Below are 72,089 nucleotides of genomic sequence, written 5' to 3'. Positions count from 1 at the left end.
AGATACAGGTAGTAATGTTGGTCCTTGACTATATGAAACAAAACACCCATTATTTTTATATATATTTTTTTCTTACAAAAAATGTTGTATTAGACCCCATGTCATACTGTTTGCAACTACAGATCTCTGCTACTACCAATGTGTATCAATACAAATTATATTAGCGCTCACAGTATAAATATCTAACGGTAAATAAGCATCAGAGTAATATATGCAAAACACCAATTTGACAGGTGGAACGCTCCCTGCTTTCTGTGAAAAGCCAAAAGTAAATAGTAGGAAAATTGGGTACAGCGCTCAGCATATATCAGTCTCTCTATCAGGTCATATGCAGTAGTTGGCACTTCATAGGCATATGAGGAGGGGGGTTTGGATCAATCAACACTCCCCCCAAAATGAAAGGACTCACCGGATCTGCTGGCCAAACGGGCCCGTCAGCGCGATAGGGGTATTGGCCACCCCTCAGCCACCTCAGGCAACCACAGCAGGGCACTTGTACTCCAGTAATCGTCACCCAGAGCAGGATCATCCACCAGGCAGCCTAAGCAGGTGCTCGGGGCGTAATGGGTGTCAGTGGGCCCTATGACACCCATTACGCCCCGAGCACCTGCTTAGGTTGCCTGGTGGATGATCCTGCTCTGGGTGACGATTACTGGAGTACAAGTGCCCTGCTGTGGTTGCCTGAGGTGGCTGAGGGGTGGCCAATACCCCTATCGCGCTGATGGGCCCGTTTGGCCAGCAGATCCGGTGAGTCCTTTCATATTGGGGGGAGTGTTGATTGATCCAAACCCCCCCTCCTCATATGCCTATGAAGTGCCAACTACTGCATATGACCTGATAGAGAGACTGATATACGCTGAGCGCTGTACCCAATTTTCCTACTATTTACTACCAATGTGTGTCTAGCTATTATGCAAGTCTAGGTAGCTGCAAAGTGCTCTCAACAGAGAGTGTGTGTTTTGCATTCATATTCTCTTATTAGCTAGATAACTCCAACCCGCCCCCCCCCCCGCGAAGCGGCGAAAAATGGGCGTGGCTATCCCGCATAAGTGGGCGTGGCCATGACATGTGGGTGGAGCTGGAGGGCGGATTGGGGCGAGGCTGTTTGCGGGGAAAATGGATGTGGGGGTGATTGAGGCGCCGAAAGATGGATTTGGCCATGACTTGGGCTATCATTCATAAAGCATTTCCGCATGCGGAAATGCTTAAAACAGCTGACTTTACCGACCACTCGGCAAAGTCAGCATTCATAAAACCTCTTTCCGCATGGAAAAATGACACTACCGAGCAGTGATAAATCACCGCCTTGTGCGATGATTATCGGTACAAATGTAGCAAAATGTTCATTCATAAAGATCACCGCAAGCGGTGTGAGGTCGGGAAGTTCCGCTCCCTCTGATGTGGCGATATCAATGTAAATGAATGGAGACACACAGACCTCCCAGGCAGCTGCAGCAGAGCGGAACACGGAGAAATGTATCAACTCGGCAGCTTCCGTGTCTCCGCAAGCCTACCGCCTGTCTACCGCCAGCTTAGCTCGGGGAATCTCTGCACTGCTTCCGCACACGGATACATCTTTATGAATGCCCACCCAGAAGTCTAAAAATTCGCCAGCGGTGTTTTCCCGCACTGATTCTCTTTACCGACAGCCTGTTCATGTATGATAGCCATTGTATGGGCGGAGCTTAACCGTAGCACAGCAAATATAGACAACTATGACCATTAAATAATAAATGCAGCAACAGTTACCCCAGACACCAGAAAATAAAAACGCAATTTGTGCAACATTTCAGCAGAAAACAAACAGAATTTGGGCCACATTTCAGCAGAAATCAAACGCAATTTGGGCACATTTTCAGCAGAAATCAAACGCAATTATGGCACATTTTCAGCAGAAATCAAACGCAATTAGGGCCACATTTCAGCAGAAATCAAGCGCAATTATGGCACATTTTCAGCAGAAATCAAACGCAATTATGGCACATTTTCAGCAGAAATCAAACGCAATTAGGGCCACATTTCAGCAGAAATCAAACGCAATTTGGGCACATTTTCAGCAGAAATCAAACGCAATTATGGCACATTTTCAGCAGAAATCAAACGCAATTTGGGCCACATTTCAGCAGAAATCAAACGCAATTATGGCACATTTTCAGCAGAAATCAAACGCAATTTGGGCACATTTTCAGCAGAAATCAAACGCAATTTGAGCCACATTTCAGCAAAAATCAAACGCAATTAGGGCCACATTTCAGCAGAAATCAAACGCAATTTGGGCACATTTTCAGCAGAAATCAAACGCAATTATGGCACATTTTCAGCAGAAATCAAACGCAATTAGGGCCACATTTCAGCAGAAATCAAATGCAATTATGGCACATTTTCTGCAGAAATCAAACGCAATTTGAGCCACATTTCAGCAAAAATCAAACGCAATTAGGGCCACATTTCAGCAGAAATCAAACGCAATTTGGGCACATTTTCAGCAGAAATCAAACGCAATTATGGCACATTTTCAGCAGAAATCAAATGCAATTAGGGCACAGTTCAGCAGAAATCAAATGCAATTATGGCACATTTTCTGCAGAAATCAAACGCAATTTGGGCACATTTTCAGCAGAAATCAAACGCAATTTGGGCACATTTTCAGCAGAAATCAAACGCAATTAGGGCACATTTTCAGCAGAAATCAAATGCAATTAGGGCACAGTTCAGCAGAAATCAAACGCAATTAGGGCACAGTGCAGCAGAAATCAAACGCAATTAGGGCACATTTATAGCAGATATCAAACGCAATTAGGGCACATTTTCAGCAGAAATCAAACACAATTAGGGCACAGTTCAGCAGAAATCAAACACAATTAGGGCTGGGCACAGTTCAGCAGAAATCAAACACAATTAGGGAACAGTTCAGCAGAAATCAAACACAATTAGGGAACAGTTCAGCAGATATCAAACGCAATTAGGGCACATTTTCAGAGCTGCAAAAAGAAAATAATGTACTCAGCTGTGACCTGGCACTGGCAGAAGTCTTCTCTCCCCGTCTCCTCTCCTGGCCGGCGGCGACTCCTCAGGCGTGCAGTTCCCACGGAGCTCCCTCCCTCCTCCAATCTCCCGCGCTGATTGAATCAGGGCTACGGGAAGATGGCCACCCGAAGCCCTGTACTGGAGGCATAGTCTCCAGAGCAGGGCTTCGGCGGCGGCCATCTTCCCGTAGCCCTGCCCTACACTGCTCTGCCAGCCCCGCGGGGCTGCGGGAAAACAGTGACGTCACTGAGCCGCCGAGGCCCCTACGATCTTGAGGCCCCAAGCGTCTGCTTGGTTCGCTTTATGCCTCGCGGCACCCCTGCCTGGCTACATATACTGGGAACACCTATACACCTTGCTACATATACTGGGGACACTTATAGACCTGTCTACATATACTGGAGACACTTATAGACCTGGCTACATATACTGGGGACACCTATAGACCTGGCTACATATATTGGGGACAGCTATACACCTTGCTACATGGGGACACCTATACACCTGGCTACATATACTGGGAACACCTACACATCTGGCTAGATATACTGGGGACACTTATAGACCTGGCTACATATACTGGGGACACTTATAGACCTGGCTACATATACTGGGGACAGCCATACACCTGGCTACATATACTGGGAACACCTATACACCTGACTACATATACTGGTGACACCTATAGACCTGGCTACATATACTGGGACAGCTATACACCTGGCTACATATACTGGGAACACCTATACACCTGGCTACATATACTGGGGATACCTATAGACCTGGCTACCTATTCTGGGGACACCTATAGTCCTGGCTACCTATTCTGGGGACACCTATAGACCTGGCTATCTAAACTGGGGACACTTATAGACCTGGTTATCTACTCTGGGGACACCTATAGACCTGGCTACTTATACTGGGGACACCTATAGACCTGGTTACTTCCACTGGGGATACCTTTAGACCTGGTTACCTATACTGGGGGCACCTATTTTGGGAGAACTGCTGCCAGATTAACTATTTTTGGACAACCGCTGCTGCCAGATTAAGTGTATTTTGGGAAACAGCTGCCAGATTAGGTGTATTTTGGGGGAACCGCTGCTGCCAGATTGTGTACTTTGGGGGAACCGCTGCTTACAGATTATGTGTGTTTTTGAGGAATCACTGATGCCAGATTGTGTATGTTGGAGGAACCACTGCCAGATTACACGTATTTTGGGGAACCGCTGCCAAATTATGTTTATGTTGGGGGAACCGCTTCTGTCAGATTACATCTATTTTGGTGGAACGAATGTCATATTATCTTTATTTTGGAGGAACCTCTGCCAAAGTATGGGAATTTTTGGTGAAATGCTGTCAGGTTACATGTATTTTGGGGGATACACTGTGGCAGAGCTCAAACTTCCCCGGCAGACCTTTTACACCACTGCTAAGGTCATGTATATTTTGCCCCATCCATGACCACGCCCACATTCTGTTGCGTGACTAAACCCATTGTTCAGCGCGCCACTCGTAGCAGGGGTTTTTATCAGTATAAAATATCTGTTGTCAGTAAGGCCCCATTCACACTTGCGTTTTGGCATGCAAACGGACCGGATCCGGATCGTATCAGGACCTGATCCGGATTGGAACCGCACGGTTCCGATCCGGTCCGTTTGCATCATGACTGCTTCAGGCTGCCATCCGGATCGGTGGGGGGAAAAAAAATAAATTACAAAATACCTTAAAATTTGTTGGGGTCTGCAGAAGGTGCACCTGGCGCACCTGTAGAATCAGGTCCTCCGCTGTAGGCCTCACCTCCACCTCCAACATACTGCCAAAACAGCTCCAGCACGTCTGTCACTGCTGCTCCACTCCAGATATGCTGGGCCCATGTGTCCCCATCCGAAATGGCCGCTATAAATACGCATAGGAAGTGGGGTAGAACGTCCGGTGTTTGTCTCCAGTGTGTTCTGTGCTTCCGTTTCCAATTGCTTTCATATTTCCGGATGGTGAAGTCAGGCTCCGATCCGGGTGCGTGGACCGGATGATCCGGACCGAAAAATAGCGCATGTTGGAAAAGCGTCCGGAGTCCGGCTCCTGTCCGGCTCCGTACTGTACGGAACGGACGCATGTGAACGTCCGCATAGCCTTTGCATTGCTATGCAGAACGTACGTTCCGTTTGTACAGTATACGGTCCGGATCCGGCCCGGCGAATCCGGACAGGGAACGCTAATGTGAAGCGGGCCTAAATTATTATATTTTAGTCTATAAAAATAACATGAATGGTGGGCAATAAATGCTGCATGAACTTTTAAAGAGCAATTCTCATTTGAGAAAAAATGTTAAACAACCTAGGCAAAAAGTACCGTCACCTTGCACAAGAAAAGGTTGCCTAATTCTGGTTGAGGGTCATAACTGCCCTATATACAGGTAATTGAACAAATGATCTATCCAAACATATCTCAAAAAAATAATATCAATTTATTAGGGACATATCCCTTTAAAAATGTAAAAAGCAATACAGTTAAAATCTTCTAACATTGCAGATAAACAATCCCCCTCCCAACAATTTGTTACAAAATAATGCCTAAAGTGGGTACTCTATAACCGGAATTCCTTAATACAAAGTGCTAGTTGTCATAAGACCGCACGGGCCGTTCTTTGATCGGGTCAATCACTCAGTCAGAAACTCAGTCTCGCTGTCGCTTTGCGCATAGATACCCATATGTGGATTCGCAGTCTATGAACCGACTAGCCGAGAGGAGCGTCCTGACTCCAAAGGATTGACCACACACGTACAACTCAAATACTTGCCACCACACATGAGTCAGCACATGACTGTAAATATATTAACACACTGCAAACACTGTAAGTTAACCATTAGCTGTATGCAGGGATCGGTGCCAGATCTGTTTATCTGTGCCCGATTCAAGCATACAGGTTATAAATACAAGATACTCTAGAACACAAGGTAACGGTTTCGGAGGAGTAAGTACGATTGTGTATGTGCAGCAACAGGTCATAACCGTAAAACGACCATTTTAATCACAAAAATGCATTACACACATTTACATACACTAATTAACATAACACACAAAGCTTAAAATAAAAGGGAAAAATTGTGAAAGGTTTACTTAGCCGAAATGCAGTCTGTGTGGGGATATTTCCGTCTGGAAAAAGAAATGCAAAGTCCTTGGTTTCAGAATCATAGGCCTTTAGGTATATTTTGTAATCCAAGCAGATGTTACAGTTGCAAAATGGCCGCTAACCACATGGTCCTCTGGTTAGCAGCAGCAGGCTCTCGTGAAGATGGGATTTGGAGGACTGAAGTCCGCCTGCTGGCAATGTGCTTTTGATGAAGCTGGTTTGGGGGCGTGGCAACACCTGCCCCCTCTGAATTACCCACCAATGACAGTCCACCTCCTCCTAGGAGGATTTTGAGCTTAAATTGTAAAACCCTGTAACTCATAAACTATACATGTCATATGTAGGTGGATAGCAGATTCATAGTTGTCAGAAAATACAGATTAATATGACATCTTGCATGAGTGTGTTAGGCTGTCCTGTCCCCGAGAAGGGTGGTACACCAATAACCGTACGGGTTATGGTTATGAATTTTATATCAGCACATTGGGCAGATTTTAACTAACAAGACTATATTAATTCCATAGCTGTGCTATGCACGGTTTTCATTTAACAGACCGAAATTAAAAACCATACGCATTTAAACCTGTTCCCCAGCAGTGCCGCTTAGGCTGGACTCCTGCTGGGAAAGCTGCCTTAGCTTTTCCTGTGATGAAAGGAACTTTTGGTGCTCAATTAGCATCTGAGTGTGACCAGCCAGAACAACCTTAGACATATTACTCCTGGATTCTGGCTAGGTTTCACACCCCTTGCCTAATTAACAAGTCACTGTCCAGCAAGGAATTCTTATTGAACAAGTTAATCAAACACACATGCCTTCACTAAAAAGAAAAAATGTCATTTTGCGCTACTTTGCGGAACGATACAGAATTGCCAATCGTCTCGACGTCCGTATCATTCATGGCGCTAGTGCTGACACATCGTGCAAATAATGCAATCACATTGCAATATATTGTGACCATAAGCAGTTGCCTTAAAAATGAAAAAAGTGCAAAACAACTACACAGAATATATAAAAAAAATGTTTTGTTACAAAAATACAAAAATGTCACACTCAAAAACTTGTGGTAATCCCAACTGTTGTAAACACTAATGGTGACCTATATGAAAGTGAACTCGTGCTAATGGATGCTGCAAAGAAACAATATATAGTATAGACCAGGGGTGCCCAATAGGTCGATTGCGATCTACCGGTAGATCGTGACCGCTTATTTGGTGGCCGCATCATGTAAAATTTTGCGGCTGGCAGCTGTCAGAATCTGCTGCCAGCCGCTGGCCAATCAGGAGAGGGGGAGAGGAGAGGGGTGGTACAGCGGGAGAGGAGGACGCTGCAGCGACGTCATAGCTGGGGGCGGTGCTGGGCACAATGCGTCAATGCATGCTGCCCGCCGCCCCCTTCGCTCGCCGGAATCCGGAGGCACTCGCAGCGCGGCTGATGGAGTGGAGACCAGGAGGAGCTTCAGACACCGCCGCTGGAACTGGAGGGAGGTGAGTGGCCCCTACGCCTAACTACGCTATACCTGGCTAACTATACTGAAGGCACCATACCCAGTGCTGGTCGTAATGGAGAAAGCTACGCTTACGGATCATTACGCGTAATTTTACGCTATTACGCATTACGAAATTACGCTTACGGCATAGACATTCAATTTCGGTACATGTCTATAATTACGCATAGCACTTACGCAATTACGCGTAAGTATACCGTAATTCAGGTTATTACGTTATAGGCTTACGCGTAAAATCTTACTAGCAATTAATGCGTAAGGTCATGCTGCCAAGCGGAAAAGTTGACGCATGGATCAATGTTAGGTAGCCGCCGACTTTAAGGGTTAATAGCAAAGCCCCCTTAAGTGCTAAGAGCCTCAAATTTGGAGAATATATTAAGGAGATCAGAAGGAATAAGAGGAAAAAATTTTTTTTCAAAAAGACCTTATAGTTTTTGAGAAAATCGATGTTAAAGTTTCAAAGGAAAAATATATACATTTAAAAACCCGCCGACTTTAACGGTTAATAGCAAAGCCTGCTTAAAATTTAGGAACACCAAATTCACAGGGTATATTAAGGGGATCAGTGGGAATAAGAGGAAAAAAATTTTTTTTTCAAAAAGACCTTATAGTTTTTGAGAAAATCGATTTTTAAGTTTCAAGGGCGAAAATGTCTTTTAAATGCGGAAAATGTCAGTTTTTTTTGCACAGGTAACAATAGTGTTTTATTTTCATAGATTCCCCCAAGTGGGAAGAGTTTTACTTACTTCGTTCTGAGTGTGGGAAATATAAAAAAAAAACGACGTGGGGTCCCCCCTCCCAGACCTCTTTAACCCCTTGTCCCCCATGCAGACTGGGATAGCCAGAATGCGGAGCACCGGCCGCGTGGGGCTCCGCACCCTGACTATACCAGCCCGCATGGTCCATGGATTGGGGGGTCTCGGAAGGGGAGGGGCAGCCAAGCTTTCCCCTCCCCCTCCGAGCCCTTGTCCAATCCAAGGACAAGGGGCTCTTCTCCACCTCCGATGGGCGGTGGAGGTGGAGGCCGCGATTTCCTGGGGAGGGGTTCATGGTGGCATCTGGGAGTCCCCTTTAAAAAGGGGTCCCCCAGATGCCCACCCCCCTCCCAGGAGAAATGAGTATAGAGGTACTTGTAGTACCCCTTACCCATTTCCTTTAAGAGTTAAAAGTAAATAAACACACAAACACATAGAAAAAGTATTTTAATTGAACAAAAAACAACCACGAAAAAAGTCCTTTAATATTCTTAATTAACCATTAATACTTACCTGTCCCTTTAAAAGCCAGTTCCCACGCAATATCCTCGGAAATATACTAATCAGTTACAATGTAACAAAGTTATTACAATGTAACAACTTTGTTACTTTGTAACACCACCGCACCCGACATCACTCGCCGCTCACCCGCTGGCCGCCGCATACACGCTAGTCCCCGCCGGCTCCCGCCGTCCACTCCGCCCACACCTGTCACTCATGTACATGCTGGCACCCATGGGTGCCAGCATGTATATAGGTGACATGTGGGAGAGGCGGGGAGGGAGCCGGCGGGGACTTAGCGTCCCTTCACCCGACAGAGCTCTGAGCTATATTAGCTCAGAGCTCTCGAAAGCATCTTTGTATTTGGGCTCCAAGGAGCCCCATTGGTCCTTAGCAGACCAATGGGGTTCCTTCAAATCAGAAGGAACCCCATTGGTCTGCTAAGGACCAATGGGGCTCCTTGGAGCCCAAATACAAAGATGCTTAGAGAGCTCTGAGCTATAGCTCAGAGCTCTGTCGGGTCCTGCAGCACAGACGCGGCGGCGGCGGTGAGTGACGTCGGGTGCGGCGTAGTTACAATGTAACAAAGTTGTTACATTGTAATAACTTTGTTACATTGTAACTGATTAGTATATTTCCGAGGATATTGCGTGGGAACTGGCTTTTAAAGGGACAGGTAAGTATTAATGGTTAATTAAGAATATTAAAGGACTTTTTTCGTGGTTATGTTTTTTGTTCAATTAAAATACTTTTTCTATGTGTTTGTGTGTTTATTTACTTTTAACTCTTAAAGGAAATGGGTAAGGGGTACTACAAGTACCTCTATACTCATTTCTCCTGGGAGGGGGGTGGGCATCTGGGGGACCCCTTTTTAAAGGGGACTCCCAGATGCCACCATGAACCCCTCCCCAGGAAATCGCGACCTCCACCGCCCATCGGAGGTGGAGAAGAGCCCCTTGTCCTTGGATTGGACAAGGGCTCGGAGGGGGAGGGGAAAGCTTGGCTGCCCCTCCCCTTCCGAGACCCCCAATCCATGGACCATGCGGGCTGGTATAGTCAGGGTGCGGAGCCCCCTGCTCCGCATTCTGGCTATCCCAGTCTGCATGGGGGACAAGGGGTTAAAGAGGTCTGGGAGGGGGGACCCCACGTCGTTTTTTTTTTATATTTCCCACACTCAGAACGAAGTAAGTAAAACTCTTCCCAGTTAGGGGAATCTATGAAAATAAAACACTATTGTTACCTGTGCAAAAAAAACTGACATTTTCCGCATTTAAAAGACATTTTCGCCCTTGAAACTTAAAAATCGATTTTCTCAAAAACTATAAGGTCTTTTTGAAAAAAAATTTTTTCCTCTTATTCCCACTGATCCCCTTAATATACCCTGTGAATTTGGTGTTCCTAAATTTTAAGCAGGCTTTGCTATTAACCGTTAAAGTCGGCGGGTTTTTAAATGTATATATTTTTCCTTTGAAACTTTAACATCGATTTTCTCAAAAACTATAAGGTCTTTTTGAAAAAAAATTTTTTCCTCTTATTCCTTCTGATCTCCTTAATATATTCTCCAAATTTGAGGCTCTTAGCACTTAAGGGGGCTTTGCTATTAACCCTTAAAGTCGGCGGCTTTTTTATATTATACGGGAGCGTAATATTACGCGATTACGGCAGACTGTGTAATTTCAATGGGAGTTTACTGTCTTAAGCGTAATTTGTTACGCGTAAAACGTAACCCTACGGTCTACGCGTAATTAATTACGCGTAATACCGTAACCTTACACGTAACGCTTACGGTGCATTTGTAGTGAATTACGATGCGTAATTACGCTAATGCGTAATTTCGGCCCAGCACTGACCATACCTAACTACTCCATACCTGGCTAACTATACTGAAGGTCCCTGCACCTAACTACACTATAGCTGGCTAACTATACTGAAGGTCCCTGCACCTAACTACACTATACCTGGCTAACTATACTGAAGGTCCCTGCACCTAACTACACTATACCTGGCTAACTATAATGAAGGCACCCACACCTAACTACACTATACCTGGCTAACTATACTGAAGGCACCCACACCTAACTACACTATACCTGGCTAACTATACTGAAGGCCCCTACACCTAACTACCTATACTGAAGACACGTATACCTGCTACCTAAATGTTGGTAGATCTCCTGGACTCTGCAAATTTTAAAGTAGCTCGCGAGCCGAAAAAGTGTGGGCACCCCTGGTATAGACAGTGCAAAAAGTAAAGTGCTGCGTGAGAAGAGAGGAATATTACCGGTGTTCAAGTCAGGAGGAGAGTGAGACACCGGTAATATTCCTTGGACACTAGTAATATTCCTCTCTTCTCACGCAGCACTTTACTTTTTGCACTGTCTATACTATATATTGTTTCTTTCCAGTATCCATTAGCACGAGTTCACTTTCATATAGGTCACCATTAGTGTTTACAATAGTTGGGATTACCACAAGTTTTTGAGTGTGAAATTTTAGTACTTTTGTATTTTTATAACACATTTTTTTTATATAGTCTGTGTAGTTTTTTGCACTTTTTTCCATTTTTAAGGCAACTGCTTATGGTCACAATATATTGCAATGTGATTGCATTATTTGCACGATGTGTCAGCACTAGCACTTTATATTAAGGAATTCCGGTTATAGAGTACCCATTTTGGGCATTATTTTGTAACAAATTGTTGGGAGGGGGATTGTTTATCTGCAATGTTGGGAGATTTTAACTGTATTGCTTTTTACATTTTTAAAGGGATATGTCCCTAATAAATTGATATTGTTTTTTAGATATGTTTGGATAGATCATTTGTTCAATTACCTTGTGCATATTGAAAGGTGGGCAACACGGGCCCCCATAATCTTCTGTTGCCCGGGGGCCCTATGAGTTGTCAGTCCGCCCCTGCCCCAGAGTCCTACAATTACACAACTTGTGCTGGCAAAGGCCAGGCAAGTATGAAATAATTGTATACATGTTGGAATAAATGAAAATAGTTATGGATGCACGCTTTTCCTGTAAGGAATGATATGCTTAGGTTCACCCTCTGCCCTAAAGTCTTTCTCTTGAGACAACTGCAATTAGCTTCTGTCTTAAGAAGGAAAATCGATACTCTTTACAAAAATACAATAATGATATACAGGACACTAAATGCATGTTCAGAGAGTTTTTTTTTTTTTTTGCCACATACCTGTACCTACCCATTTCCTGCAAGATATATTTCTGATGGATGGTATATGGCACCAACACAGTCTGTATCTAGATACATAGGCGTATAAGCACTGATTTACTAAAGAATGTAGGAGAGGGCATGCTTTCTGCTTTGTCTTTATTATGCATTCAGAAACAAGCTATTTTTTATCTAAAGGAGGTTAGTCCGATTTTGTTGTAGGTATTTCTTCTGGTTTTCTCAGTCTGTATATTCCTGCCCAGCTGTCTGTTGCTTCATTCCTGGGCACTGGCAGCTATGAGTAAACAAGGTCATACTTTAAGGCGTGTTTTTTTTCTGGGGCCTTTCTAAGAACTGCATGAGACTGAGAACACTGGCTGTCAGCCTACCATTATGAGTTTTCCTAGTATTCCATCCCAGCCAAGGCACTGCTAATCGTTCATTTGCCTGAGTAACACAAATAAATGTTATGTAAAAAATATGCTAATGTTGGTCACTCACAGGAAAACAAGTTATATATGTGAGCAGGAGGGTGAAACTTTAAAATCGATTAAAATCAATTTTCTCAAAAACTATAAGGTCTAGGGGGGCTTTGCTATTAACTGCTAAAGTCAGTGGGTTTTTAATCACAAATACCGACTAGTGATCACGAGTAGCTCGTGATCACAAGTCGGGTAACGAGTGAAATCACAAGTGCATTTGCGATCGGCATTCGTGATCAAGAGTCGATCACTAATATCGATTACGACCTCATGATCTCAAAAAACGTCTTGTGATCACAAGCTTGTGATGAGCACCACTGGTCCTGTACTAATAATATTCACTTCTATAGATAATTTGAATAATAGTAATCCTTAACACACTGTTTTCCATCCCCTTCTTGCACCTCTGACAATGTGGTTGTCCCTGGACCCTGACTGGTTTTGGTGCACCATATCAATTGTCATGTATTGAGTGCTTGGGGGGCCCCAATGTAAAACTTGCACCGGGCCCCATAGCTCCGTAGCTACTCCACTGATACCCTCCCAATGATGTCACAGTGTAGGCTGTTTAGTGATGCAGAATGCTCCTCCCAGAGCATTCTGGGAGACTAAGTATTTATACAAATATTCCGCAGATCGGCACCTGAGAGCACTGAAGATGTCAAATTTCAGAAACAAATTAATCAAATAGAATTTAAAATGCTATTCATAAATCAGTTGTGAATCACTACTACAGCATACACTGTAGTTTTTCACTTAACGACCGCCTAACGCCGATAGGCAGCGGCAGGTCGTAAGTGGAATTACATGTAAAACGGCCGCTCGTACGAGTGGCCTTTCCATGTCAGTTCACGGAGGGTGTCTCCGTGAACAGCCTGCGAGCCTCGGATCGTGGCTCGCAGGCTTACTCGCAGGCTAATTGTAAACACGCGGGGAAGAAATCCCCGGTGTTTACATCATACGGCGCTGCAGCGCAGCAGCGCCGTAAAGGAGAGCGGCGATCCCCGGCCTCTGATTGGCCGGAGATCGCTGGCATCTGATAGGCTGAAGCCTATCAGAGGCGGCGCAGGACGGATCGCCGTCCTGCGCCACCCAGGGGAAGGAGGGGAGGGAGGGAAAGGAAGCGAGGCCTGAAATAGCTGCAGAGGGGGGCTTTGAGGAGCCCCCATCGCAACACGCAGGTAGCCGGCGGCGATCAGACCCCCCAGCAGGACATCCCCCTAGTGGGGAAAAAGGAGGGAAGTCTACTGCAAATACGATCTGTGCTGTGGGCTAGAGAGCCCACCCAGCACAGATCCTTCCAAAAAAGCCCGGTCCTTAAGTGGTACTGTATATGCAGAGTGTGTTGCTTTTTCTGATTTTTGTAAGGCTTTTGCCCATAGTTTAAATACATTCTGGTAAATTTGCGGAGATTCGGGTCTGCTTACATTTGCTGTAGTTGTTACATTAACTGTCCTCTCTATACATTTCTTCATTAATATCCAGATCCTATCCCATCCAGATCCTTTGCTGCTCCCACAGCTCTTGTTGCCCAGTTTGGTCATCTCCTCTCACTCCTTGCATCCAGGACTTCCCACGAGTGTCATCTCCTTTGGAACTCTCTGACACAACCTGTCAACCATGCTCCAAACCTGGAAATGTTCAAATGTACATCGAGACACACCTCTGCAGACAAACTTATTATTTGTTACAGCTAGAATTTGAGGTTCTGTGCCTCATCCCCTAACCACTTTCTCTACTTCCCGCCTGTCTCCACCTCACTACCCTCTAGATTGTAAGCTCACAAGTGCAGGGTCCTCCCACTAATGTTTACTGTTGCTGTGTATTTTATCAAATGAACATGTACTACTATTGGTGATGTTTTCAACTATACATCAATTGTATGTACAGTATTTGTCCCTGTGGTACTAGATGTCCTGATTGTGGACAGTATGTGGAACTTCTTATATATCTAAGCTGACAGAGATTAGACCAGCTGATTTCTGTTGGTAAAGTATTCCTGTGAGGTAATTTAGATGTGAGGATGGAACCTTTTGAATTAACTATGCAGGAGTTTAATTGCATCAAGAGGAAAGCTCATCACAGGAGGAGGATGTCAGTCATAGCTACTTGTTTGTGAATTGCATCTTTTGATCATTTCCCTGCTTTACTGTAACGTTTGCGGAATCGTTTTCACGGTCAGCGCACAAGATGCGCACTGACACAGCGAAAACCTTCCACAAGCGTATAATTGGGTGAACCCAGGCTAGGTGCAATGCACCAGCAGAGGGCAATTCCCACCAGCAGATGGTGCTGTGGATTGCAGACGAGCACAGCCTCTGCACGGCCACAAATGCCAGATGGGAATTGTACAGATCTAAGACAGTGCGGGGCTGAACAGCCCTTAAAGAGAAGAGCACAGAGATAGGCTAAATGTGTGTTCCCCAATCTAGTCGCCACCCAGCGACGGTGAACACACATTCGCAGAAACAAAGTATGAACGCGATCGCGTGAGAGGCGATCGCCAGAAGTGACACAAGACTGACCAGAACAGAACACAAGAGTAGCAAAGGCAATGAGAAATTAACGAAAATAACAAACGCTAACTAAACGCGAACACCGCACTCATTCGCAACAGCGAATGCGTTTACAGCGCGATCTCCGCACGTTAAGCGCAACAGAGACAAGCACGCCTAACTAACCACCGACAGACAAACACGAAACAGAGGACGTGAGCGCTTGCTTAACGGTTACCTCACCGAGCCTACAGCAAGCGTTCGTATCAGACAAGACAGACAAACGGACGGAAAACAGGATAGGAAAGATCCACTGCTCTTTCCGCCAGAGCGAGTGCGATCCGGGTACAGGAACAAGAAAGCAGATCAGAAGGATCCACAGCCGCTACCGCTAGGGGCTAGTGCGATCCAAGCACGACAGACAGATGAGATAGCAGGGAGCAACCGCTGCTCCAGCTATACTCCAAGAACAAAGATCAGAAGGATCCACAGCCGCTACCGCTAGAGGCTAGTGCGATCCAATCAAGACAGACAGATTAACAGAATGGGCTACCAGTAGCGACCGCTGCTCTGGTTAGCACCCCAGACAGTCAGAACGATTTCCTGACAACCACCGTTGGTGACAGGACATTCGCAACAGAGAGGCAATACAGACAACACAGATAACAATCTAACTGCACTAAGGAAACTGCCTAGTGCAGTCCCAAGAATTACTCTAAGATAACTTTGACAAGAAATAGCATGGCTGACACACTAGGAGTGTTTCAACAAACCCTGAAGGGATGACCAGCAAAGGACTCTGGGAAACATAGCTCTTTATACTGCCAGCCTACAAAGGAGTTAGCTGGGTGATTTGCATAACCAATGTATGCAAATTCCTCAGCAGCAGAGCAGATCAGAAACTTGCAAAGGAAAGACAGGTCTCTCTTCCAGAGACCTGCAGCCCACAGACTAGAGGAATGGTCAAACAGCTGTCTGCCTGTGCAGCCAGCTGAGCGGATCATTACATTTACCCACCTAATTACCAAATGGTTTAGACCAGGTCTAAAAACCGCTCTAAAACATTTGTTAATAGTAAATTCCCCTTTGATGCAACTGACCAAACCATCAGTAGACTAAAAACCATCAGTAGACTAGTCTAAACTGCTTAGTGAATTGAGAATTGTTGAGTTTTCCTGTCTCATGCTTTTGCATGTGTTCTCAGAATTGTAATGTACACCCTTGTTTAATGTGCTGCGTAACATGTTGGCTCTTATTAAATGAATACATTATTAATTATAATATTAGCAATGATAATTGTTGCAGGATCCTGAAAAACACACAAACTTGGGAACAGAACATGCAAAGTTCACGAAGCAAGTGCCCTGCCCAGGAACTGAACCTGGGCTCTAGTGCAGCAAGGGAAGTGCAAACCACCTAGTGCTGTGAATGGTCAGATCGAAAAATGTGGTGGTTTTAATCAACTTTAGAACAAATCCCTATTGAACTCTTGTTTGCTATATAGTAGTGCAAAGTGTTTTTTTGATCAGGCAAATTTTGGTCATAAGGCTCGCTTTAAATCGTGGACCCTCCGAGTCAGGAATTAAAGCAAACAATTCAGAGCAGGGCTGTTTCTAGGCATAGGCACACCAGGCAGACGCCTTGGGTGACACCAAAAGGAGGAGGTACCAAAGAGCAATTCTTAGTGCAGTGTTTTATAGGACACAACTGCTGATTCCATTAAGAAAGTGATGAATAGAAATCTTAACACCTAAATGGGCACTGCTGATTAGCATAACACAAGAGGTCTTATTAGTATAATAATTAAATATAAGGTATTATGAAAGTGCTAATTGAACAGTAATTGTTTTATATCGTCTAAATTGATTGATGCAACTCTTTTGCATTTCTAGGATAATATTTGGACTTAAATAAACAATATAATGTTTTTCTTATAGGGTAGATACAAACTGTTATACACAGGGGTTGCATGCATGTGGTTGTTTTTTATATACATGTGTGGGTGTGGAGAAGGGGGTGCAAAACCAGCTTTGCCAGGAGTACTAAAATGCCCAGAAACGGTCCTGATTAAAAATTGGATGTGAACACTGCAAAATACTTTGTAAATGAAAAACAGTAGAGTGTTGTACAACAACAACAACAAATAACATTTGTAGAGCGCTTTTCTCCCATAGGACTCAAATCGCATAAGCATGGCTCAGACCATCGTGGTACAGAGGAAGAATTTTATAAGTCTGGAAATGCCAGGCTAAACAGGTGGCTTTTCAGTCTGGATTTGAATAGCTCCAGGGATGGTGCTGTCTTTACTGGGTGTGTCAGGGAGTTCCAAAGAGTAGGGGCAGCATGACAGAAGGCTCTATCTCCAGATTTTTTTAGGTGCACTCTGGGAGTGACCAAGTTTATAGAACTTGCTGATCTGAGGTTGTGAGAGGTGTGGTGCAGCTTCAGCAAGTCCTTCAAGTATCCAGGGCCCAGATTGTGCAAGGATTTGAATGTCAGCAGTCAAATCTTGAAGAATATTCTCCATTCTACTGGTAGCCAGTGCAGTGAGCGAAGGATCAGTGTAATGTGACAGTGGCGAGGCTGGTTTGTTAGCAATCTGGCAGCAGCATTCTGCACTAATTGCAGGCAACGCAGGTCCTTTTTGGGGAGGCCAGCATGAATGAAGGTGTGAACTAGGGTTGGAAGATCCTCTGGGGGAACCAGATGTTTAATCTTTGCAATTTTCTTCAGATGAAAGTAGGAAGATTTAACTACAGATGAAATTTGGTTTCTGAAACTCAAATCCCCATCGATTAGTACGCAAAGGCTGCGCACAAGGTTGGAGCTGTTTATGTCTGAATTCCCAATCCTGATTGGTGTTGCTTTAGGATAGAGCTATTTTGATGGCGAGCACTGGCTTTGGACAAAGAGGACCTCAGTTTTGTCAGCATTCAGTTTCAACCAGTTATCATTCATCCATGCCTGTAGCTCAGCTAAGCAAGAGTTGGAGTAGGGCCTGTTCCACCAGGTTTGAAGGACAGGTATAGCTGTGTGTGTCATCGGCGTAGCAGTGGTACCTCAGGCCTTGTCGTTAGATAAGTGTACCGAGTGGCAACATGTAGATTGCAAACAGCAGAGGGGAGAGGATTGATCCTTGTGGCACTCCGAATTGTAGAGGTGCAGGTTTGGACATTATAGGTCCTAAGGATACTCTCTGTGTTCTGTCAGTCAGGAATGATCTGAACCACTGGAAGACTGATCCACTGATGCCACAGTACTCCTGCAGTCTGTTAAGCAGGATTTCATGGTCAACTGTCAAAAGCCGCTGAGAGATCCAACAGGATTAGGATGGAACATTCCCCTCTGTCCCTTGCCATGAACAGATCGTTGCAGACTTGCATGAGGGCTGTTTCACAGCTGTGGTGTTTCTTAAAGCCAGATTGTAGAGGGTCCAGGATGTTGTTTACTGACAGCCTGGTTTCAAGTTGCAGATAGACAGCCTTTTCAATAACTTTACCTAAGAAGGGGAGGTTGGAGACAGGTCTGTAGCTGCTCATTGCATCTGGATCCATGGAAGGTTTTTTAAGAAGGGGCTTGATGATTCCTTCTTTTAGAGAGGTAGGAAACCTCCCTGTTTGCAGAGAGCAATTTACTATTTTTTGTGAAATGCTGAACCAAGCAGGTCAGGGCATTTCAGCATATGTTTAGTTGGTCCAGGGTCCAGGTCGCAGGTTGTCTGGCGGAGGCGGCGGAGGATGTCTGAGATCTCTTCCTCACTAATACTTTTGAAGTCATGTAAGCCATCAGAAAAAGCAAGAATGTTTTCAGTCGGGATGATACCATTTATTGGCTAACTTAGAGGTAAATAAAAAGTAAGCTTTTGACTAAAAGTAGCCATACATCTAGTGATTTGACAAAGAGACAAATGTATCTCTAATCGAATTGACTGAGGCGCTACACCTGCTACTGCTGGAATTCTGTTTTGTCCCCACTTTATTGCCTGATGAAGCGGGCTCGGCCTGCGAAACGCGTTGCACTTTTGGGGTACCATATAATAAATGTGATTACTATTATAAAGACAGTCTTTCGTGTCTGCTTTATGGAGGTAAGTCCACCACTTCCTCCAAGCAAATTTTAAAGTTTTTATCCACTTTTATCCTGCTGGCGCCTCTGTTCTCCTACTGCTATACCGTGTCCACCCCTGGTGGAGGGGTGATCTACCCCTTTTTCTCATCTACAGAGAGCGACTTCTTAATCCTGAGTGAGGACAGGTCTAATCTCCTCACCTGCTTATACAGTGGTTGCCTGTGTGGTAACCCACGTTTGTGAGTATATTCTTCTCACTGATTTGCCTTACTTCACTTATGTTTTGACATACTACACTATATTGGGCTCTCGGTTTCTCTATATTTTATCTCCCTACAAGCCTCTAATCGAATGTGGTTAGCGATAAATTTGTTTATTTGTTGATTCTGCCCATACACTACAGGCCGATTCCCATCCGATTTCAGCACGATGCTGCCCCCAATGTATAATGTGCCAGGTGTGTGCATTAATACATTACCTGTCCTGAAGCAGCCTCCGCATGGTGTACGTAATCCTCCAGGTGGCTCTCCGTACACACCACTGGCGCATTGCGTCTGATGGAGAGCCGCCCGGAGGTTACGGACACCGCCGGAGGCTGCTATAGGACAGGTAACGTCCTGTAGCAGCCTCCGGCCATTTGTCAGTCGGGCATGCATTTGGAGGCGCCGATTTTCATCCAATTCGATTATAATAATCGAATTGGATGGTCGATCGGCTGCCAAGTCACCTGATGTATGACCACCTTAATCCTTCTTTAGACTTGATTCCTGTATATTAAAACACACAGCTTATATATACTGGACATTCGGGGGAGAAACATTCTTTTGCAAACATAAATAAATGTCATTAGATTAGAGACAGGAACCAAGTCCGGAGAAGGCTTATTATTAGTCAAAAGCTTACTTTCTGTTTACCTCTAAGGTAGCCAATAAATGGTATCATCCTGATTCAAAACTTCCTGCTTTTAAATGAAAAAAAAAATACTTTTTTTTCTGTATTTAACTACTTTAGGACAGCAATGATTGAAATCTACGTCCTGTTTTGGTGGCTACCTGGCTGCCAGGGCGTAGATTTTAATCAACCGACACGGCGCGTTCTCGCCGCTTTCGTCGCTCCTTACTATCTTGCCGCTATTTCCCCGCCGCAGCTCACTCGCTCTGCCATCTCTATAACGGCAGAGCCCTGTAAGCAGGTCAGGAGCCGATTTCATTGGCTCCTGACCCTATCTATCACCTTAAGCCGCTCCCATTGGCTTACATTGATAGGCAGGGTCAGGAGCCAATGAAAGCGGCTCCTGGCCGGCTCACAGGAACTCTGCCGTCATAGAGACGACAGAGTGGGTGGCCCAGGTGCCTGACGTGCGGTGGTGACGGCGATTCGACGTTATTTGGCGGTGTTCCGCCATTTATGGTACCAGCGGTCTGTGGTCCTTAAGGGGGCAGAGAACGCTGGTACTTAAGTAGTTAAATAAATCCTGAGATTGGACTATGTATTCAATAAATGTTTTTATCTTGAGATGGACAGGAACAACACATGTCCAATAACTGAATTCAAATTTGCTGTAAAACATCAGTGCCCTATAACAACTATTATCTCTACAAAGGAATAGTCAGTGTGTCACAGACTTCACGTTTTGTGCGACACATTTAGACAGTGCATGATGTTTCATTTATATGCCCTTGATTAGACGACGAGTGGCGTGAGTAGGAAAGGAAAGTCTTTCCATAACATGTCCATCTTTTCTCCTCCTTGTAGAAGGATTGAGGCCCTGGAACATGGTGTTTGTGTTTTTCAGCTTCTCAGAACACACTGTTCTCGTATGACATGGTTCAGCTCATGCGTAAGCAAGTCAATCAACGCCCACCTGTCACTCCCACAGGCCTGCCCTCTTGCTGCACTTACCATACATTCTGCTGTAAACAGCAGCAGGCCAGAGCAAGCAGCTTATTCTTCTGCGTCAGCCCAACACTCGTGTGGAAAATGGGCCATGTTTTTAACAAAGCTGTTAGTTTACAAATTATTCCAGAGCAGTAGGTGGAATTTTTAAAGCGCTTTTACATAAGTGATCATTAGCAGCAAGTATTATTCAACAGTAGGATTTGTGCTGTTTAATCCAGCCGGAGACACTGAACAGCTAGGCATGCTTACACACTATAAACGCTGAAGAGCAAATGTGAAACAGGCATTTTGTTAAATATGTGCATATATATCTTAGGGCACTTTAGTGACTGTACTGTATACTGCTGCACTGGACAGTAAGGACACGGCAGCACGATGGTGTTGTAGTGGTTAGCGGTCTCACCTTGCAACTCTGGGTTCCCGGTTCGTATTCTAGCCAAGTCAACATCTGCAATGAGTTTGTATGTTCTCCCTGTGTCTGCATGGGTTTCCTCTGAGCACTCCGGTTTCCTCACACACCCCAAAAACATACATATTAGGTGTTTGGCTTCCTCCTAAATTGGCCCTAGACTACGATACATACACTACACGATACATACATATGTCTATACATACGACTATGGTAGGGATTAGATTGTGAGCCCCCCTGAGTGACAGTTAAATGATAAGACAATATACTCTGCACATCGCTGTGGAAGATGACGGTGCTATAGAAATACTAAATAATAGTTGCATCTGTGCTTTAATATCCTCCACCATTGTTCACTAGCCCCTGTTATCTCTTCTGGGACCCGTCATATTCGTGTCCTTTCTGCAGTGTTTGCATATACTGTACAGTATGATGCTGCACAACTCATGCACAAAGGTTGTGGCCACTTCCCCCCCACCAGCTACTCCCATCCATAGGGTGGATGCAGAATTGTGTGCTGCTTTACTGCTGCCTCAAACTGTCCAGGCAAGAGATGAGAAAGCCCAGAGATAGATTAAAGAGAAACCAGAACCAAGAATTGAACATCATTCCAATCAGTAGAGTAGCTGATACCCCCCTTCCCCATGAGAAATCTTTTCCTTTTCATAAACAGATCATCAGGGGGCTCTGTATGGCTGATATTGTGGTGAAACCCCTCCAACAGTGTGATGTCAGGACCATGGTTCTGCAAGTTTCCTGTCTGTGAACCTCATTGCATTGTGAGAAATAACAGCTATTTACAGCTGAGTCCAACTGCCAAAAAAGCAAGCAGTATCTCCTTCCACTGACATCACCTACCAGCAGTAAAAAAGTCACCATGTGATAAATGTCAGAATGTTAATCAGGGCAAACACTGACTAAATCATTTATACATAATTATTGTAAAAACTAAGCACTTTTGTTAATTACGTTATTTTCACTGGAGTTCCTCGTTAAGGTAAAATGGGGCCCTACACAAGGAACAAAATTTGGACCCACCCTTGATGGTTATCTGGCATTTTTGGTAATATTTGCTAGGTGCTAAAATCAATCAGGCCCCTAGGCTCTCTGCAGGCCCTAGGCACTTGCCTAACTTGCCTTGTGGTTGGCTCTGATAAAGCCCCAACCTGAGCTACTGAGTGAAGGGAGATAGGAGCGGAACTAGGGGTAGCATTCAGAGTCATTCTGGCTGTGGCTCTGCTGCATAGAGATTCACTGCTGACAGTGTCAGGCCCTTCAGTCTGCCACTAGTCTGAAAAACTGCCAGTCTTTCTCTTACTGACAAGTTTGGCCCTGTGGAGAGGAAAAACCGCAAGTGTATCTATTCACACCTTAGAGCAGTTGAAAAGGGAACAGAAAGCGTCCGGTTAAAAAAGGCCACCTGGAAGCACGCTATTTGTATTCTTTTTCAACAGGGTGCTGGGGGTTAAGGTTAGGTGTCTGTGAGTTAAGGTTAGGTGCCCATGACGTTAGGTTTAGGTGCCCATGGGTGTTAGGGTAAGGTGGGGGGTTAAGGTTAGTTGCCCACCAGGAGGGGGTTAAAGCAGAACTAAAGATATTATTAAAGCTAACCGTTTCACTTACCTGGGGCTTCTGCAAGATCCTTGCAGCCATCCTGTCCCGTGCAAGTCCTGCAAGATTCCCTAGTTCTCCTGCCGCCAGCTACTCTCGGTTTCATGACAGGCCGCTGCGCTTGCACGGCTGCGGCCACGCGTATCCTTCGCATTCCAGTCCGCAATAGTGCTATTGCAGATGGGAACGCGGAAAAAGGATACACTTGGCAGGGCTGCGCAGGCGCAGTGGCCCCTCGACTTACAAATCAAGGAACGAAACTAGCTGGCGGTGGGAAACGGAGGATCATTGAGGAGCGCTGTGGGACAGGACGGCTACAAGGGGCTTGCAGAAGCCCCAGGTAAGTGAAAATGTTTGTTTTAATAATATCTTCAGTTCCGCTTTAAGTTTAGCCACTTACCGGGGGGTTAAGGTTAGGCTCCACTAATGGAGGGTTCTGTGTGAGATTAGTCAGAGGTTAGGTAATAGTAAAGTATCTGTAAATATTACCAATATTTTACTATATCAATTTTTACAGATTTTAATATAGGAAATTAAGTAGAAAAACATTGGTAATTTTAGGTATATTCTACTACCGATATCCTGCGCCCTTTAAATGGGTGCCTTTATCAAATGTATGATGTTGTCAAATGTTTAGATTGTAAGCTCGCAAGGGCAGGGATCTCTCCCCTTTTGTGTCTTGGTAACCATTATACATTTTATTCATCATGTAAATTTTATCACTGTCATTACCAATTCTATAATTTGTATTTTGTATCATTCTTTGTATTTTGTCACTAATTATGTATCTTGTATTTTGGTGTACATCATTGTCTGAATTATTATGTACCCCATGTTTGTTTCTTACTTTGTACAGTGCCACAGAATATGTTGGCGCTTTATAAATCAATAATAATAATAATGTATGCATTTTATCTAGTCTATCTGCAAGCAAATACGTTTCAGAGAAAATTGTGGATTTTTTTTTCTTTTCATCATCAAAAGGGACAGAAATGAGTGTTTTGATCTTAGAAACTGAATGCAGCTTAAATAAAAAGAATAATTGCCACTCACACTGGTGCTAATAGAGGAATTTCTGTCTCTATGAAAGTCCAGCTGTCCATCAGTGTGCTTACATATAAGTGTGCGCCGATGCCCTCTTCTGGCTCATTATAATATTACATGAATAATATGTTTCCTGGTTGCCATTTATCTTACTGAAGTTAAAGAAGTATGCACTTAAAGAGAACTCGAGGTGTGTTTAAAGAATGTTATCTGCATACAGAGGCTGGATCTGCCTATACAGCCCAGCCTCTGTTGCTATCCCAAACCCCACTAAGGTCCCCCTGCACTCTGCAATCCCTCATAAATCACAGCCATGCTGTGAGGCTGTGTTTACATCTGTAGTGTCAGTCTCAGCTGCTCCCCCACCTCCTGCATAGCTCCGGTCCCTGACCCTGTCCCTTCCCTCCAATCAGCAGGGAGGGAAGGGATGCAGGCGGGGACTGGAGTTCTGCAGGAGGCGGGGAGAGCAGCAGACTGACACTATAGAGATAAACACAGCCAGCTCTGACAAGCTGTTTGTCAGCAGCGTGGCTGTGATTTATGAGGGATTGCAGAGTGCAGGGGGACCTTAGGGGGTTTTGGGATAGCAACAGAGGCTGGGCTGTATAGGCAGATCCATCCTCTGTATGCAGATAATATTCTTCAAACCCACCTCGGGTTCTCTTTAATTATGCTGCTCCTGATGTGTTACCAGTGATTCTGGACACAGCTGGTTCATGATGGTCCTGGGGAACTTTTTTGTACTTGCAGGGCTCCTTGTGTCATCTCTAGAGTTGGGCCGAACCTCCGATTTTAGGTTCGCGAACTTCCGCGGAAGGTTCGGTTCGCGTTAAAGTTCGCGAACCGCAATAGACTTCAATGGGGATGCGAACTTTGAAAAAAAAAATTTATGCTGGCCACAAAAGTGATGGAAAAGATGTTTCAAGGGGTCTAACACCTGGAGGGGGGCATGGCGGAGTGGGATACACGCCAAAAGTCCCCGGGAAAAATCTGGATTTGACGCAAAGCAGCGTTTTAAGGGCAGAAATCATATTGAATGCTAAATGACAGGCCTAAAGTGCTTTAAAACATCTTGCATGTGTATACATCAATCAGGTAGTGTAATTAAGGTACTGCTTCACACTGACACACCAAACTGTTCACTGAACAGAACAGGTATGCAGTGGCGGGTTCACTGAACAGAACAGGTATGCAGTGGCGGGTTCACTGAACAGAACAGGTATAGAGTGGTGGGTTCACTGAACAGAACAAGTATACAGTGGCGGGTTCACTGAACAGAACAGGTATGCAGTGGCGGGTTCACTGAACAGAACAGGTATACAGTGGCGGGTTCACTGAACAGAACAGGTATACAGTGGCGGGTTCACTGAACAGAACAGGTATACAGTGGCGGGTTCACTGAACAGAACAGGTATGCAGTGGCGGGTTCACTGAACAGAACAGGTATACAGTGGCGGGTTCACTGAACAGTACAGGTATACAGTGGCGGGTTCACTGAACAGAACAGGTATGCAGTGGCGGGTTCACTGAACAGTACAGGTATGCAGTGGCAGGTTCACTGAACAGGTATGCAGTGGTGGGTTCACAGAACAGGTATGCAGTGGTGGGTTCACAGAACAGGTATGCAGTGGTGGGTTCACTGAACAGGTATGCAGTGGTGGGTTCACAGAACAGGTATGCAGTGGTGGGTTCACAGTACAGGTATGCAGTGGTGGGTTCACAGAACAGGTATGCAGTGGTGGGTTCACAGAACAGGTATGCAGTGGTGGGTTCACAGAACAGGTATGCAGTGGTGGGTTCACAGAACAGGTATGCAGTCAGGAACAAGCTAAGCCTAACTAATCTTTCCCTATGAGAGACAGTGCAGCAGCTTGCCCTACTCTCACTAATGCAGGCAGGCAGTGGCACACGAGTGACCGTAATGGCCGCCGCTGCCTGCCTTATATAAGGGGGGTGGCGCTCCAGGGGCTAGTGTAGCCTAATTGGCTACACTGGGCCTGCTGACTGTGATGTAGAGGGTCAAAGTTGACCCTCATGGTGCATTATGGGGCGAACCGAACTTCCGCAAAAGTTCGCCTGCGGGACGCGAACGCTAACCACGGAAGTTCGCATGGAACCGTTCGCAGGCGAACCGTTCGGCCCAACTCTAGTCATCTCTTGGTTGCTGCCAGTAAAGTCTCTTGCTCTTTGTCTATGTACCCCGTTGCTCCTTTTTGCAGCAATACTGGCGTTCTATAGCTTTGCACACACTTCAGATTTCCATTGCCTGAAACAATTGTTATGTCATCTTGAGTGAAAAGGTAATGAAGGTGCAGGTGTTCCCTGAAGTTGTTCAACTCTTCCCCAGAATTCTAGAGTATTAGTTCACCCTCACCCTACTGCAATTGTGCTTTTCTGTTTCCCATAGCAGTTTACCTGCTCTTCCGCGATCCTCTCCTTTTTATAGAGACAGAACAAAGCAGGAGATCCACAGTGAGGGAAATAACACTGGGGATGCATGTGCCTCTAAGTATCATGAGTTTAAGGGCTGGTTCATACCAAGAATGCTTTCGAAAGCACCTGCATTTCAAAAAGTGCTTGCCTAATGTGTTTATATGGGCTAAATCACTTCAGAGCAATTAGATTTTTTCCCCCAAACGCAAACATGGGTCCTGCAGCATGTTGGAGGCGATTACAAGTCAATGTGTAAAGTATAGGAAAACTGTAAAATTGCTTTAAAAATCCTCGAGTCTCTACATCTTTTCATATCTCATTGAGGTGGGGTTGAGAAAAGGGAAGTTTGAGCGCACATGGGGGCAGATATGTGTGATACTCTCATACTGTTAAAGTACGAGTTGCCTTCACCTTGTGGTTCTCTGATATGCATATATGGATGACCAGGGGATTGATTGTTATAATTACTCTATTCTAATTCATGTCCAACTTATTCACCCTGTATATAGCTATAGCAGGATGTACTTTTCGCAAGGACAAATCAATTGAGAAAAGGCCTTAAAATGGAATCCTCACTGCAGCGGAAAAAGAGGAAGACCAAAGACAACCTGGAGAAGAAGTGTAGAGGAAAAAATAAAGAAGACATAATGGACTGAGATAGAAATATTCTCCCAGGACAGAAACCGGTGGTATACGGTACATTTGCTGAGGCCCTTTGCTCCAGAGGGAGACACATTATTATTATTATTATTGATATATAAAGCGCCAACATATTCCGTGGCGCTGTACAAAGTAAGAAGCAAACATGGGGTACATAATAATACAGACAATGGTGTACACCAAAATACAAGATACATAATTAGTGACAAAATACAAAGAATGATACAAAATACAAATTATAGAATTGGTAATGACAGTGATAAAATTAACATGATGAATAAAATGTATAATGGTTACCAAGACACAAAAGGGGGAGACTCATGATTAAGTAAGTATATAGCACCGTCATATCATAACTGTTCATTCCTTTTCAAATTAATACTGAATATATCTTGGTATGTTTTCAACACTGTGTTCAGTGTCTTATTTTATGTGTTCTAACTGTATATACTGTGAAAATGTAAAATCAAAAAAATCCTAAGAAAAAAAAATAAATATCACTGAACTGAGTGATTTACAAAATCGCGCAAATTATATACTGGGGGGACCACTAGGCCACCAGTAGAAAATACTGGAGGGGGAATGGTGTCATGTAGGGGGCCACCTTGTTTTTGCCCCAGGGCCCCATTTCACCTAGAACCAACCCTGGAGAAAGTTGGCCAATTGGAGCAGCTTAGTGAGGCAGGGAGTGGCAAGCACAATTTATGACTCAAGTCTCACTCCATACAGAAAAGAAAAAAAAAAAGCAGTGTGGGAGCAAAAAATACCTACATTGAATTAAGACATGAAGCAATAATAAGAAGGCAGCCTGAATAATGTTTTCACAGGTTTGTTTAACTGTACAGGGTTTTTGGATACAGGTTGACTTTAGTCACAAAACCACCAGTGGCGTAGCTAAGGAGCTATGGGCCCCGTTGCAAGATTTACATTGGGGCCCCCCAACAAGTCTATACATTACAATTGATACGGCGCACCAAAACCCGCCAAGGACAACCACAGTGACAGAGGTGCAAGAATGGGATGGAGAACAGTTTGTTGATTACTACTATTCAAAGCATCTATAGAAGTGATTATTACCAGCATAGGACCAATAAAGAGCTAATACTGGGGTTGAGGGAGGGCCCCTCTGGCCCAAGGGCCCCGATGCGGTCGCTACCTCTGCAACCCCTATTGCTACGCCACTGCAAACCACATAGCACCACCCAAAACACGTGCAACTCAGCTAGAAATAATATATCACCACAAAACAGAAAAGCTCCACCACATACAATAATAATAACAATTATAATGTTTATTGAGTCCTCATAAAAGCTATATCATTTATTATACAAAGTGGGAAAGCGTCCTTCAGGTATTAATAACTGAAAAAATGATGGAACCCGTTTGCTCACCTGTATGAGTTCCATCATGTCTTTTATTCCTAAAAGGATGCTTTCCCACTTTATACAATGAATGATTAAGCATTTATGAAGGCTCAATAAACATTGCTATATTATTATACACTACATTATATTATTATACACTGTGCAGCTTGTTAGCAGTTTTATTTTTTCATTTTGTGGTGGTACAAGCCTTGCACCAACTTTGTGTTGTAAACAGACATTTAAAGATCAACTGAAGTAAAAAGAGTATGGTAGCATTATTTCCTTTTAAACAATACCAGTTGCCTAACAATAATGTCAGAAACACCTGATCGCATGCTTGTTCAGGGTCTGTGGTTACAAGCATTAGAGGGGGAGGATCAGCAGGATACCCAGGAAACTGGTATTGCTTGAAAGGGAATAAACATAACACAGCAAACATGTAACTTTAAAATAATCATTTTATTAAAAGCTTAGATACTTAAGTAGAACAAAGTCTCTGGATGGTTTAGGGGATTCTAAAGTCCTCCTCCACCACACCTATAGGGGCCTCCACCACATGGCGATCAGCAAAGCGCTGCAGCACATGTACTTCTATGGAATTACTCACACTATGGTGATTGCGGTGCATTTGTGATTTCTGCCAATTACAAATGTGCTACAAGCAGCATTTTTCAGGCGCTTGCGTTGCGATTCACTGGAATGAAAATCGCAAAACGCAATTGTGGCAAAATCCCGAAAAATAGCAATTCAAAATCGCTAGCCGATTGCGGTCGTGATTTGAGTTTCCGAGGGTAAACAGTGCTTTAACATACAGACATGCATGTTGTTTCTGTGTGGAAAGGGCTGCTAGGATGAGCATTGTCTACAATTAAATAAAATAATAGCTAATTCTTCGTTTATGAAGGCTACCTCTGCCACAAAGTATGTTTTTTATGTATTTCTTCGTAGTTACCAATTGCTCTGCTTTTGCCCTGCAGGCAGGAAGGTGAAGACGGATCTCAGAGCTCACCTTACAGAGCACAAACATTGCCTGAAACAAGGAACAGATGTTATTTGTGTAATATAAGAAGGCCTTCAGTATGCATCACTATGTATTATTTCACAAATCTCTAGATGACATTTTCCTAGAAACAATGCTGTTTTGCCATGAGCTGTAGCGCTGTGCACTGTCAGGAGCTGCTTAGCCTGAGCTGAATGTACTGGATATGAGGGAATTGCAGGGCCGATTCTAGACTATTCGCTGCCTGGGGCAAACTTGTGAGGATGCGACCTCCTGATTTGGAATGATCGCACAACACCGCCCCCTTTATAGGAAGCCAGGCATAGGTGACCCCAGTATAAGTAGCCAGGTATAGATTTCCCCCGTGTAGGTAGCTAGGTATAGTTGCCTCAGTATAGGTAGCAAGGTATAGTTGCCTCAGTATAAGTAGCCAGGTATAGTTGTCCCCTGTATAGATTAGCCAGGTATAGGTGCCCCCCAGTATAGGTAGCCAGGTATAGTTGCCGCCAGCATATGTTAGCCAGGTATAGTTGTCCCCAGTATAGGTTAGCCAGGTAGAGTTTCTCTCAGTATAGGTAGCCAGTTATAGTTGCCCCAGTATAGGAATACAGTTATAATTGACCGCAGTATAGGTAGCCAGGTATAGTTGCTCCCGTACAGATTAGCCTGGTAGGTTCCCCTAGTATAGGTAGCCAACCTGTCAGACAGTGAAGAGACATGAGATTGGTTCCCCTAGTAATGGCGCATATGCAGGAAGTAAGAACTTCATGTACACATGTCGCTAAGGGAACCACTCACGTGTCTCTTCACTGTCTGCTGCTGGGTCACAGCTGATCTGAGGATTAGCAAGGGGGACTGTGGTGGAGGAGGGGGCTGTGGACTCGAAAAAAGGTGTTGTTCAAGTGGCGTCATGGGCGAACCGCCCTTGGGGACTTGACTGGTGTGTTTGAATGACTGGTAATCCAAATATAAATGTTAGTATAGATAAAATATTAAAATTCATAGATAGCCAGGTAAGTATTGTCACAGTTCTCATGTAATGTGTTTATTACATTATCAGAATACAGTCAGAACTCTGCTCATAATATTTTCACTCCATACACACGTCTGCAAAAAAATGTTTATAGTGAAGTTTTAATGAACAGAAATCACTGCATCGATCACCAGGATGAGAGTAATGAGCATCCAATATCTTTAGAACAATTTACATATGGAATCAGCCCAGGCCTGGGTGATAGTTGTCAGCCTGGACGTAGATATGGATTAAGGTGAAATGAGGCTTTCGGCAAGACAGAATTGGCTTTTTGGTAATGTAAGGTGAGGTAGAGACTCAGAGAACATATCATTTAGGTCTCTGGACTGAGGCATGAAATTTGGGCCCCGGAGAGACGCAAAAGTTTGGGTGCCGCCGTAGGCACACATACAAATATTGTTTATAGAAGGAAATTTGGGCGCCAAAAGCAGCAGGCACCGGGGCCGCCCTCTATGCAAACTGCAGCTACAAACAGTGGGCATTATTTATTAGGCACATTCACCACCAAAATTTCCTTCTATAAATTATATATATAGGCGTCTATTGCAACGTCTGATATTTTCCGTTTTTTTGCGGCGAGTGAGAGAGACAGTTAAGGTTAGGCGTGTGGGTATGTGGTTAATGTTAGGCATCGAAAGGGGGTGGTTAGGGTTAGACATCGGTAGCGGGAGGGTTCTGTGTGAGAATAGGGCTAGGTTTAGCTGTAGTAAAATATCGGTATAATTTATGTTTTTACTATACTTTACTGATACTTTACCATCGGAATTTGCACTTTTTAACACAATATTGGTAAATTTACCAATATTCTACTGGTCGATATTTTAGGTGCCCAGATTTCCAGGTGCCCTTTTTGCATGTACGCCCCTGGATCTCTAAAAGGTGAATCGGGTCATTTGAGCGCTGCAATTGGCAGGCTTTCACACCAAAGACAACACTAACACTATCAAGTAACATGACTCCAGGGAGGGGTGTACTCACTTTTGCTGACAGCAGCAGTTATTTTGATGGGACAGCAAATTTATACTGTTATACAAGCTGCACAATGATACAATGTTAAGTACTTAAAGCGTCATATCTTCAGTGTTGTTGAAAATATATAATAAAATATTTTAAAAATGTGAGAGGTGTGTCATGGGCGTCCGCAGAAAATTTTCCGGGGGGGGGGGGGCAAAAACAGGGGGAGGAAAAAGGATTTGGGGTGGTGTTGTGTGGGGCTACGTCGTGCGGTGCACCGAAAAATGGGTGTGGACAAGTTTACATGAACTAAGCAATGATGAGACATTAGATTAGGACAGTGGTGGCGAACCTTTTGGAGGTCGAGTGTCCAAACTGCAAAGTCACTTTACTATCACAAAGTGCCAACAGCAATTTAAACTAAATACAAACGTTTTAACTCATACATGAACATTATGGAAAATCCAAGTTGAACATAAACTGTGAAGATAAACAATTTCATCCATCCTACTCCTGAAAAATGTATTCCTTTTTTTTAGAACCTCCCAGTTTCATTCTCTGTTTTAAAAAGCGGAAAAAGTAGGTTTAATGCTATTGTCTCATATGATGATGATTCAGCTTTTTCCATAGTCTCGCAGTTAGCAATCATGTGACCCCCCAACAAGACAAATTCAGCAATCATGAGGCCCCCCCCATCAAGACAAATTCAGCAATCATAAGGCCCCCAACATGACCAACTCAGCAATCATGAGGCCCCCAACAAGACAAATTCAGCAATCATGAGGCCCCCAACAAGGCAAATTCAGCAATCATGAGGCCCCCAACAAGACAAATTCAGCAATCATGAGGCACCCAACAAGACAAATTCAGCAATCTTGAGGCCCCCAACAAATCATGAGGCCCCCAACAAGACAAAGTCAGTAACCATGAGGCCCCCAACAAGACAAATTCAGCAGTCATGATGCACATAAATAGACAGCATTTCACATAAATAGGCAGAATGCCCCCTTAAAGTGAACCTTAAGTCAACTGTAAAAAATGAGATTACTCACCTGGGGCTTCCCTCAGCCCCCAGCAGCCGATCGGTGCCCTCGCAGCTCCGCTCCGATGTCCCAGGACCCGCCGGCGAGCACTTCCGGTTTGGCAGTCACCGGCCGACAGGCATGGGAACGCGAGTGATTCTTCGCGTTCCCAGCCTGTATATCGCCCCCTATGCTGCTATTGCGGCCAGGGAGGTCTGGTCCAGACCAGAGTGCAGCACCAGAACTTCCGGCGCAGGAGCGAGACAAGGTAAGTTCCGCCCGCTGCCCAGCCGCTGCACACTTTGTTCTGGAGGGGAGAGCAAGGGAGGGAGAGCCCCCTAAGGTGAGGGAAGGGGGGGGGGGGGGGGAGACGTCCGCCCTTCCCCACTGTGCCCATAGCTCTCCCTCTTCTCTGCGCTGCTCCCCTCCTGCTGGCTGCACAGGCACGCGGCCAGGAGGGCAGCGGGCGGCCAGGGTCGGGCAGATGCCCGATTTTGCCATATGTGCGGACGCCCATGCTGGGCACGTATACCCTGCCCTGGCTATATATACTGGGCACATATACCCCTGCCTACATATACTGGGCACATATACCCCTGGCTATATATACTGGGACATATACACCTGCCTACATATACTGGGACATATACACCTGCCTACATATACTGGGACATATACACCTGCCTACATATACTGGGACATATACACCTGCCTACATATACTGGGACATATACCCCTGGCTACATATACTGGGACATATACCCCTAGCTACATATACTGGGACATATACCCCTGGCTATATATACTGGGGACATATACCCCCTGGCTACATATACTGGGGACATATACCCCCTGGCTACATATACTGGGGACATATACCCCTGGCTATATATACTGGGACATATACACCTGCCTACATATACTGGGACATATACACCTGCCTACATATACTGAGACATATACACCTGCCTACGTATACTGGGACATATACACCTGCCTACATATACTGGGACATATACACCTGCCTACATATACTGGGCACATATCCCCCTGACTACATATACTGGGCACAGATACCCCTGACTATATATACTGGGCATATATACCCCTGACTAAATATACTGGGCACATATACCCCTGCCTACATATACTGGGCACATATACCTCTGGCTACATATACTGGGCACATATACCCTTGACTACATATACTGGGCACATATACCATTGACTACATTTACTGGGCACATATACCCCTGGCTACATATACTGGGCACATGTACCCCTGACTACATATACTGAGGTCATCTATACCTCTGGCTACATATACTAGTGACATATACCCCTGGCTACATATACGGGGGACATATACCCCTGACTACATATACTGGGCACATATACCCGGACTACATATACTGGGCACATATACCCCTGCCTACATATACTGGGCACATATACCTCTGGCTACAAATACTGGGCACATATACCCCTGCCTACATATACTGGGCACATGTTCTGGCTACCTGTTCTGGGGACATCTCTACCCCTGGCTACCAGTTCTGGGGACATCTATACCGCTGGCCACCTATTCTGGGGACACCTATAGACCTGGGGCTACCTATTTTTGGGGAACCACTGCTGTCAGATTGAGTGTATTTTGGGGAACTGCTGCCAGGTGAGAGGTGTCTACCATATTAAGGGGGCATTCTGCCTATTTATGTGAAATGCTGTCTATTTATGTGCCTCATGACTGCTGAATTTGTCTTGTTGGGGGCCTCATGGTTACTGACTTTGTCTTGTTGGGGGCCTCAAGATTGCTGAATTTGTCTTGTTGGGGGCCTCATGATTGCTGAATTTGTCTTGTTGGGGGCCTCATAATTGCTGAATTTGTCTTGTTGGGGGCCTCATGATTGCTGAGTTGGTCATGTTGGGGGCCTCATGATTGCTGAATTTGTCTTGATGGGGGGTGGGCCTCATGATTGCTGAATTTGTCTTGTTGGGGGGTCACATGATTGCTAACTGCGAGACTATGGAAAAAGCTGAATCATCATCATATGAGACAATAGCATTAAACCTACTTTTTCCGCTTTTTAAAACAGAAAATGAAACTGGGAGGTTCTAAAAAAATGAATACATTTTTTAGGAGTAGGATGGATGAAATTGTTTATCTTCACAGTTTATTTTCAACTTGGATTTTCCGTAATGTTCATGTATGAGTTAAAACGTTTGTATTTAGTTTAAATTGCTGTTGGCACTTTGTGATAGTAAAGTGACTTTGCAGTTTGGACACTCAACCTCCAAAAGGGTCACCACCACTGTCCTAATCTAATGTCCCATCATTGCTTAGTTCATGTAAACTTGTCTCCTCCCACGACCACACTCACATTCTGGTTCATGACCACACCCATTTTTCGGCGCGGCGCGCCACACAACACCACCCCAAATTTTCGGCCCGCATGACGTAGCCCCATTTTTTGGCGCTACGCGTGGCGCAACACCACCCCAAATTTTCAGCGCGGCGCGAGCAGCCTCTCTTTTTCTCCCCCCCCCCCCCCTTTTTGCCCCCCCGGAAAATTTTCTGCGGACGCCCATGGTGCCCAGTATATGTAGGCAGGGGTATATGTCCCCAGAATAAGTAGCCAGGTGTGCCCCAGCAGGAGGGGAGCAGCGCAGAGAAGAGGGAGAGCTATGGGCACAGTGGGGAAGGGCGGACGTCTCCCCCCCCCCTTCCCTCACCTTATGTGCCTCGTCTCGTCGCAGGTGCCGGATGGATTAGCCGCTAGTCTGGTCTGGTCCAGACCAGAGTGCGGCACCAGAACTTCCGGGGCAGGAGCGAGACAAGGTAAGTTCCGCCCGCTGCCCAGCCGCTGCACACTTTGTTCCGGAGGGAAGAGCGAGGGAGGGAGAGCCCCCTAAGGTGAGGGAAGGGGGGTGAGACGTCCGCCCTTCCCCACTGTGCCCATAGCTCTCCCTCTTCTCTGCGCTGCTCCCCTCCTGCTGGCTGCACGGGCACGCAGCCAGGGGGGGGGGGGGGCAGCGGGCGGCCAGGGTCGGGCAGATGCCCGATTTTGCCATATGTGCGGACGCCCATGAGGTGTATCCACTTTTGTGAGATCTGGTAGTGCCATTTATATGACTACCTGCTTATTGACAGATCTTATGGATCTGGTTACCTTAAATGTCTGACAACAACACAAGATTGGATTGAAGTGAAATGAGGACCTAGACAAGATAGCCACATTGGCTTCCCCTTCTTGCCACCTGAGTTACTTGGTAAGATAGGTAGTGATCAGAGGGTAGTGTAAGCTACCTAGGAACTGCCTAGGTTGCTTTGTGAGGTAATAATTCAGCTCTGCACACACAAATAGCACAATCTGTAATATCCCACATGGGTATTTTTGAATAGTATATGATAAGAATGTACAGTATAAAAGTAAATCCAGTAGATATGTAAGAAAGCGGTAAATTCACAAGTACTTATTTAATATTTCCTTCTTAAAACAAAAAGGACCAATGAGTTCCGGGCAGCGCTATGGGCTGGATCGGGTGCGCCTGACGTCAGGACGTCGGCTGACGTCCATGACGTCATTCCGATCGTCGCCATGGCGACAGGAGAAGCCAAACAGGGGAACGCGTTATATACGTGCTCCCCTGTTTGCTATTAGTGGCGGCGACGATCGCACTAGAGGGACACATGCGCCCTCTAGTGGTGTTTCATGTAGCTACCACTCTGGTAGCTTTACATGAAACAAACAAAAACAAAAATTAAAAAAAAAGTATTTTTTTACATTTGAAAAAAAAATTAACCGCCAGGTAGGTTAATAGAGGGCTTTTTGGAGCCGGATCAAGGCCAAATGGGCCCCTTAGCAAAGTGGCAGATTTGGGCCCTCCTCTCCCCCCCCTAATGTCAAAATAGACAATTACCTCCCATCTAAAATGCATGCATTATCCCCTGAGACATAAAATGCAACAAATTCCCCACATTTAAAATGCATCTATCAACTCACAATGAATTGCGGCAATCACCTCACCCTAGCCACCAGCTCCTCAACCACATCAATACTGCCCTGGCTGTGCCTATCTGGGATCTTAGCTGCATCTGGGGAGGAGGAAGGATAGGTAGGTAGGGTAAGTAGTTGCGGGAGGTAGAGTAGGTAGCCACTGCTCGAAGGGAGGGAGTGTAGATTGGAGGGGAGGATAGGTAGCTGTAACTGGGCAGGAGGGGAGGGGAGGTAGCTGCAGCTGGGTGGGCAGTGGGGTGGGTAAGTAGCTGGGGCTGGGCAGGCATATGGAGGGTGGGTAGCTAGATTAGGTAGGTGGAAGGCATGGAGGATAGGTATCTGTGATTGGCTGTATTGAGGTTAGGTGGCTGCAGCAGGTAGGAAGGAGGGTAGGTACTGCAGTGAGGATGTAGACACTGTTTGTGCTCACTTTAAGCAATTAAATGAAAAATGTACTCATAATTCTTAAATACAGTACAGATAGTATACTTTATGTGCTGAAGTATGACCATTTCTAATACAGTACACTACATAACCCGGTCCCTTTTAGTTTACTGCAAAGGGATTCTAGGTGTGTGTGGGGTGACAACCATGGTGTGTGCCTATCCACTGCCCGTGCTGAGTCTAGCAAGCATTGTTGCTCTTACCGAGTAACTACGTACTCGTAGCTACCCGGAATCAAAATTTAAATTGAACAACTGTGACTGCGGGAGCGGGAGAGGGGGTGGGTGGGGGTTAACTTACCCATGCGGCCGTCTGACCTGATGTGTTCCATTTGCGGCACTTGTCACATACCACGTCACTTCCACACTTTCTCCTTCCAGGTTGAAGGAGGAGGCAAGGGTGTGATGTGGTATGTGAAAAGTGCCGCAAATGGAGTCAGTGCATTAGATCAGGCGGTCGCAAAGTAAAGTTAACCCCCACCCACCCCCTCTCCCGCAGTCACAGTTGACTAATTTAAATTTAGATTCCGAGTAGCTACGAGTACGTACGGAGGACTCATTTCCACGGACTGTTGATAGGCAGTAAAATGCCTCTTAAACTTTCACAACTGCTCACTGCTGCCTAGTAACTGCTTGTTGCTGCCTGGTAACTGCTCACTGCTGCCTGGTAACTGCTTACTGAGCACACAGCTCAACAATCCATGGAAAAGAGGCCTAAGAGCAACAATATTAGTAAGTGACCGGACGACGATGAACAGGTGCAGCTGGCAGGCGGTGAATTTGTCGCCTTCAGCTACTCACGGAAGAGGGACCTTAGGGCTGGTGCACACCAAGAGCGCTTTAAAAAAAAACGCTTGCGCTTTAAAAAGCACTTGACTAATGTATTTTAATGGGATGAAGCACACCTGAGCAAGGGGCTTTTTTCCCCAAACGCGGGTCCTGCAGAATTTACGCTGATTTCTGAGGCGATTCAGCTTCAATTTTAAGTATAGGAAAGTCGAAAATCGCTCTGAAAAGCGCTAGATCAGAGTGATTTTTCCAAGTGTTTTTGTTACGGAAGCTGTTCAATCACAGCTCTACTGTAGCAAAAAATTAAAAACGCTTCACCAAAACGATCCAAAAATCGCTAGGCATGATTAGAAAATCGCTAGGCACATGCCTAGAAAAATCGCTTCAAACAGCAGAGTGTTTGCGATTATGCTAGCGCTTTTTGCTGTCCACTGGCCCTAAGTCTGTGGAGCACCAATGTGCTATACACACAATATATATATATATATATATATATATATATATATATAATGATCTCATATATATTCCACATCAATAATGATCAAATAACAACTGCTGGCTGCTGCCTATATCCAGCAGCAGCTGACATGACGACGAGCGCGGGTGGTGCACCCTGATTCGCTGAGGGCTGGACTGGAGTGGAGAGCGTCTGTTTGCCTTGGCAACTGCGATGCTCAGCCTGCCAGCCTCAGTGTTTCTTCTTCGGTAACAGCGGCGGGCAGCACAGAGCAGGCACGCCCGGGCAGGAAGATAAGATTATTATGCACATTGCTGTTGATCGTGGCGCCACTTAGCTACACACAGCGGCAGACAGATTACATGCTTGGGGGTTTAGAGGGGGCCCTTAAGACCCCGGATGGGGCCCTAATCAGGTGCTTGATGTGCCTGGTTGATGGTCCGGCTCTGTCTGTAACGAGAAAAAGTTCCCCTGGGGGGTGCTCACCTCGGGTAGGGGAAGCCTTCAGATCCGATCGAGGCTTCCCCCGTCCTCCAGTGTCCCACAGTGGTCTCGCTGTGCCCCTCCGAACAGCGGGGATGGAAATATTTACCTTCCCGGCTCCAGCGCAAGTGCAGTATTGGCTCTCCTCCCTGAGATAGGCGCAAATAGCCGATTGCTGTCGGGCCGCTCTACTGCGCAGACGCAAGTCTCCTGCGCCTGCGTAGTAGAGCGAAGCTGATGCAGAATGGCTATGTCCGCCTATCCCCGTGCTGAGAGCCGCAACAGCGCCACCCGCTGGAGCCAGGGAAGGTAAATAAATCTAGCTTGTCAGGGTTGACGATTACCAGACTTCGGGGGAGCCAGCGCTGGATTGCCTGCAGCTACAGGGGAGGGGGAAGCCTCATTGGGACCCTAAGGCTTCCCCAACCCAAGGCAAGTACCCCCCAGGGAATGTTTATTTTAGTACAGGGTCTCTTTAAGAATAATCTGTAAGAAAAAAACCCTCCTGGGGGATACTTACTTTAGGAGGCTTCCCCCGCCTTCCTCCATCCTGGAGATCTAGTAATGGAAGCCCCTGAAACCACACACGACAAGGATGTCTGCTGTGGCACAGCCACAGTAGCGCCTGCAATATTTACCCGGCTCTAGTGCAGGTGCAATAACAGCTTTCTAAATCGGGGAAATAGCTGAGCCCGATCAACTCCACTCTACTCTGCAGACACAAGCCGCCTGCACAGTAGAGCGGACTCGATCGGGTTTGGCTATTTCCACCTGAGCCCGATTGGAGAGCCGCTACTTCCCCTGTGCTGGATCACGGCAGGTAAATATTTAACTCCCCGCGTTCCGGGGCTTCCAGCACTGGATCGCTGGGACGGAGGAGGATGGGGGGAGACTCATTAGAAACCAGAGGCTTCCTCCTCCTGAGGTAAATATCATCCCCAACCCCCATACCGGGGAGGGGGTTTACAGAATTTTTTTGTAAGCCCTTTATACCTTCCAGGTGGTTAATGGGACTGTTCCTAAGGTAACATGCACTTCTAAGGGTAATGCTCTTTGCTAACGCGCATTAGTTGTGTAGTGGAGTACTGCGGGTCACGCTAATCATGTAACTTGCGGTACCCAATGCCGCTAGTAAGGGCAATATTGCCATGTCTGATGTCTGTGCACTGCAATATTAACACTCATTCGTTCATTAGGGCCTATTTCTCTCTCTCTCTCTCTCTCTCTCTCTCTCTCTCTCTCTCTCTCTCTCTCTCTCTCTCTCTCTCTCTCTCTCGTCATGTTGTCTTACTTGGTAGACTCCTGTGGCATCTGCACACGTAAATGCTCATTGTTTAATTTGAACAAGCTGGGATAGCAGTAGGTAAAATATTTAAGCCCCAAGTCTTTCAAGTAGTCGCAAAGCATATAAGCTATTTTATGAACTTTTGCCCAAAGCTGCTGATTTTAGGTGATTGTGTGAAAGATATTGCAGCCTCAGAAGACACACCTACTTGGTTAATTAACATTGATCAGTTGTACTGGATTGTCTGACCCTATAGCTGCTTTGCCCTAAGATAAGTATTGCACTAAGGATTTTGCTGAATGAGCAGAATTTCTCAAGAAATAATAGCATACTTGTCTAAGTTTTTAGTTGGGTAAAACGTGGATAGTTCAGATTTTAAAAAAAAAGTATGCACAGTATATTTGCTGCATATTTGTGGCCATATTTTCATTTTATTCTTAACTTCAGATTATATAAATATTGCTTATCCCTCTAATAAATCAAGTAATTTTCAAGTTTATCCCTAATTAGGTTTCAGTTGATAGGGTCTATGAATTGGTTTTTGGTTGAAATATGAATTGGTTGTCCTGAGAAACGTGTTGTCAAGATGACATGGTTTCCAACTCTGGTGTCAAGGCTGAGTTGTTTAAAGTAACTGGGTTGGTCAGAACTTTCAAATGGGGCAGCAGCGTATTTAGAGGGGTGAAGGCATGGCTCTTGCCATGGTCGCCACAGCACCACCATGCCTGCCCCCGTGCTGTGCCGCCATTCCTGCCCCTGTGCTGCGCCACCATTCTTGCCCCAGTGCCTCCCTATCAGTTAGACCTCATATCAGATTAATTCTGTTATGTGGGGAACATGGCTACTTAATTTATGTATATAGAGCGCACTTGGCTATTTAATTATTTTATATTTATGCACCTGGCTATTTAATCTGTTTATCGTGAGGCACCTGACTACTTGATTATTTTATTTGGAGGTTTGTAACTACTTAAATTATTTTATCAGGATGCTTGTGACTACTCAATATTTTTATTGGGGGGTATGTGACTACTTAATGAACTATCTGGAAGCATGTGACTACTTGATTCCTTTATCTAGAAACACTGAACTATTTAATTGTTTTATCTGGAATTATGAGACTACTTTATTCTATTATCTGGAAGTATGTGACCATTTATTTATTTCATTGGTGCATGGCTATTTATAATATCTTGGGACCATGACTTCTCAATTTATGTATCGGGGCATATCAAACAGATATTTTGGTAACCCACCTGCTCAGGGGCGGACTGACAACTCATGGGGCTCCCGGGCAATAGGATATTATGGGGCCCCGTACCAGTGTCACCCACATTTCATGTTATTTTTTACAGTGTAAGATCTAATAAATTACTGCCGACAGATATTTTATGCTGATTAAAAAAACAGCCGAAAAATGGGTGTGGTCACGCAACAGAATGTGGGTGTGGTCATGGGTGGGGCGAAATATACATGACCTTGGCAGTGGTGTAAAAGGTCTGTCGGGGAAGTTTGAGCTCTGCCCTCTGCTCTGTTTCCCCCCAAAACATATGTAATCTCCAAAATATATGTAATCTATGCCATTTGGCAGAGGTTCCTCCAAAATACAGATAATATGGCAGTCGTTCCCCCAAAATAGACGTAATCTGGTAGCAGCAGTTTCCCTAACATACACATAATTTGGCAGCGGTTGCCCAAAATATGCATAATCTGGCAGCGGATCACCCAAAATACATGTAATCTTGCAGCAGTGGTTCTCCCAAAATGCACATAATCTGGAAGCAGCGGTTCCCCCAACATACACAATCTGGCATCGGTTCCCTAAAAATACACATAATCTGACAGCTGTTCCCCAAAATACACTTAATCTAGCAGCAGTAGTTCCCCAAGTTAATGGCAGTAGGTACCCCAAAATAGGTGCCCCCAGCATAGGTAACAGGTCTAAAGGTATCACCAGTGGAAGTAACCAAGTGTATTGGTGTTCCCAGTACAGGTATCCAGGTCTATAGGTATCCCCAGTATAAGTAGCCAGGTCTATAGGTGTCCCCAGAATAGATAACCAGGTCTATAGGTGTCCCCAGTTTAGATAGCCAGGTCTATAGGTGTCCCCAGAATAGGTAGCCAGGATTATAGGTGTCCCCAGAATAGGTAGCCAGGTGTATAGGTGTCCCCAGTATAAGTAGCCAGGAGTATAGGTATTCCCAGTATATGTAGCCAGGTGTATAGATGTCCCCAGTAAAGCTAGGTCTATAGGTGTCCCCAGTATATGTAGCCAAGTGTATAGGTATTCCCAGCATAGGTCTTATGTGTCGCCAGTATGTAGCTAGGACTATAGGTGTCCCCCAGGAGGGGAGGAGCGCAGTGAAAGGGAGCAGTGTGCACAGCGTGGGGAAGGGAGGAAGTCTCCCCCCCCTCCCTCACCTTGGGGCCCCCCTTCCTGGCTCTCCCCTCCGGTAACTCGGCGGCTAACAGCGGGCAGCGGGCAAAGACTTACCGGCGTTCCTGCCGCAAGGCACACTCTGCTCTGTGCGCGGCTAGTCCAGAGCGTCCCTTGCGGCTGAAGGCAGGAACGGCGGTAAGTCTCCGCCCGCTGACCACTGTTAGCCGCCGAGTTACCGGAGGGGAGAGCCAGGAAGGGGGGCCCCAAGGTGAGGGAAGGGGGGGGGAACGACCCCTCTTCTCCGCCGCTGTACATACCGCTCCCTTTTACTGCGCTCCTCCCCTCCTGCTCAGGGTGCTCTGGCGGCACCCCCCCCCCCCCCCTGACCACGTGCCCTAATGGTCAGTCCGCCCCTGCACCTGCTTAATTCTGGTATCTAGGGACAACACAATTGTCTTACAACAGTAGTGTGGCCTACAGATAAAAGTTAAAACTGCCTCTCCGGCAGTTTTGGGTGTTTTTGTTATCTTCCTTGGACCTTCTCTTTAAAAGAAACATCAGAAAAAGTAAAATCAGATTTACTTACCTGGGGCTTCCTCCAGACCCCGGAAGCCTATGTGTCCTTTGCCGCAGCTCCGCTCTAAGTCGGTCTCCAGGGGTCCCCTCCATAGCAGCACCAGCTTAGAGCGGTGGCCCGGCCAGGTCAGTGGCTTCTGCGCATTGTAAGTAAATCTGATTTATTTTTTTTACTTTCGTGGTGTTTCCTTTAATCTGCTCGTCTTCAGAAAACTGTTTGTGGGCTGTTATGTTAGAAGCCACTTCCATCTGGGACGACAGCCATGGAAGCCAATTTGATGGCGTGTGTGGCATATGGTCTGAGCACTGACAGGCTGACCCCCTACCCCTTCAACTTCTGCACCAATTCTGCCAGCACTAATTTACTATGGTCATCTTGGACAAAATGCATCTTTCTGCAATAAGGGCCTGTTTCCACTAACGCGGAAATCGGGCCGAATCTGCAGTTTCCCCGCAGGCAAGCTGGACGGGGACGGGGAAACTCTGCAATAGGGAATAATGTTACCGCTGGCTGAATCACTTGCCGTAGCGATTCGGCCGACATTGCAGCATTTTTCCGCGCAGGAGGCAGCGAATCCCATAGCCGTGCATGGCATTGGGATTGGGCTGCGTCCTCACACAACAAGGAAGTGACGCCCCGCGTCTCGCAGGACACACGGCGGCTCGTGGAAACGGGCCCTCAGGCAATATTTGTCTCTAACCAGTTATATCTTACATCATGCTGCATGTTGTATCTAGTGGTTGTAGCAAGATCTTACAGGGAGAAAATCCAAATCCTGTCAGATTTACTACATCCTGCAAGTGACAGCTACAGAAGAAAGCAGTTATTCATAATGCATCTAACAGTGTATGTATACTACTTTGGAACAAATGTACATCTTGAATGTACATGTGCATTTTACATTTTTTTCAAATAGTGGTCCTTTAAGGGCCAAGTTGAATTGTACAGTTAAGCCTAGTACACTTGACATGATTTTCCATCAGATTGACAGATCGATCTGATAATTTCCGACACATCAGATCCCAATCAATAGTGATCAATTTTGGGTAGTTATCAATGGAAAATCGATCACGTTATCGATAGGGAGCAGTTTGGACATCTACACAGGATTGTATCATGTGTACTAGGCTTTAGATTACATACAATCTGGCTCTCTCTAAAACCAGTCAGGTAACCTAATTGCTTAATAAGATAATAGGATAACAGAGGCGCCAACAGGATAAAAAAACACTAAAAGAACTTAAAGAGACTCTGTAACAAATTTTTCAGCCTTAGTTCTTCTATCCTATAAGTTCCTATGCCTGTTCTAATCTGCTCTGGCTTACTGCAGTCTTTCCTAACTGCACTGTCTCTGTAATAAATCAATGTATCTTTCCTCTGTCCTGTTTGTCGGGCTAAGGATTGATTGTGTGGAATGTGCAGGGCTGCTTGTGATTGGTAGAAGCGATACACACCCTTTGCAGGCCCCCTGCACACTGTGAATGACTCACACACTATGCTTAGCTGAGCCTATTAGAAGCTGGTTAGTTTGTTTGTAAACACTGCCTAAAACTGTTAATTACAAGCCAGGATTGCAGCAGAGAGTGGCAGAAACAGCACAGAGGGGCACAGGAGAAAATAATGAATAGAATGGTATGCTTTTTATTGTAAGAATATTAGAGTACAGATTCTCTTTAAAAAACCCATCTTGGTAATAGAGGAGGTAGTGGTGGACTTACCTCCTCCAAGCAGAACATATGACTGTGAATTTTCAGTCAAAAAAACATTTTATTGGATACTCCAAATAAAGTGCAACGCGTTTTGCGGTATACAAACCCGCTTCATCAGGCAATAACAGATAGGAGTAAACAGCATCTGCCAGTATCATCAACGCTGAGCGCCTCTGTGTTGATGATACTGGCAGATGCTGTTTACGCCTATCTGTTATTGCCTTATGAAGCGGGTTTGTATCCCGCGAAGCGCGTTGCACTTTATTTGGCGTATCCAATAAAAAATTTTCTGACTTAAAATCCACAGTCGTATGTTCTGCTTGGAGGAGGTAAATCCACCACTACCTCCTCTATTACCAAGATGGGTTTTTAAGTTCTTTTAGTGTTTTTTATCCTGTTGGCGCCTCTGTTATCCTATTATCTACATCCAGTCCACCCTTGGTGTAGGATTGTACCCTTCCTTCTTCTACTACAGAGAGCGACTTTTTAATCCTGAGTGGGGTCAGGACAATCTGCCCACCTGCTTTGACAGTGGTTGCCTAATTTAATACTCACAAACCAGGGGGTTTGTGAGTATTAAATTAATATTATTACTCTTCCAATTATACATTACCAGTACATACTACACTATATTGGGCTCTTGGTGTTCTCTCTTTTTCTCATCCTTTGCATCATTGCTTAATAATAATTTTTCCTCACTTCACAAAAATACTCCAATGGAAAGAATAGATAAGGTAGATGTGGCGGTGTCATGTAAAAGGGCGATTGCGTTGGCATTTCAAAAAGATGGCAGACACAGGAGGATGCCAGGTGAGCCCAATCAAGCCCTTTCTTCCAAACTTTTTCCAGCATGCTGCATAGTGGCATAAAGGTTGGCACTCTTGCCTTGCAGCGCTGGTTCGAATCCCAGCCAGTGCAACATCTGCAAGGCGTTTGTATGTTCTCCGCGTGTCTGCATGGGTTTCCTCCGGGCACTCCGGTTTCCTCCCATGTCCCAAACCATACAACAGATAAGTTATTTGTCTTCCCCCTAAATTGGCCCTAGACTACAAAAGACATATGACTATGGTAGGGATTAGGTTGTTACCTCCTCTGTGGGACAGTTAGTGGCAAGACTATATATACTCTGTAAAGCGCTGCGGAAGCTGTCGGTTCTCTATAGATACTAAGTAATAATAATAATAATGGCCAATCTATCATTTTGATCGATTTAGCCGGGAAACGATCGACTGGGTGGCCATTTTGCAATATTGATCTCTGCCAGATTCGACGATCACAATCAATATTGGCGCCGAAAATCGAGTAATGTTTTGCACCCTAATGGTAAATTTCCTGACTGTTCCCTCCTCAACTTATCAGTGATGTGGTTTCAATATCTGCAGCATACAAGGCAAAGGTTATCAGAAGTTTAGTAAAGAGGATAGTTATAAGAGCTGTCTACCATAAAACAGCTTCACAGATAACCAAAACGGAAAAGATAATATAATAATGATCTATGATTAGCTTTTCTACACAAGAGTAAGATCATGCCGATAACATAGTATTATTACTGCAGGTTAATGAGGACGTGGAGTAAAGAGCAATAAGGATCAGTAGCGCCAAGATATCTTTTTTTGGAAGCATTGTGGACTGTAATGTAAGGGAAAACAATGTTACACCAAATTATTTTACTAATTGCATATCTGAGCATGTTGAATTATATACATTTTAAGATTATTATCCTCTTTCCATTTACAAATGTCACTTATGAGAGTATACGTTGCATCTAATAAGGCTGGTCAGACTAATGTCCATCTGAGAAACACAGTGGGTAATGCCTGGTACACATGATCCAATTTTCCGTCCGATTGACAGTCAAATCGATTATTTCTGACAGGTCCAATCTGATTTCCGATTCTTTTTCTGATCGATTTTCGGATCACTTGTATACAAAATCGTTCCGAAGAAAAAAATCGGAAATAAGATCAGACCTGCCGGAAATAATCAATTCGACCATCAATCCGATTGAAAATTGCATCGTGTGTACCAGGCATTAGATACTAGAAACTAGCCATCCTCTTAAGCCTCATCTACACAGTACAATTTTCCATCAGATAGATGGGTCTAGTAGATAGAGCTAATAAGAAATTGTATCGTGTGTAGACATCCAAATTGTTTTAGATCAATTTTGCAATAGATTTTGCTTTGATGAGTACCCAAGATCTATTGCAAAATCTAACGTAATCCGATAGGACCAGTTGGAAATGATCTAATAGATCCATCTAATAGATCCGATCTGGAACATACCATGCAATTTCCCATCAGATAGATGTTGTCGATAGATATTTTCCTTTTTAATATCGATTTTCTGATCATTTCTATGGAAATCGATCAGAAAAACGATTGGTAATCAAATCGGACCTGTCGGAAATTATCTATTCGACCCATCTATCTGACGGGAAACTGCAGGGTGTGTACCAGGCTTTGAAGGCAGGCATACATTAGCCGAACAGGCAAATGATCTAAATCTACCAGATATTGATTGTTTATCACCTTGAGGCTCTTGAGATTATATCACAGTGATGGTTAACTTGGCACTCCAGCTGTAGTGGAACTACAAGTCCCATGAGGCATTGCAATACTCTGACAGCTCTAAGCATAACTCGGGGAGGCAGAGGCATGATGGGATTTGTAGTTTTATCACAGTTGGAGTGCCAAGGTTAGCCATCACTGTTATATAAAATCTCAGCAAACACCTGATCAAATACCACTCACAATCCCACAGCCGCATTCTTTGTAATGCTGAGTGCTGTGCTGTCCTCACAGAGCATGCAAGCTTTTTGGACAATGCCCATACCTGGTGGAGTACTCGGCAACAGTGGAAAGGGTTTATGGTGCTATCCAAACTGCCCCCAAAATCAGAACAATCAGATCAGCACTTCTGCCCTGGCTGATATACTGTATGTACACCTCTGCCCTGGCTGATATACTGTATGTACACCTCTGCCCTGGCTGATATACTGTATGTACACCTCTGCCCTGGCTGATATACTGTATGTACACCTCTGCCCTGGCTGATATACTGTATGTACACCTCTGCCCTGGCTGATATACTGTATGTACACCTCTGCCCTGGCTGATATACTGTATGTACACCTCTGCCCTGGCTGATATACTGTATGTACACCTCTGCCCTGGCTGATATACTGTATGTACACCTCTGCCCTGGCTGAGATCCCCTAACACAGAGGTGCCCACACTTTTTCAGCTTGCAAGATACTTTTGAAAATTATGAATTGAAAATGATGTACCAGGTATAAACTCCCTACAGATGCAAGCCACAACTGCTATATAGCTATATTGGAGGTGAGCACCACCTGGAACACCTAGAACACCAGGGAAGCCATATGGGGAGGTAGGGAAAACACTAAACACTAGGGAACTATACAGGATCTTCTCAAAAAATTAGCATATTGTGATAAAGTTCATTATTTTCTGTAATGTACTGATAAACATTAGACTTTCATATATTTTAGATTCAAATACACACAACTGAAGTAGTTCAAGCCTTTTATTGTTTTAATATCAATGATTTTGGCATACAGCTCATGAAAACCCAAAATTCCTATCTCAAAAAATTAGCATATTTCATCCGACCAATGAAAGAAAAGTGTTTTTAAAACAAAAAAAGTCAACCTTCAAATAATTATGTTCAGTTATGCACTCAATACTTGGTCGGGAATCCTTTTGCAGAAATGACTGCTTCAATGCGGTGTGGCATGGAGGCAATCAGCCTGTGGCACTGCTCAGGTGTTATGGAGGCCCAGGATGCTTCGACAGAGGCCTTAAGCTCATCCAGCGTGTTGGGTCTTGCGTCTCTCAACTTTCTCTTCACAATATCGCAAAGATTCTCTATGGGGTTCAGGTCAGGAGAGTTGGCAGGCCAATTGAGCACAGTAATACTATGGTCAGTAAACCATTTACCAGTGGTTTTGGCACTGTGAGCAGGTGCCAGGTCGTGCTGAAAAATGAAATCTTAATCTCCATAAAGCTTTTCAGCAGATGGAAGCATGAACCCACTTTTGAACCAGAAACAGCGGCAGAAGCGCATGACCTGGGCTACAGAGAAGCAGCACTAGACTGTTGCTCAGTGGTCCAAAGTACTTTTTTCGGATGAAAGCAACTTTTACATGTCATTCGGAAATCAAAGTGCCAGAGTCTGGAGGAAGACTGGGGAGAGGGAAATGCCAAAATGCCTGAAGTCCAGTGTCAAGTACCCACAGTCAGTGATGGTCTGAGGTGCCATGTCAACTGCTGGTGTTGGTCCACTGTGTTTTATCAAGGGCAGGGTCAATGCAGCTAGCTATCAGGAGATTTTGGAGCACTTCATGCTTCCATCTGCTGAAAAGCTTTATGGAGGTGAAGTAATCATTTTTCAGCACGACCTGGCACCTGCTCACAGTGCCAAAACCACTGGTAAATGGTTTACTGACCATGGTATTACTGTGCTCAATTGGCCTGCCAACTCTCCTGACCTGAACCCCATAGAGAATCTGTGGGATATTGTGAAGAGTAAGTTGAGAGATGCAAGACTCAACACTCTGGATGAGCTTAAGACCGCTATCGAAGCATCCTGGGCCTCCATAACACCTGAGCAGTGCCACAGGCTGATTGCCTACATGCCACGCCGCATTGAAGCAGTCATTTCTGCAAAAGGATTCCCGACCAAGTATTGAGTGCATAACTGAACATAATTATTTGAAGGTTGACTTTTTTTGTTTTAAAAACACTTTTCTTTTATTGGTCGGATGAAATATGCTAATTTTTTGAGATAGGAATTTTGGGTTTTCATGAGCTGTATGCCAAAATCATCAATATTAAAACAATAAAAGGCTTGAACTACTTCAGTTGTGTGTATTTGAATCTAAAATATATGAAAGTCTAATGTTTATCAGTACATTACAGAAAATAATGCACTTTATCATAATATGCTAATTTTTTGAGAAGATCCTGTATAGGGGAGGGTGGAGGCCTCTAGACACCAGGGAACTCTATAGGGGAGGGAGGACCTCTAGACAAAACATAACTGTATAGCAGTTAAAGGGGGGGTCATTAGACACTTGGAAACTTTATAAGGTGGCCAGTAGACATTGAGGTTGGCCCGCGACTAGGTTCCAGTGTACAATTTTGGCCCCCTTTAGATTTGAGTTTGACACCCATGAATTAGATGCATAACGGAGTCCTCCTCAGCCGCATAGAATAGTGCTTGACCAAAGAGAGTCACAATACAGTATAATGCTTACAATATTAAAGGGGCACTACAGCGAAAAACTGTAAAATGTAAAATATGTGCAAACATATACAAATAAGAAGTACATTTTTTTCCAGAGTAAAATGAGCCATACATTACTTTTCACCTACATTGCTTTCACTTACAGTAGATAGTAGAAATCTGACAGAAGTGACAAGTTTTGGACTAGTCCATCTCTTGTTACGGGAATCTCAGGGATATATTTATTTTCAAAAGCACATAGTGAATGGCAGTTGCTCTGTCCAACTGCCAAAAAACTGTGTAGGGAGCTGGGAAGCTGACCAGCATCATTGTTTAAATCCTTTTTAGGGAATATCTTTATAAAGAATAAAAGCCTTGCTGAGAATCCCCTATGAAGAGATGGACTAGTCCAAAACCTGTCACTTCTGTCAGATTTCTACTGCCTACTGTAAGTGACAGTAACATAGGAGAAAAGTAATTTATGGCTCATTTTACTCTGGAAAAAATGTACTTCTTATTTGTATATGTTTGCACATATTTTAAATTTTACAGTTTTTCGCTGTAGTGAACCTTTAAGCTCAGTGTCTGGCAAAATTGTAACCAGCAGTAGCACATAAGGCTTCTAAATGTATGGCTCCTCACCTTGCAATATCATAATCCTCTACACTGCTGTGCAAAACTTCAGAAAGGCATATCACACTAGGCTCATCCAAGTCAAGGAGAGTAAGACGTCACTCAGGCAGGCAGTGTCGGATCTACCCAGAATTCTTTCACGATCTAGCGTTAGATTACAATCTACCTAAAGGTGACCATTAACGGTACAATTTTTCCTTCAGATTCGACCTTTCGACCCGATTTATATGATTGAAACTAATCGGAAGGCAATTATCGATTGTTCCCATTTACGAAACAATTTAAGAAGATTTTACATTCTCATTTGATCATAAAATCCAACTTTCGGATCGATATTTTTTCTTTTTCCAATTGACTTAAGAATAATTTCACACGAATTTGTGCCAACAGAGGGAGGAGTCACAGTCTTTGAATCTTGTTTTCCATGGAGGTGAATGTATGCAATGCCAAGGAAAGCTTTTTATTCTGTGGTTGCTGGGCGAGTGTGCTCAGGTGGCCCTGCCACACAGTGAATGGTGCTTGATCAGAATGCCGCAGCTCACAAGTAAATCTTACACCATTGTACTGAATTAGGCCTGCAGTAAGCTGGGTTAACAGTGGCGTCTCAACCACCAGGCAACTACAAATGTTCACCTGGTGCGCCGTGAGAGGGGGGGAGCAACTCAGGGGGGCGCAACTCAGGGGGGGGGGCGCACGCCGCGGCTGCTACTGCAGCTAGTCAGTTTGTATGTGTTTTTTTTATTCATGCTGGCGGCCTCCGCTGCGCCTCTATGACAGGCAGTTGTGCCACCTACCAGACCGCCCCCTCTCCTCTCAGAGCGAGCAGCCGCACGAGTACTTTGTTTACTATGTGCGGTGCCGCCTCTAACTCCACCCCCCACCTGTCACACGTGCATGCATGTAGTGTGTGACGCACCAGGCATTTCGGGGCCACCCCCGGCTGCGCTGCACTGCAGAAACAGCCTGGAGACAGTGAGTGCCCTCTTAATGTCACGTGCGTGCCCCCCTGGCTGGCCCTGAGTTCCCCCCAGCCCCAAAACACTTGGCTTGAGTGTGTCTCCCTCAGAGTCCCAGAGATACACACAGCAGGCACCGCTATTCCAGCCTAGGCTAGAGGAGGTAATTCAGGGCCGGGCCGAGGCATAGGCTGGAGAGGCTTCAGCCTCAGGGCGCAGTGTAGGAGGGGGCAAAGACTTCATTCAGCTGTCATTCCTAATTGTGATTGAAGTAGAAAGAAATAAGAAAAGGGGATACATGGCAGTGACTGCAAGCCAGATAACTAGATATTAAGGTGTTGGGGAGGTTGGGGGCCCTGTGGCGCCTCTTAGTCTAATAGCAATCAGTGTGTGATGGCTGGGGTGGCAGGGATGGAGGGGCGCACTTTGGTGTCTCAGCCTTGGGTGCTGGAGGACCTTGTCCCGGCTCTGGGAGGTATGGAGAGGTGACCGAGATTGAATCATCTCAAAAGTAAGCCTTCCCCTTCCTATTCAGTACAGTACACTGGGCATAGATTTCAGTGGGGGGAGGGGGTTGGGAGTTTGACTGTCACAGTTGGTTTGACTGTCACAGTGTCACTAGGTGTAGGTGGGCACTGTGGTCAGAGTTTTTAGGGCCCTTTTCCACTGGCTGCGATCCGATTCAAAAAGCGGATCGCAGCCGTTTTTCTCATCGCTAGAGCACTGCAATAACATGTAAATTGCGGTGCTCGTTTTCCACTACGATGCTTCAATCGCTTTTGTTTTTTGCCGAAATGCAATCGCCGGCCAGCCGATTATCATCGCAATTACATTACATTCCCGATGGCAGTACAGCGGAACCCGGAGAGTGGAAAAAGGAGCTTGCGTGATCACAAGCGCAGGTAATTTGCCGGAGCAGTGCTTTTCAGCGCTGCTAGATTTGGGCGCAGCCGGCGCCTCCATAGACTACAATAGGAATCACTCCTATTGCAGCGCTCAGTGAGTAACGTCGGAGCCGTCAGCAGACGGAGCCGAGGTTGCTTAACCACTTGAGGACCCACCCTTTACCCCCCCTTAAGGACCAGCGCTGGTTTGATTGATCTGTGCTGGGTGGGCTCTGCAGCCCCCAGCACAGATCAGGGTGCAGGCAGGGAGATCAGATTGCCCCCCTTTTTTCCCCCCTATGGGGATGATGTGCTGGGGGGGTCTGATCTCTCCTGCCTGCTGTGGGTGGCGGGGGGGCACCTCAAAGCCCCCCTCCGCGGCGAAATCCTCCCCCTCCCTCTCCTACCTGGCCCCCCCTGGTAAGCCGGGCTGCACAGGACACTATCCGTCCTGTGCAGCCAGTGACAGGCTGTCTCCTGTCACATGGCGGCGATCCCCGGCCGCTGATTGGCAGCAGCGCCGTACAAATGTAAACAAAGCGGATTATTTCCGCTTGTGTTTACATCTAGCCTGCGAGCCGCCATCGGCGGCCCGCAGGCTATTCACGGAGCCCCCCGCCGTGATTTGACAGGAAGCAGCCGCTCGTACGAGCGGCTGCTTCCTGATTAATTAGGCTGCAGCTGGCGACGCAATACTGCGTCGCTGGTCCTGCAGCTGCCACTTTGCCGACGCACGTTATGAGTGTGCGGTCGGCAAGTGGTTAAAAACACAATAATTCGGCCTCCAGCAATCGCTGGAAGCCGAATTACATCATTCCCCACCATCCATGGCGGCCTGGAGGGGGAATAGTAATTAAATCGGCCCGGACTTGTGCAGAAGCAGGATCAGCCATATACTGGCTGTAGCCTGCGCCTAAGTCTACCGGCGCCGATTTCAAATGTAATCTGATTTGCGCTTGAGATCGCACTTGCTAGTGGAAAAGGGCCCTACGTTTGAGTGACGCAGCTGCTGCTGCAGCACCACTGATGATGATATCAGCAGCAAGCAGTCATGCTGTCTGAGGTGATGCTGCAGCATTGCTGCTGCTGAATCTTAGCCTCACTCAGAGACACAGAGAGAGAGAGGCCCAGAGACGGCACACTACAACGTTATTTTACTTACCAGGAGCTTCCTCCAGCCCCATAAGCACGGATGCATCCCTCGCCATCATCCCTTTGTCCTCCGGTTGTCCGCAATCAGCCCTGGTAACTGTGTGTGTGGGGGGGGGGAGGGGGGGGGGGCACGGGGGTGTGATGGGGGAGGCGCCACAGGTTTTCTTGCTGGGAGTAACAAAATGGCTAGAAAGGCCCCGGTGCATTAACCACTGGTAATATGTGCACAGAGTAACACAGTTTTACTGCAATGATATTGAATCAACCCCATAGGGCCCTTTCAGCCAACTTTCTGCTGCAATAAAGAATTTAGCTATCAGAATCCACAGTGACAGATTCTTTCAGCAAAGTGAAAGGACAGTGTCACCTTTCTATCATTGTGTTAAAAGAAGCCTTGTTTAAGTAGAGGTTTCAAACATTCTGCAGACATTGCTCTGCAATGTCTAAGGGCAATTCTGCAAATGTTTGGCTGGCGGTTCTATTTACAGACTAACGTATCACATGTTTTGGAGCGAAGGTTCTTAAGGAGCCTATTCGGTGTAAGATAAACATTCTATGGATTCTCTTCTTCAAAAAAGTTTTAATTACTTGCCGAGTCATTTTTCTCCTGCTCACTCCCTGAACCCTGCGTCCACCGGCTTCCAGAACATAGCCACGCCCCCTTGCAGGAAAGGGCCTCGGCGCCAGAACCTGGGCACACACAGGGCTCGGGAGTGAGCTGGAGGAAGAACCGGCAAGTAATTTTAACATAGAATGTTTATTTTACACTGATTATGCTCTTTAAAGGATACCCAAAGTGACATGATGAGATAGACATGTACTGTATATATACAGTACCAAATATATTAAATTAAATATATAACTAGGCTGTGTTCCAGTTTCTCTTGAGGTGGGACAAAGATATATGTGGGATATAGTTGGACTATAACATAACCCGCACTCAGGGCCGAGGCAGAGGCGAGAGAGGCTCCAGCCTCAGGGCGTAGTGTAGGAGGGGGCGCACAACTCACTCAGCTATCATTCCTCTACTGTATTTGAAGCAGAAAGAAATAAGAAAAGTGGATACATGGCAGTGACTGCAAGCCAGATAACTAGAGATTAGGGTGTTGGGGGTGCTGCAGGCCCTGGGGGAGCCACTTAGTCTAATAAACATCAGTGTGTGACGGCTGGCGTGGGAGGGATGGAGGGGCACACTTTGGTGTCTCAGCATTGTGCTAGTGGACCCTGTCCCAGCTCTGCCCTCACTGATAAGAGATTACAGCTATGAAACTATTTCCTTGCTGTGAACAGATTCTGAGAGCAGGGTAATAGATAAAAAAAGGTCAATAGTTCATATGAAATTCAATGTTGAAAAATGTAAAGTCATGCATTTTGGTCGTACCAATGGTCTAGCACCATACAAAATAAATGGGATACAGTTGGGGACATCAAACTTGGAGAAGGACTTAGGAGTACTCATCGACAACAAGTTAAATTATCGTACTCAATGCCAAGCCGCTGTAGCTAAAGCTAACAAAATTTTGGGATGCATTAAAACTGAAATAAAAACTCAAGATGCTAGCATAATATTGCCCCTGTTTAACTCTCTAGTAAGGCCACATCTGGAATATGGAATTCAGTTCTGGGCACCACATTACAAAAAAGATATTGCAGTTTTAGAGCAGGTGCAGAGACGAGCAACAAAATTGATACCTCGGATGGAAGGTCTCGCTTACCAAGAAAGGTTAGATAAACTGGGTTTATTTAGTCTAGAGAAAAGACGCCTTAGAGAAGATCTAATTAACATGTATAAATACATCAGAGGGCAACATAATAGCTTGACGGATGAGCTTTTTGTCCCTAGGCCTTTTTTAAAGGACTAGAGGACATGATCTGCGCATGGAGGAAAAACGTTTTAGCCATTTATTTAGGAAAGGGTTCTTTACAGTAAGAGTGATTAAGATGTGGAATGCATTGCCACAGGAAGTCGTTATGGCAAACTCTATACCTGCATTTAAAGGGGGCTTAGATGCTTTCCTTGCGTTGAAAGACATCCATGGCTACAATTACTAGGTAATGCCTAATGATGTTGATCCAGGGATTTTTATCTGATTGCCATCTGGAGTCGGGAAGGAATTTTTCCCTTTTAGGGCTAATTGGACCATGCCTTGTAAGGGTTTTTTCGCCTTCCTCTGGATCAACAGGGATATGTGAGGGAGCAGGCTGGAGTTGTACTTTGTACTGGTTGAACTCGATGGACGTATGTCTTTTTATAACCATAATAACTATGTAACTATGTAATATATTTTAGCTTCTCTGACACTGAAAGACTGGGTCAGCATACAAGAAAACACAACATTAAAGGGCAACTGAAGTGAGAAGAATACGGAGGCTGCCATATTTATTTCCTTTTAAACAATACTAGTTGCTAGGCAGCCATGCTGATCTATTTGGATGCAGTAGTGTCTGAATCACACCAGAAGCAAGCATGCAGCTAATCTTGTCAGATCGGACAATAATGTCAGAAACACCTGGTCTGTATATGCATGTTCAGGGTCTATGGCTAAAAATATTAGCAGCACAAGATCAGCAGGATAGCCAGGCAACTGGTATTGCTTAAAAGGAAATAATTATGGCAGCCTCCATATTCCTCTCACTTCAGTTGCCATTTAAACATTCTTTTCTTAGCTTATACACAGAAAATAAAACTGCAGGATTTTAAAAAGTCATTTTTAGGAGTCCAACTGCCAAATTGTGAGTAAATGAGTAGGTAGGCTGGCCGGCATCTTTGCACAGATAATTTCCAGGGAGGTCTTTTGTAAAGAATTAGGTTGGGTTCACACATACAGTAAATCTTTAATTCAGTTCCAGTCCTGTCCTGTTTTGCATCAGTCCTGTCCTGTTTTATATCAGTTTTACCTGACAGAAATGGAACTGTACACTTTTATTTGTGTGAACCTAGCATTACTGGTAGTAAACTGATACAAAACTGACAGGACTGGAATGAAACTGTACACATGTATGTGTGAACCCAGCTATAGAAACTGATTCAAGACTGATGGAAACTGACAGGACCAGACTGGAATGGAACTGTACACATTTTATGTGTGAACCCAACCTAAAGGTGATGCTGATCCGTCACACCGTTCTGTCCCCCCCCCTCCCCCCCCCCCCCCCCCCCCCCCGCAGGTCCCTATGATGGCAGAGCCCCGTGTGCCGGTCAGGAGCTGCTTTCATTGGCTGCTGACCCTGACAATCAATGTAAGCCAATGTGACGACAGAGCGAGTGTATTGCAGCGGGGAGAAAATGGCGCGAGCGGCGTGACTGTGCGGTGGGATGTTTGAAATCTACGTCCTGTCAGATCCGCGCTGCCACATGCAGGAAGTAGATTTCAACTGTGTCGGTCTACAAATGGTTAACCTATGTGTAGTCATAGTTGCTTTGATTTAATCTACAATTTGTAGGCCAACAAAGCACCTTTGGAAAACACAAAGCTGAAATAACAGCTGCTTTATAACCTGGCTTGCTGCACGGCAATGCACTACCTCTGCAACCTTCACAGACGTGTGCGGTATAACGGCATGCAGCATCTTAACACACCGCATGCAGTGTGTTTTGGCAAAATAACATGTGTTAATGGTGGCAGTGAAACATACTTAAAATGTACTGTATGCTTAACTGTACTTCACTGACTGTGACGTAACATGCGGACGAGCGCCGTTTTCCTGATCTGTTGTGTTGCGTTCCTGCTGTTACAGGGAACACAAAGCAATGGCCACTGTGAACGTAACGTCAGTTTTCACATAGTAGATTGGCAAGCACCTCTGACCAGCATACTATTTGCAAACTAGCCCAAAGACCCTTATTGCAGTGGCTGGATAGTGTAATGGTTAAAGCGGAACTGAAGAAAGAGGTATATGGAGGCTGTCATGTTTATTTCCTTTTAGACAATACTAGTTGCCTGGCAGCTCTGCTGATCCTCTGCCTCTAATACTATTAGCCATAGCCCCTGAACAAGCATGCAGCAGATCAGGTGTTTCAGTGGTTCAGACTTATAAGTCTGATCTGACAAGACTAGCTGCATGCTTGTTTCTGGTTTTAATCAGATACTACTGCAGAGAAATAGACCAGCAGGGCTGCCAGGCAACTGGTATTGATTAAAAGGAAATAAACATGACAGCCTCCATATACCTCTCTCTTCAGTTCCCCTTTAAGGGCCCTGCCTCTGACACAGGAGACCAGGGTTCAAATTTCAGCTCTGCCTGTTCAGTAAGCCAGCACCTATTCAGTAGGAGACCTTAGGCAAGTCTCCTAACACTGCTACTGCCTATAGAGCGCGTCCTAGTGGCTGCAGCTCTGGCGCTTTGAGTCCGCCAGGAGAAAAGCGCAATATAAATGTTATTTGTCTTGTCTTTGTCTTATTGTCTGCTGAATTGCTGGTTGAACTTTCAGCCACACAAAAAAAAATGTTTGGTTAGAATTGTGCTGATGCAGCAGCAAGTAGAGTTTCTCTATTCACCTCCTGGTGGGCTGCCATAGACACTCAAAGGTTTACAAATGCTTTGCCAAAAGAAGCTGTCCCTGCATTTAACTAAAGCTGCCTCGGGCCACTTATAATAGATGTGTCTCTTTTCTGTCACAGACTTGTCACTTAAGAAAGAAAAACGCTTTGCAGTATGAAGTTTGGCGTTGCTATAATGAGAGTCACACAAGCAGAGAAAAAAAAAAACACAAAAGAAACTCTCAACAGATAAAGAGTCCACTGGATTCTCTATAAATAATCTGATTGTGCACAGACCTCTGGGAAAATGTTTTATAGGGTGTCATATTACAGCTACGATTTCTTAATGTGCACAGGAAAGAAATATACAGTACATGGAATTTGTCTGTTTGCTATAGGCAGGTATAGGCAGGGGCAGATCTACCACGAAGCCACCTGAATCACATGATTTAGGCAGCAAGATCTAGGGGGCGGTGTTCGGACAAATAGTTTGGGCCACCTGGCACCTGCCTCCTCTCCATTCTCTTGCCCGTCTTCCTGGCACACACACACTACCCTCCTCATCGACGCATCCCCAGTTCCAGTCCGGTGACACCTGCCACCCTTTCTTATGACATCATAGGAGAAACCCCATCACTGGCGAGAAATTACCATGGCCAGTCAGAGGGGAAGCTTTGGCATGCAACCAATCAGGCAGGGGTGCTGGCACCAGACCAGCCAATCACAGCTGCTCACTGCTCTATTTGCTAACTAGTTCTGATGGTCTTGTGGGCAAGACCAAGGCAACGTCATTGGGCTAATCACTGCACTTGATCAGTAACAATGACCTATCCGATGTCTCTGCTACTGATCGAGTGCAGTGATGGGGTTCATATGGGGTGTATATATATGATATGAGGTATATATGATGAAGGGTATATATTTGGACTGGAGCATCCTCCAAAGTTTGCTCCAGGCAGCAGAAAGTCTAGAACTGGCCCTGGCTATAAGTTCACTATACACAGCAGTCCTGTATGTGTGCCTTTCTTTCAGGGGCATAAAGAGATGATTTGCATATTCAGGAGTGATGCATTGTGGGAAACCGCAGTTGCTTACATAAAGCTGAATTAACGCAAATACCATTTGTTTGCAGAAGGCAGAATTACATTTAAGGTAGCCACACATCAGGTGACTTGGCGGCCGATTGACCATCCAATTTGATTTTTATAATCGAATTGAATTAAAATCAGTGCTGCTAAGTGCATGCCCGACCGACAATGCAACCAATTTCGGGATGAAAAATGGTTGCATTCTCTCTAGAGAGAGATATGTCTCTTGGTCGAATCTTCTCATCATCACTAGATGTAAGGCTACCTTTAGCATTTGCTTTTTAATAGAGGGCTTTTAACCCTTTATACTTTCCTGGTGGTTCTGGGTCACCATGAGCTATGTGGGTATACTTCACCAGTTATAGAAAATTTCCAAGAAGCATAAAAAAAAACCCTTGTTTATTTTAGAGAATCATAAAATAATGGTCATGGAAATTACAGACTCCCTGCTTATTGACAAAAGACCTTGCCAGGCAGAAGCAAAGCTGAGTTATGTATACAGGAAAACTGTCATCTTGATAAGAATATAGCAAAATACAAACACAGCAAGGAGTCCTGAGTGTTTACAGTATTCTGGCTGCAGTGTGAATTCACCACAGGTCATCTTTCCTTCTGTGCCAAAGCCCAAGGTTAACATGCAGAAACATACTTGTGCAAAAAGGAGGGCTGAACACTATGTAAACACAATCCACTTTAGCGTCTGTGGTTTAATGTAGACTGAAACAATAATTTTGCATAAAAAATAATGAAGACTACCTAATAAAGTGTAACATTTCAAGTGGATAGTTACTTTTATGCAGAATTGTGTGCAGTAAACTTAAAGATGGCTTTAATAAATGCTTAAACGTATCTATTCGTTTCAAACAATGAAGAGGAAAAAAAACGGAAGCAGGTAAAAACTGCGCATATAGCAAGTGGTTAAAAAGGGCGCCACAGAGAGCACATTGTTATTAGCGGCATTGTTATTAGTGGCTTTTGCAGAGCCCACAGTATAAGGGCAAAAAATATTTTTTTTCAATAGGAAGTCTCGATATGAAGATCACATAGTGGAAGCCTCCGGGCACCCAAATTTCCCTGTAATTCTACTAGTTATGGCTTTATGCCCGGAGAAGGGGTGTAAAGGGGTTGGCACTACGGGGGAGGGTTAAAGAGAAACCAAGGATTGAACTTCATCCCAAGTAGCTGATACCCCTTTCCCATGAGAAATATTTTCCTTTTCTCAGAGAGATCATCAGGGGGGCTCTGTATGGCTGATATTGTGGTGAAACCCCTCCCACAGTGTGATGTCAGCACCATGGTGCTGACATCACACTGTGGGAGCCTTGTTGCATTGTGGAAAATAACAGCTATTTCCAACTGCCTGAAATGCATCGTCTCTTTCCACAGACATCACCTGCCAGCAGTAAAGATGTAGCCATGTAAAAATTGTCAGAATGTAAATCAGAGAGAGGAAAGATTTTACAATTACATTATTGTAAAAATTAAGCACTATTTTTAATTATGTTATTTCCACTGTAGTTCCTCTTTAAGAGTTAGGCTCCACGGGGTAGGGTTAAGGGTTAAGCATTGATAGAGTTAGGGGTAAGGGTTAGACATTGGTACGGTGAGGCTTAAGGGTTAGGCGCTGGTAGAGGGTGGGGTTAAGGGTTAGGCATTGGTAGAGTTAGGGTTAAGGGTTAGCCATTGGTAGAGTTAGGGTTAAGGGGTTATGCATTGTTAGGGGGAGGGTTAAGGGTTAGGCATTGGTAGAGTTAGGGTTAAGGGGATATGGTAGAGGGAGGGTTAAGAGTTAGGCATCACTAGAGGGAGGGTTAAGGGTAATGCATCGGTAGATGGAGGGCTAAGGGTTAGGCATTGGTAGAGGGAGGGTTAAGGGTTAGGCATTAGTAGAGGGAGCAGTCAGGCCCGGCCCTAGACTTTTTGCCGCCTGAGGCAATTTTTAAAGAAATCGCCGCCAAAAGCCATTGTTGTGGGGGGCCGCCCGAGCTGGAGGGGATAGCGGGCAGGAAGGGGATATTGGGCCTAGCGGCGGGGAGGGGGGTCGGACCCCCCCCCCCCCTCCCTCGCCTGGGTCCCCCGTCCTCCGCTCCCCTCCAGCTTTAAAAAGGTCCGTGCTGTGGCTGCAGCTATTCGTAAGAGGCAACGGGCGGGGATTACTCACCTCTTCCTCGTTCCAGGCCAGTGTGCGCTCCACTGACGTCACTTCCTGCGGCGTAGCGGCGTAGCAGGAAGTGACGTCAGTGGAGCGCACGCTGGCCTGGAACGAGGAAGAGGTGAGTAATCCCCGCCCGTTGCCTCTTACGAATAGCTGCAGCCACAGCACGGACCTTTTTAAAGCTGGAGGGGAGCGGAGGACGGGGGACCCCAGGCGAGGGAGGGGGGGGGGGGCCGACCCCCCTCCCCGCCACTAGGCCCAATACTCCCTTCCTGCCCGCTATCCCCTCCAGCTCGGGCGGCCCCCCACATACATGGACGGGCGGGTGCCGCCCCCCCAGAAGTGCCGCCTGAGGCAAAAGTTTCACCCCGTCTCATGGGCGGGCCGGCCCTGGGAGCAGTGGCAGTAATACGTTTTTTGAGGGGCCCATTAGGTATTTGTAACGATCGGTGTAACACAGAGAGGGTCTGATCACCGGTGAACTGCAGTATCACCGACAATGCAGAATATACCCGATTATAGATGATCTGCAGTATCACCGATAATCAGATATATACACTAACCTCTGGACACCTGAGAAACGAGTAAGTGTAATGCAACAGAAATACTAAGAGAACACACAGGGGAATGTTCCTTCCGTAGGCCTAGACTCTCCCGAGGGAGGAGCTAGGCTGAGAGTAGGAAGGACAGAGTGTGAGTGACACCAGAGAGGGTGTTATTAACAGGTCTGGGAACTGCCTCTAATAGCAAGGCCAGTTTTCGAGGTCGGGCAAGCCAGGTCGTTAACACACAGACAGATGAGGTACAGATCCAGGAGACAAATACGGAATCCAATGGACAGGCAGAGTTTGGCAACGGAATATCAGAAGTAGCAAGGTACAGAATCAGGAGGCAAATACAGAGTCCAGGAACGAGCAGAGTTTGGCAACAGGATATCAGAAGTAGCAAGGTACAGAATCAGAGTTCAGAGGTATAGTCAGGCAGGCAGAAGGTCATATAACAAATAATACAGTTCAATATTCCTGACGCTAAGGTGTGAGATCCTTGGCCGTCAACACCTTTGGAAACTATGCTAGTACACAGATACAGACAAGGTCTGAGTGCTACCACGTAGTGATCGCAACGGCAGACAACCAGTGAATGACCAGCACCCAGTATATATACTTTAGTGCTCTCCAGCACCTCCCTTAATTGCTGGACCAATGAAAGATGCTGCAAATGTCAGCTGACTGGCCTGGTCAGCTGACCTTCCTCTGACTGCCATAAAAGCCCTGCCTCTCTGCGCGCGCACGCGTCCTCCTAAACCAGTGTGGACTATCAGTCCCAGCCACACCAGTCATGTGTTGTAATGTAGTAGCCGTATGGAATGCAGAATCCGCCGCCACGCTGTCCGAGCGTGCAGTGTTTCCTCCGTGTCCCACCTTACTGAGCGAGGCAAGCCTCCGCGTTCCTCCACAGACGCGGAAACAGCCGCCTCATCTTGCGTCCATGCGGCGGCTTTTCCGCGTTTCCTCACAGTATTGCAGGTGATTTGTTTTTTCCCCGGGAGGCCCGACGCCTATCACTCCCTCACCTCGGGGGCCCCCCTCCTGTTATGCGCGGCGGAAGATACAGCTAAAGTCTCCAGGCTCCAGCAGACGCTAGAGCTCCAGCCTACAGGTCCACACTGTCTCTTCCTCAGCAATACCGCTCGCACTACTTCCTGATTCAGTGCGAGTGGTATTGCTGAGGAGGAGAAAACATGGACCTGTAGGCTGGAGCTCTAGTGTCTGCTGGAGCCCGTAGACTTTAGCTGTATCTTCCGCCACACATAACAGGAGGAACGCCCCCCGAGGTGAGACGGGAGGATAGGAGTCGGGCCTCCCTCTGCACTGCAAATAGTGTAACCACCCTCCCGACCAGGTAATTTTTCAGCCCAACCTCCCACCCACTCAAGTAATCTTTCAGCCCACCCTCCCAGATAATCTTTGAGCCTACCCTAACACCCACCCACCCAAGTAATCTTTTAGCGCCCCCCTCCCACCCACCCAGGTAATCTTTCAGCCCAGCCTATCCTCCCTACCATTTAATCTTTTAACTCACCCACCCTCCCGACCAGGTAATCTTTTATCCCACTCACCCACCTACACAGGGGCGTAACTAAAAGCCCCCGGGCCCCCCTGCAGAAATTGTGAGCGGGCCCCCCCTCCCCCCGGGGCCCGCTCGTGGCTGTTTTGGGGGGCTAGAGGGGTCACAGCATGAGGGGTAAAGCTATGGCCACACTCCACACATAGCCACATATCCCCCCCCCCCTCCTCACCTCGGGCTTTCCCCTCTGCGCTCCCCTCCAGCTTCAATAGGCATATAAGTGCAGCGGAGCGGCGGGCAGCTGCAGGCAAACATACCTTCCGTGCGTCCAGACGCTTCTCGCTCTAGTGACTGACGCGACTTCCTGTTTTATACAGGAAGTCACGTCAGTCACTAGAGCAAGAAGTGTCCGCGCTGGAACGCACGGAAGGTATGTTTGCCTGCCGCTGCCCGCCGCTCCGCTGCACATACATAGCTATTGAAGCTGGAGGAGAGCTGGAGGGGAAAGCCCGAGGTGAGGGAGGGGGGGGGGGGACCTTCCCCCCTCCCCGCCGAGTGTGGCCATAGCTTTCGCCTCATGCTGCGACCCTTCCAGCCCCCCAAAACAGCCACGAGCGGGCCCGGGGGGGGGGGGGGGGGGGCAGGGCATGGGCTGCATCCCCTATTGGTACGCCCATGCACCTACAGTACATCGTCGTGTCATTCACTGTCCTCAGAGGAGCTCACAATCTACTCCTACCATAGTCATACTCTAATGTCCTACCATATTATTATTATGTATTTATATAGCACTGACATCTTCTGCAGCACTTTGCAGAGTACATAGTCATGTCACTGACTGTCCTCAGAGGAGCTCACGATCTAATCCTACCATAGTCATAGTCTAATGTCCTACCATATTATTATCATTATTATTATTATTATTTATATAGCTCTGCCATCTTCTGCAGCACTTTACAGAGTACATGATAATCTCACTGACTGTTCTCATACGAGCTCACAACATAATCCTACCATAGTCATAGTGTAATGTCCTACCATATTATTATGTATTTATATAGCACTGACATCTTCTGCAGCACTTTACAGAGTACATAGTCTTGTCTCTGACTGTCCTCAGAGGAGCTCACAATCAAATCCCTACCATAGTCATAGTCTAATGACCTACCATATTATTATTATTATGATGTATTTATACAGCACTGACATCTTCTGCAGCACTTTATACAGTACATAGTGACGACACTGACTGTGCTCAGAGGAGCTCATAATCTAATCCTTGCTATATGTGTAGTAAATAGGGGATCATTTATTATTAGGAGACGGGCTTCATTCAAAATTTCCTGTTGATGACCATTTTCTGTGAATTAACTGCTGCTAAATTCATGTACATTTGCCCCTGCTCATGACCTGTCATTCCCACGCCCACTTTTCAGTGCATGGACACACCCATTTTTTTGCTGTGGCGCGGTCAACTACCCCAGTGGTGGATCCAGCATTTGCATAGCACCCTCAAAAAAAAAAATCTTTAAGCCACCCCGTTTCCAATCCACTGTCCTATCTTCCCACTGCACCTCCTGCCTCGTAGCTCACTCAGCCTCTGTACTGGGTTCCAGCCAGGTGGTCTAAACTGCACACTGCTACTGCAGACTGCACTATCTTTGGCTAGTCAGTCCTAGATTATTTTGCATTTGTTCCAGTCAGCTCCATACTTCAGTCAGAGACATCTGATCTGCATGCTTGTTCAGGTTCTATGGCTAAATGTATTATGCTAGGTGTACACACTATGAGATTTTCTGGCCGATTTACTGTCAGATCGATTATTTCCAACATGTTCGATTTGCTTTCCGATCGACTTCCTACTAAAGTGAACATAAATCGACAGTAAATCGTCCAGAAAATCTCATAGTGTGTACTCAGCATTAGAGGCAGAGAATCCGCAGGACAGCCAGGCAATGTGCATTGTTTAAAATGAAATAAATATGTCAGCCTCCATATCCCTCTCACCTCAGGTGTGTCCGGCTCTGTCTTGATGATGCAGGATTGGGGGTCTTGGGGTTAAGTTTTGCTTTTGTTCATTAAGCTGTATAATGCAGTTTGCATCAAGAAATATTTCTGGGCCTCAGGAAAGGTTACCATAGACTGTATCGGTAAATATATGCAATGTGTAACCACACCCAATTTAGTTATGGCCACACCTACTTTTAGCTGCCTGCCAGGAACCCGCAACTGGTATTTTGCACAGAGGCCCGCTGCTGGCTGTGACGGCCACTGAGAGGGAGTGTTAAGGGTTAGGCATTGGTAGAGGGAAGGTAAAGGATTAAGGTGGCCATTAACTCGTTACATTAGCAGCAGATAGATCATCAGATAGATTTCTGAGCTATCTGATGTGTTTAGGAACATTTTTTACTAGGAACAGATTTCCAATAGATTTCATTATGAAATCTATTGAAAATCGATCTGATGGCATTTTTTGCCATCAGATTTCCATTAGGGCCAATGCAAAATGATAAGCAATCTCAACAGATCAACCTAGATTTTCCAGCATGGCAGATCGATTGAAATCAATCGAAATCGGCCGCTAATCGGATTAGTGTATGGGCACCTTTAGGCATCAGTAGAGGGAAGATAAAGGGTTAGGCATTGGTGTGTGTGTGTGTGTGTGTGTGTGGGGGGGGGGGTAAAGGTAGGCATCAGTAGAGGAAGATAAAGGGTTAGGCATTGGTGTGTGTGTGTGTGTGGGGGGGGGGGTAAAAGGTTAGGCATCAGTAGAGGGAGGATAAAGGGTTAGGCATTGGTGTGTGTGTGTGTGTGTGGGGGGGGGGGGGTAAAAGGTTAGGCATCAGTAGAGGAGGATAAGGGTTAAGCATTGGTGTGTGTGTGTGTGTGTGTGTGTGTGGCGGGGTAAAGGGTTAGGTATCAGTAGAGGGAGGGTTCTGTGTGAGAGTAGGGTTATGTTACAGTAAAATATTGGTAAAGATAGCCAATATTTTATTATCACAATTAAGTAGTAGTATACTGTATCTGTAATGTTACCGATATTCTACTAGTGGCAATATCTTGCTCCTTTCTTTGTAGGCGCCTTAATTACAGGTACACAGCAAAACAAATACAGAAAATGCTTTTTGATCACATCACATGACAATTTTTTTTAAAGCGGACATAATTCCAAGAGTCACCATGAAGGGAAATATGATTGATTTTGTCTGAAAAGCCTAAAAGTCCATAATAAGTCTGAGCCTACATTTGTTGTCTGCATAAACATCTTTAGGCTAAATGCCTGTTTGAGAAATCTTGGGTGGAGCAAATACCTGCAGGAGAAGCCTTGGGTAGAGCCAGACTGTCTTTGATTCCGGGTCCACATACTAGCTGCAGGGTGGGGGCGTCCAAATTAGTGAGCAGCAAGGATAATTTAGCGCTACCATACACTTATCTCACCATGTTCTATGTACAGGTGAAAGCACAGTAACCGCACAAATGTGATTAAACACAATCAATACAAAAAAATCAAAACACAGAATACAATCCATTGCCTATCATTTGATATTAAGCTTTTCTGTCTATGGCAGGAGACGCTGCTCACACTCTAGCAGGTTACACTGTTTGACTCACTGACTCTTTCACACACAAAAACAAAATCCTGGTTGCTCAAATATTTTTGCCAGATGCAAGCAATGGTCAGCCAGACAGATTGGCTGGTTCCATGGCTCAGATCAATCACATACTATTTGCAGTGAGCTACTCAGGATTGCAGGCAAACTAGTCAGAAGAGCCAACACAAATCCACTGATAGTTGAGGCACGGTTTCTCTAGTACTGGAAAAGCATCTGATATTTTTTTGTTTAGTCTCGCTCAATAAATTCCTCCTTCTAATTGTAGCAGACAGCAGACTATCATCTTATGTACATGGCTTTTACTAATGGACTGAAGTATTCGAAATTGCTCTGCACCATTGGCTGTCTCTCTTTATTTGTTCTGGATGTCTGGACTTTATTATAAGCCAAACATTTTAGGACAACAGTTTATTTATTCTTGCTTAAAAAATATGTTTTAACTTGACTTTATGCTAACTGCACAAAAACATCTGGATGTGCCTTGCTCAAATAGTATCTGTTTTAATGATTGGAGAATAAGCTAAAAAGTAGTACTAAATATTTTTAAGCCATTTGACCACAGACCTTACTTTTTTTTTATTTAAAAAAAAAAAAAAAGCTTTAGGGATAGGTGCTTCAATCCAATCACGCCTGAGCTGTTTGGATTCCTAAAAACACAAACACACATATGTATACTAGACAACTTGACAGGGTCTTTCAGCAGGAGTTTGGTTAATCCCAAGGACAATTGAGCAGGCTAGCCTGGAGGCATACCCTGTTTTGGCATGGAGTTCATTACTTCTCAGTCTGTCTAGGATAAGATCCTGTTCCCTTATTCCCTTCCTCCACAAACTGTACATCTGATTAACCCTTTGATGTGGGAGTGCTGGATGAAATCCTCCACATTGACATCTTGAATATGAGAGAGAGAGAGAGAGAGAGAGAGAGAGAGAGAGAGGGGTCTTAGTGAAATACCTGTAAACATTCTAAAAAAAAAGCAGAAAAAAAGAGCAAATTAGTGTTAGCACTCATGTTAAAGGTAAACACCTGAGCATTAAAGTTCATCTGTTTTAAAGATACTTTGTAATACATTTTGTCCATCTAAGACATTCACAAATTCAGAAACCTTGATTTAAATTATGTTTCGCTGCTTTGTTTTAAGCTTACAGAATATACCATTTTAATATATTTTTAACATGATTAAACTTTTTGCTATTCCGCACATACATTTACCTTAATATTCTCATTTTAAGGTGATTTAATCTAAAGATTTGCATGAATTAAGTCCTGTTAACTCTTGATTAACCCTAGATTGCTAGTAGTCATCTAATAGCATGTAATATACATAAAGAAAAATAAAGTAATGTACATGTAAATTATAGACTTTCCAGAAAAAAATAATGCATATATATATATATATATATATATATATATATATATATATATATATATATATATATATATATATATATATATATATATATATATATATATGTGTGTGTGTGTGTGTGTGTGTGTATTTATGTACTGGATCCAGTTCTAAGCATTTAGTTTAACATATTTCATTATCTTTTTCAGAAAGATCCTTGGAACAAAGGTTAATACCTAATCAGCACTTTTTATTAGATAACGATAGTTGGGATTATTGTTGCATCATTCTTTGAGGAACAATAGTGTTAATATTACGACAGCTAAAGCACATGTAAAATATATATTTTGCAAGTCACCAATAACTGTGACTATTTGCAGTCCCTATATCTATGAAACTGTTACCAGGGTAGATAGATATGATATTGTATTACATTTAGGCTCATTGTTTACTATGTAATCTCATTGTCCATTTGACTAGAGGGGCGGAAAAAACCAGATCCAGCAGGGAAGAGCCAGTCCTTCAAGTCTACTAGCCAAGTAAACAACCTTAGCCTGTCAGTCACACCTAATTGTGTCCATAGCAGAGAGCTCCTTTGTGCCTGTATAGGCAAAACCGTTCTACTTTTTCTAGGTTTTGTGTTTGCATCTCATATAACTACATGGATATGATATGAGTATCAACACTGGGTTGCTGTGTAATGTGTTTTTGGGCTACAATGTGAATTATAAAATGGAAACTTGTTTTTTGAAAACTGTATTATAGTATATTATACTTAGGATTACATTTTAAAGAATTATGTATATCTTGGGAACATGAAGGTTCATATTTTGGGATAAAGAATGACTTTTTATATCTTCTGTACTGTGTAAATATGATCATTAACATGCATTTAAAAAGTTAGAATTAGGTTATGTAAAATATAAACAAGTTGAACTGTTTTCACATTTAATAGTTGAAGTGTTATATGTGCAGTATGTATCATTAAATGATGTATATGTTTGCATTTATACTTTAATGGCATTAATTATACTGACTCTGTCTCATACTATGTATACGACTATACAACTGATCTTTGCAAATCTATTTGTTTCCCTGCATTTGTGCTACTGTGACCTAACCATCTCATTGTGAGAACAACTCTGTATAATATGGTATTATCTGAAGCTATGTATCTCACCTATTAACTTATATAAGAAAGAAACCAGGTTACAGCCCATATATCTCAAATAAGTTTTGTTACTACAATGTGTTATTGACAATTATTTTATCAAATCGACCATAAATTAGTTCTACATGTATTTGCCTGATAGCCCATAGTGATCACATTCAAATGTAGAATCAGAATGTAGATTGGAAAATTTCCAACAATCATACGATTGTCTGAGAAGTTTTGGAGATCTCGCATTGGATTCCTGTTTAATCTCATTTTCAGCTTGCACACATACTTGTTCCTTCATAGTGCCTTTCACTTACTTAATCAGCTATAACTGCAGTTTTGATGGTACATCGATTAACATGTGTGGCGCTGCAGTCTATTTATTGCAATATTTTTATCAAATAAGTTGATCAAATTGAAAACTGACTGAACTCGAATGAATGTGTGTATGGCTAGCTGAATGTGCTGTCCTGGAATGTACAGTGCAGTGTGATGACCACCTGGAACATCCAGTCAACTGAATGGTAGTTTAATGATAGAAACTCATCTAGGCATGAGAGGCTACTTCAGATGGTTACCGTGAAACTTCACTTCTTGGTGCTGTAGTTTGCCTTTAGTCATTATGTTTGCGTTACAACATGTAACTTGCTATTTTGATGAGTATTGAATATCCCCCCCCTGTAAAGTTAGCAAAACTGTGGCTTACAGAAAACCTAGCATCAGGCTCTGTCAGGGCAAAATGCTGCCTGTGCAGCCCTGTGGCGTCACATGACAAACTGTTACTGGAAGCATTAAAGGAGGAGGGGGCAGAAGCTTCACCTCAGAGGGAAGGATTTGATTTAACCCCTTCATGACAGGCCAATGGTAAATTCATTCCCTATATTGTTTGGATCTTTAGAGACCACTTCAATAATTCTAGTGACTGTGAGTATAGAAAGAGTGAGGTGAAAATTGTTGACTGAAATTTAGATTAACTCCTTCATTACCAACCCTACTCCACAAGCCATCTCAGTCTGCATCTTGTTTCCAAAGGAAGATTGCTCACAAAGTTCAGATCCTATTTTCTCAGCAAGCAGTACTTTGAATGGTGGGTGGTTTCATTACTTTTTTCTTCAAGGAAAAATTAAATCAGCGGTTCATTTTTTTAATGGAGTTGCAAAATGTAGGTTTTTTTATATGCCTCTAAAAACAAATATATTCTAAAATTATAAGTAGAAAATGTAGAATCTAGATGATTCCATGAAGTAACCAATAAACAATATTGCTGATTCTAAACTTTCTATTTTAACTGTTGATTAATAAAGTAAAATATATGACACAAACACAGTACAATAGTCTACTAGACCTTCAACAACTTGTGATTTAAGCCTAACTAACTTATTGAGATATTTAGAGACCACACGTCAGCACTGGAGGCAGGTCTGGCTTGAGTCCAGGTCAGCATTTTGTTACTGTAATCATTGGTTGCTAGACCAAATTAAAGCACCTTCTAAAAGCCATATGGAAGTCTGGCCACACTGACACTCCAAGTTCTCTGCTTGGTGGCAGAGAAGAGAATGCTGTTTTTGTCAGGGGCAATTGTTGCCTGTGCAGTCCTGTGGAGTCACATGTCAAACTGTTACTGGATACACTAAAGGGGGAGGGGGAGATACTAAAGGGGGAGGGGGAAGAAGCTTCACTTCAGAGGGAAGGATTTGATTTAACCCTTTCAGGGCAGTCCAATTATAGATGAATACCCCATGTTGTTGGGATGTTTAGAGACCACATGTAGGGGCTGGACTGGAGTCAAGTCTGGACAGATTTTTTTACTTTGATTCCAAATGAGCATATTGTTACTGTAATCACTGCTAGTCCTACTCACATTGGTATTCCCCAGTATCTGCCTACTAGGAGAACAGAAAATGCTGAAAAAGAAAACGTATTTGACAAATAAGCACAAAAAATGATTCTAGTCACTGTGAGTACTTAAAGAGTTAAGCAAAAAGCATTGACTGAAAGCAGATTAACCCTTTCTCTACCAAGCCTGCTCCACAAACCACCATATCATCTTGTTACTGAAGAAAGTGCATAATGTTTAGTTCCTATTTTCTTGGCAAGTAATATTTTAAATGGTACGTGATTTAATTATTTTTGTGCAACACAGAAAACTGAAAGGAACCAGTATCAATTATCTACCTCCATAAGTTTAAGATTTTTTTAGAAGCATAAAGTCAAGTGCTATACAAGTATTTCTAATGATTGTAAAGGGTTTACATTGATAAAAAAAAACTATTTCCTTTATTTTTGGGGGAGAACAATTTTTTTTTAATTGCTTTTTCAGAGATAAGTTGCAAAGTGCAACTATATACGATATAAATGCAGTACAATAGTCCACTAGAGTTTTAGCACCAGTACAAGTAAAGTGTTATAGCTTAAATCCTTGTATACACACCAGATATTGGCCATATTGAACGACAATCATCATAAAAAATGTAGTCAAGCGATGTTAAACGATAACCATGAGCGACCGCATATTAAGCCCTAACCAACTGCCGGATTAATTCAGACAACTATTGGGCAGATATCTTATTGGCCAGTAAGGGTACAAGGTTGCGCATATGTCACAT

The 72,089-nt window shown here is 44.7% G+C and overlaps 1 long non-coding RNA gene across 1 annotated transcript; it reads right to left on the bottom strand.

The window, feature by feature from the left end:
- Positions 1–12,323: 12,323 nt before the first annotated feature.
- LOC137535904 (uncharacterized) lies at positions 12,324–50,182 on the bottom strand. Its single transcript, XR_011024480.1, has 3 exons — positions 50,111–50,182; positions 29,518–29,595; positions 12,324–12,547 (listed from the first exon to the last, which is right to left on the bottom strand). It is a non-coding gene; the product is annotated as an uncharacterized lncRNA (long non-coding RNA).
- Between the last annotated feature and the right edge of the window lie 21,907 nt (positions 50,183–72,089).

The sequence above is a fragment of the Hyperolius riggenbachi genome, chromosome 10 (genome assembly GCF_040937935.1).
Source record: "Hyperolius riggenbachi isolate aHypRig1 chromosome 10, aHypRig1.pri, whole genome shotgun sequence".
Classification (NCBI taxonomy): domain Eukaryota; kingdom Metazoa; phylum Chordata; class Amphibia; order Anura; family Hyperoliidae; genus Hyperolius; species Hyperolius riggenbachi.
This window is presented reverse-complemented; position numbering and strand designations above follow the sequence as displayed.